The sequence below is a fragment of the Miscanthus floridulus genome, chromosome 13 (genome assembly GCF_019320115.1).
Source record: "Miscanthus floridulus cultivar M001 chromosome 13, ASM1932011v1, whole genome shotgun sequence".
Lineage (NCBI taxonomy): Eukaryota > Viridiplantae > Streptophyta > Magnoliopsida > Poales > Poaceae > Miscanthus > Miscanthus floridulus.
The window spans coordinates 7980027-8052115 of record NC_089592.1 but is presented as its reverse complement, the minus strand read 5'-3'; the positions used below and the strand labels follow the sequence as shown (position 1 = coordinate 8052115).

The window sequence follows — 72089 nt, the reverse complement described above, 5'->3', positions numbered from 1 at the left end:
GTATTTGTGAATAGATCAATATGATTGTGTCACCAGGCTCCTCCAAGACAGCTCCAGCTCCTCCTTTTTCACTAAAAAACGGCTCCAAACAGCTCATCCTACTAAACCGTTTGGTAGGGCTTAGGAGCTGGAGCCGGAGCCGAGAGGCCCTACCAAACGGAGCCTTAGTGGTTATCCTGTTGCAGTGTACGAACATAATCTAGTAAGTAAGATGTTGTGGAATTATTATTTAAGCTAGCTAGATCTTCACATATACTTTTTATGTTTGCAAATTAAGTATTCTGAAAAATATTGACGACAAATTTAAAGTTTCAAAAGTTTGATCGGATCCTGGTTGCTGACTCGATCTTTCCTGGTATGGATAGCATCCGTTCTGCTGCTTTGTGCAGGTCAGTATGGATGCCTTTCAACAGACTTCCTGGTATGGCTCAGAGATCAACAGGAGGGATTCCATGGTGCATTGGATACCAATCCGAAGGATGCACTAATTATATTCACTTTGTGAAGCAAGCACTATTGGCACATAGCAGGAGCACAACTACCTAGTTTTCGTTATGTAAGTTGGTAGACATCAGTACCTTATTATGTAATCAAACTGCCGGTTGTGTTAGTACATCAGGCGACACACATGATACGTTAGCGTCGATTGTTGTTGCAAAAAGTACTCTTGTTTGTGGACATGATGTATGCATTCGATAATTATATCTGTATAGTGTCTGTTCCGTAAGCTATTAAGGTCCATCTGAATTAGTTATTAGATTGTGAAACCGGATGCAGTATCATTACATACAGTCGGTTACGCATAGAACCGCCGTTGATTGTTTTGTCATGACCACCGCATCATACCACTCGCTGTTGGTGATCAATATGCTTGTCACTGTCGGATTGTAAAGTAATCGTCAACACCACCGGTACAACATATGGTGCGGCGGGGATCAAAAGTTCATCACCGCCAAAATGTTAAGTAAGCCGATATAGACTACACAATCATCAAAGGCGGATCGTACTGCAAGGCGATGGTGACCATGACCTTTAAACTAGACGGGTCATACTTCCATGCGATGGTGATCTCTGCCTGGACACAGACGAGTGAGGCCTCAAAGCGACGGTGAATCCGCACTGAACATAGACAGGTCGTCGTATAAGGTGACGTTGATCATGACTGGTACACAGACGGATCATAGACCAATGCAGCGGTGTTTAGAATCTATCACAGTCGGTTGCGAACCGACTCTGATAACTAGGACCATCACCGTTGACCACTCACTGCCGTGGTCCAAAACCGACTGTGATGGGGGTTTATGAACCGGCTGTGATAGTCATGCTGTAGTAGTGAATCACTTTCATCTTCACTTGATGATGATGTTGATTCTATCTCCTCCTTGATTGTCTTGCTTGCTTTTGGCTTGCTAGTTGATGCGTCCTTGTTGTGTCTTGACTTGCTTGTTGAAGGTGCCTTTGTTGACTTGTTGTCTTTGAGAGCCACATCCTTGATCTTCATGCCCTCCAACCTAGCTTGCAACTCTCTAAGCTTCCTTCTCTCCAATGATTCCTCTCTTTGTAGATCAAATGTGATGACGAATGAAGTGTACTTGCTTGCTACTCCCTCTGGTATTTTAAGCCAGTGCGGTTTTGTGGTCCTTAGTTTTTCCGAGAGGATAACAAAAGCTTCGAATATATTATTGCAATAAAATATGAGTTATCTATATCTATATATTTTATAATTCTAAATCTCAATAAAATTTTATCTCGGCAGTAATTCTAAGTCGCACTAGAATTCTATCTCGCACTAGAATTCTATCTCGACATATAGGCCATCCACATCAGCAGCCTATTAGCACATGCAATTATGACACACATATATTCATGCAAGTTACCCATGATAGCAAGTCACATCATCCACTGACATGTATTTACTAGTATAATACATGTGCTAACGCCACGGTTTTATCTTGGGGATGTACATGAAAACAACCAATGTTTTTTTTCATAATTCAACTTTTACACAATTGTATTTGAGCATGTATACAATCCGGGAAACACTTTTGTATAAGAAGGCATAGTAAAGTTATTTCTCATATTAACCATCTAAGTTACATTCTGTCTAAGTCCTTAATCATGACTTAGGAGATCTTAAGGGAAGCTATAAAAACATTCGTTTGCACGGCTCTTCAGAATGTCCGCCAAGAGTTCCATCCTCAGTGAAATTGATAGCTGTGCATGACAGATAATAAGTTAAGTTATTAATTTTTTATGTAGTGTACGGAATATAATTATAGAATATATGCTTACAGTGTTGATTGGTGGCAATCTTACTCCATCCCATAACTTCATGAAATTGTATACAAGGAAGCCTCCTAATTTCCTGGAAAAGAGCATTTTCTTTATTTATTGTACATAAATCAAATAACTATTTTATGATAAGAAAGATGAAACATATTATAAGTGATTATCGGTCTTTATTTTTTGAAACTTTTGTAACACATGTAGGGAATTTTCTCTTCCAATAATAAATATTGACATTCCACTTAGAATTTGTCAGTTTCATGGCGAGACTGAACATTTTAGCAATAGTATGAAATGTAGCTATATATGGCATGATTTGATCATAACCCTTGTAACATTCATCATCTGGGAGTGGATCCATAATTTGCACATTTTTCTTTTGCATGTCCATTATGAATAAAGTGTATAGTCCATCTCGATAATATGGCAGTAGAATCTAAAAAATAGACACAGACTATAAGTGCTAAATAAAATATAATATAAAATATAAATGAGTACACTGAAGGTCGTGGGCGATCGGCGTAGCTTCGTCCTCCCTCCGTGGCTTCCTTCGCAGCACCGACCGCGAAGGGCGTGGGCGCGGGCGATCGGGACGCCGACAACAGGCACCACGGCTTCCTCCTCGCCTCCGCGAAGGGCGTGGGCGCGGGCGATCGGGGCGATCGGGACGCTGACAGCAGGCACCATGGCTTCCTCCTCGCCTCCGCGAAGGGCAGTGGGCGCGGGCGATTGGAAGGTTTCCGCGGTAGTGGCCAGGAAGGTTTCGAATGTCGGTTTTTTTTTTGTTTCGGTGATGATGATTGGTTTCGATGGAGCGTTGAATGGCGGACACCGCGTTGAAGTGTGAGCAGGTTGCGGGGGTGAGAAGGCGGGGTGAGAAGCATGGCATCCCACATCGAATCATGGTCATTGGACTTTGATTAAGGTATTTGATTAGCCCTTGATTTTAATGGTGCTGAATTCTTGTGTGTATTTTTCTGAGTGCGCAATGATTGGAGGCTCTCAGCGGGGGACGTTTTCGTGAGGAGACCTAGTATAATTTCGACTAGTCCATTATAGTAGAGATATTTATATCCAGATAAATTCAAGCAAAATGATAGAACCTAATGGAATCAGAATTATTCTGCATACATGGATCAAATCAAACAAAGCAAGGCAATGACAATACTAATAATATTTACAAAAATTTGAGCTAATAATATTTACGAGAATTTTATATTATGAACAGATGAAAATCGCATATCCTGCCAGTGGCATAAAATTGTTCAGATGGTATGGTCACTGCAACAATTCCCAAATCTTCACGCCTAACCAGAGCAGCAAAAAACACTAATAAAGTTGATCTACAGTGAAGCAATAATATGTATGAGTCAACTGAAATGGACTAAAAATCCATACTACTCTTGCTGATGAGGAATCAATTTTCAATACCCACGAAAGTGTGAGGAATAAAAGAAATCACTCCATGAGAAGGAGTACTATCCACTGCTGCTGACCAAGTGAAGCGGAGGAAAATTTCAGGTTAGTCTCCTACAAAATCAAGATTCCATTCCGATCCCATACAGTTTAATTAGTCGCCGGCTCTGATAAAAGAACCTATTAGAGATACAGAACCCAAAGCAAATTAATAAAAATCCTAAATTTATCTCTGATTTACGACAAACAAATTTACAATAATTAAATAGCATGTACAGGCAGTGGCGAAGCTAGAGCGAAATGGAGGGGGGTGCAAGAATAAAGAAGCGATAAAATATAATTACCAAACCGAAGAATTCCACGAACAATATTTTAAGACCAAAAAATGAACCAATGAAAAAAATACAAATATTACCTTTAACCTTCATCATCAAATCTACGACCTTGCATTTTCATGAAGCGACGAACCACGGCCTCATTGGTGACTTTCAACAGCTCTTCTTTCTCCACATAGCAAATAAGGCTATTGCTCATATATATATATCACCAATGCGATTGCGCAATTCTGTTTTCACAATTTTCATGGCTGAGAAACACCCTCTCAACTGTAGCAGTAGCAACAGGTAGCACTAGCACAAGCTTCAAAAGTCGGTAAACCATTGGATAACGTTCGTGTTTTCTAGTCTTCACCATTGTTTGAGAAAGCTCGGCAACAGTTTGTAGGTTGGAGAACCTTTCATCATCTCTCACATCATATATGTAGAGGCCAAGCTCGTGGTTAAGATCCCTCAAATTTCCCAGAATCAAAATCATGTGGATAAAGCTTCGCTAGGCTCATCAAATTTTCTATACTAAAATCATGGAATGAGTCTCTTGGACTAAAAGCTGCTGAGCAAACAAGCAATTGAGAGCCTGTCTCATTGAAGCGGCTGTCAAGCTCTTGAAGTAGCCAATCAATAACATCATTAAAATAATCTACTTGATAATAATGCTTGTTTGTAATTCCAGATTTATGCCTCCGCTTCTTTGGATCAATATATTCATCTTCCATTTCCAATTTGCAAATATCATTCTTGTCACAAAATCCATGCACATCATCTAATAGTTTCACCCACTTTTCTTTTCTAAGTTCATCCAATTGGCACTTCGTTGCTTTCACACATTTAATAGCATTCACTATGTCCTGATCCTTCCATTGCAATGCTAATGACAAGGTATTTGTGATTCCTAATATAGTCAACATGAGATGCAAATAGAAGACAAAGTCAAAAGACTGGAAGTATCGTAGAAGGTTTGATGCTTGATCTCTAATTTTCCGATCCTTTTTATCTTTTTCCACAATTTCTAGTACCTTGACTATTGTAGGAAACATGTCAACCAAACTTTTGAGAGATTTATAATGGGAACTCCAACGAGTATCTCCAGGTCTTTGAAGACTTTGCTCTTGATTTAACCCTGTCCCAGTCTGAAGTTGCCCGTAGCCTAATGCTTTACTCATTTCTTCAAGATTAATATCTCTAATCATGTCCCTTCTCTTAGATGATCCACCCACCACATTCAATAACATAGAAATCATAGTAAAAAATTCACTAACCCCTTTATGCTTTCTCGCAATGGCCACAAGGACTAATTGAAGTTGGTGAGCAAAACAGTGAATATAATAAGCTGAACTATTTTCTTTCATGATCAATGATTGCAAGCCGTTGAACTCACCTCGCATATTGCTAGCACCATCATATCCTTGGCCTCTAACTTGCTTTAGGCTTAACTTAAGATCAGCAAATAATGCATCAATAGCAGACTTGAGACTTGCAGAATTTGTTTCTTTCACATGAACAAGACCAACAAATCTCTCTTTAACAATTCCACATTTATCTACATATCTTAAGACCACTGCCATTTGTTCTTTCCAAGAAACATCTCTCGACTCATCAACTAGCAAGCAAAAAACATCATCCCCAATTTCTTCTAGAATAGAGTGTAGCACTTCCTTTGCAAAACAATGCACAATATCCTTTTGTATTTCAGGAGCAATCAAAAGGCTGTTATCCGAATTCTTTTTATCTACTGCCTTTCTTAAGGTCGGATTTTGCTCCTCTGCAAAATTACGAAATTCCCTGAAGTTCCCTTTATTTAAGGACTTCTTCGACTCGTCGTGGCCCCGAAATGGCAATCCTTGCTTCACCAATATTCTAGCAACATCAATAGACCCATTCAAACGAGTAAAATAGTCCTTCTTAGCAGATTCACTCACATCATGGAAAGCAACATCAATGTGCTGTTTTGATTTGTAAGAGATCATCACATTTCTTCATTGCCAGATAGTGTGAGCCACCGACATTACCAACATGATTTTGTAGCCTTTCCTTTCTATGATAGCCATTCCAACCATTTTTAACAAATGCTTCATATCCGCCATCCTTCTTTTCTCTAAACAAGAAACAATAAAAGCAATATGCTCTGTCTTTGGACTCACTATATTCAAGCCAACCTCCAAACTTATCGAACCATTTTGGAACAAACCTTCTTGGAATTCCTCCAATATCTGTCACAGGAAAATGAACTGTGCGAGGTTGGCAAGGCCCATTCTCCATGTACTTTCTTCTCACCCTCTCTCTAACATTAGGATGATAATCATCAATTTGTTTCCTTAATCCTAGATCAAACTTAATCTCCTCCTCCCAGTTGATATCATCCAAACGTGAATTTCTAGCATTATTGCCACTATCCGACTCTGGTGCTTTCCTTTTGTAAAATCGTTCCATTAATTGACCTGTCGTTAGTAACCTAATATGTAAGTATGTACTAATTCGCTGGTTGCATAGTTTAGGAATCAAGAACAGAACCTATGGGAAATTTGAAATAGGACGACATGCCAAATGTTTAAGTCGCACCTTTAATAATTCAAGACTAAATTCTCCTGTGCGATCACTCCAATTCCCAAATTGAAACCCGGACTGTACCAATAAACCCTACAATATGAAAAAGAATACCCAATCATTAGGGCTTTCCGATTATATACATAACAAATCAGATTAATTGAGAAAGAAATAATACCTAATCAGATATCAGAAAGGGGAGGGGAGGGCGTCGTGGGCGTGGCGCTGATTTTTCCTAGGCCGTTGCCCGCTAGGCGTACGCGCACTGGTGCTGTGGTGCACGGTGGCACTGGCAGGGGTGCAGGGCGCCGTTTTTTACAGCGACGGCGGCGAGGCGCCGAGGCCGCGAGGTGCAGCGGCGAAGGCAACTGGTGCGGGCGGCGGCGCAGGCGATCCACGATCGTCAATTCAGTCAGAATCGCGTGGCGCTGGGCTGCTGGCTGAGTGAGGGAGGGGAATTGGAAACGGCGTGCTGCTGCCTGCTGTAACACCCCTGGTGTTACGAGCTTGTTTAGCAGCCGTGATTTAGGCGTAAGAAAATTTTTGAAACGATTTTCTCGGATTTATGAATTAAAACGTACTTGCCGTGATAAGCGAATCCTGTGTGGTTTAGTTTCGTGGACTCTAATAAACGTTCAAGATAAATTACGCAGTGCGTAGAAATATTTAAAAATGTCCGATAATGATTCTAGCAAATAAATAGGGAACGGCATGTTTAATTGATTAAACAAGAAAAACAGTTTTATAAACAAAATACGATACGACTGGTATATAGTACTTAAGTAAAAATTCAGAGTATGATTTTGGTTGCATTTAAAATAATAACGAAAGTCCCGCTGACCATTCAGCCCGCCTACCTCGCCGGTACGACGCGCGCATTACGTGATTAGACTGAGCTCGCTGGCCGGCCGCTGCTGCTTGTTGGCTGCCTTCACGTTCCACCACGTTCGAGTCGTCCCTGTCTATGCACTACCCACGTTGATGCCCACGCGCGCTCTGCACCGCGGCATGTCCGTTTACATGCGTCCGTGGCCTTCTCTCTTGCGTCGCAGTCCGAATTTTGATGAGCGCCAGTCGAGCAGGTTCCTTACAGCACCGCTGAGTAGCCACTGCCTCCGTTATCTCGTCGAACTAATGGCCTTGTCGTGATGCCACTACTTTCCCCGCGTTGCCTTCTACGTTGGTTTTGCGTGGCGAGCTCTGCATACGGCCGCTGTTCCGCTGTCACCGTCCGCACGCAGCCAAAGCCGATTCGTCTCGTCACGGTACTTCGTGGGCAAAGATGGCCAAGCCGTGTAATAAATGTCTCCGCCCTGTTTTTCTCCATCTCACTCTCTCGGTGTCTGCCCCTGCCTGCCTCTGTCTTGTCTCTGTCTTGTCCTTGTCTGTCCCTTTGCCTCTAAGGCCTTGTTTCGCGCTATCTTTCTCCCTTGCGTCCTTTTCTCTATGCATGCCTTAATGAAAGTTGGTCGAAGCCGCTGCAGCGCCGTCCTTCCTGTCCCCGCTGCTACCGCCGCTGCTTGCTTTTATTTCCTTCCCTCTGCTTGCTACGCGCTGTACCGTAGTCCTTTCCTGCTCGCCTTCTTCTGCTGGCCTCGGGCGAGTCAGGTGCGCGCCACGCCCACTGCCCTGCAGCACGCCATGGCCGCGCCCGAGCCCCGCTACCTCTCGTGTGCCCGCACGCGTCGGCCCTTCATCTTCCTTCCCCGCGTGCGAGCCCCCGGCCTGCGCTGGCTCGCTGCCCGCAGCACGCGCCTTGGTCGCGCCTGCCGTGCCCTGCCCCTTCGCATGGGCAGTCGAGCGCGCATGAGCTTCCTTGCCTCGCACCGGAGTCGCTGCTCCAGCTCCTGCTCGCCCTTCTCTGTTCTGCGCCGTCCTTCCACGCTGGACCTCGGCCGCCATGGTTGCGCCGCTGCCATGGGTCTTCTCCCCCTTCATGAGCGCTGCTTCTCTTCACTGTGCGTGTGGCCAGCCACTGCTTGCACCTACGGCCGCTCCCGCCACCGTCCCGGCCGTGCCGCTCCACCTCCGTGCCCGACCGCTGCCACTGCCGTGCATCCGCTGCCAGTGCCCATAGCGTCGCCCCGACACGAACACCGGCGCCCCTCCTCGCTTGTCTCTCGCGCTGCTCGCGAACGCTCCATTGCCGTGCCACCCCTTCCCTCCCCCGCTGTCGACCGCACACGCGCGCCCGCCGTCATGCCGAGCTCCGCGACTGCCTGCGCCTGTGGCCGTGATGGCGCAGCACCACCATCGCCGCCCAGCCGTCTTCCGCGCCGGCCCACCTAGCGCCGGAGCCAGTGATGCGCCCGCTGCCTCCTTTTTCCGCGCCTTGCCCGCCCGGTGCCAGGAGCAGCCAATTACGCCGTCGTGCAGTCGCCCGCCGCGGCCACCGCGCGTGTGGCCGAACCACTGCCGCCTGCGTCTGGCCAAACCACCACCACGGACCGCCTCCAGTCGAGTCACGCTCTGCCTGGGCGTGTGAGGCTGCTGTAGCCCAGCGTCTTCACCGTCGCCGGCGTGCCACCGCCATCGGCCGACGCTCTATTTTCCCAGACCGTGCTCTGCTCTGAGGATGAGGAAAAGGTAGGAAGGACTTGGATACAAATATAGATGTTTACTGTGTCCATTTTGCATAAAGCGCTAGGCTCGTAGATTCGCAAAAAGGGGCTTAGTTGATTAGATGAGACTCAGGGGTCGCTTCATAAATATGACGTCGCCGGACCACGTGGGCCGGTTGGATGGGCTAGCGGTCTGCCTGGAGTTGGGCCGTCCGCGCCGTTGATTGCTGGCCACCTGGGCCGCCGGTTGTGCGCGCCTGTGGGCTCGCCCGAGCTGGGCCGGCCTGACTGTCGCCTGAGCCACCGTGCCCTGCACCCGCTTGGGCCGGCCTGGTGCCAACACCGTCTGGGCTGCGCGTCCACGTTGGGTCAGCTGGGGCCGATTAGCTGCCAGTCGGCCTTTTTGTTCTAGAAAACATTTAGCTAAATTAGTTTCGGAAGGTAAGTTGTAAAATTAATATAAAATGGTACAGGAATCCAAAAATTGTAAAACCAATTTTGTTAGTCTCCTAAAATCATGATCTACATGTTATGTATATTTTGTTCACATAGTTTGATAATATTCTTGGAAGCTATATAATTAATTTAAGGTACTTAATATTGTAAGAATATATACTTGTAGGAATTGTTGTGATAAATTGGTAATATTGTTGAATCTAAAATTTATACAGTAGGCTCCTAGCAATATTAGGTATTCACTGTAATTTTTGTAGCTCAATAATAATTAGTTTGCTAGGTAGATAATGATGCTCTAATTCGAATAATGATTAAATCGATAGAATGAAATAAAGAAACACCTTGGGTTTATATAACTAAACTAATTGTTGGGAAATAACGCCTTATTCGCCAACATGGATATGTAGCCTAAGTACGAACGTCGTTAGAGGAGCTCGTTAGCTTGTGAGGCGTGATCGGATTTCTAAGCATTTTGGCTGTCCGTTGATTATTTACATCTATGCAATTGCATCAATGCATATCATATAGGTACGATGATGGAGCAACGGATCAATTGAAGGATGATTGGGAATCCGAGGATGGTGTAATGGTATTATCTTCAGGAGATGATGCAATGGGTTTTCTATTCAGCTGATGGTGGATGATCTGAAGATGCTGATACTAACTTTTTAATATATCTTACCCAGGCAAGCCCCGGTGCATAACCGCTACTTTTCTGCAGTTTAAATTATATTTGTGCATTAAGTTTTAAGGAGTTGAATGAAACCCACTTGCATATATATATCTTTATCCTATGAGTCTTACTAGTATGACAGGATCGTGTAGATTGCTATGCTACAGGACTCCAGTAGAAGTCGAGTGATTGCCTGTCACTCGCGAGATATAAGAAATATGTTACTATATCATTATCGCTTGGAAATTATAAATGGTGGAAAGGAAAATTGTGACCAGGTAGGGATATGGTTGGGTATTGGTGGGTGTAAGAGGTTGTGTCGCCATGGACGTAGGGCATGGCCTGGTTACACTGCTTTCCCTGTCTGTGTCGGTTAAAGACCGATCGTTGCATAAGCCATCGAGGCAAGTCACAGATTTATTATCCTGAGCACATACTTGTGTATGGGCGCTTGGAAGACTTGTTACTCTCTTGTCGTGGGTTCCGGCTCTTTCCGGACCGACTGTCAGGGTTTCTTTTTGGTGGAGGAGATCCTGGCACCGCACTGAGTCCTGGACTCAGGGGCGAGGGCTTGGAGTCCCAGTTTGGACGGGGACCTAGGACCCCAGGACAGGAGGGTGATGGGTTGGTCCTGCTTGTGCCCGGGGTACAAGCGGGGAGTGTGTTTTCGGGGTACCCAGCTGGGGACATTGGTTCGCGAATCGCCGCGGAGTCGGTACGGCTTGTCTTATGCCTAGCACCGTAGTAAGAACTGAAAGATGAAAGATGGAATGGAAAAAGGAAATCTGATTGCTTACCAACTGCTTGAAAGTAGCATAGGTGCTTACATAGAATGGTTAGTTAATGAACCAATGCGGCTATTAATAAAAATTGAATATGAGGACGCACTCTTAGTAATGCTTTATGCAAATACAATAAACCCATAAGCCAGATAGCCTTGCATATCCTTGTAGTCTTTTCTTTCCTCCTATCGGGTAAGTCTTGCTGAGTATAATTGAGTACTCAGGGTTTTATTCCCCCTGTTGCAGGTGACAGGTGGATGCTAGAGCTGACCCTTGTGTGTGGATACCTCCTGGTGGGCTCAGCGAGTAATCTTTTATGCTGCGATCGTAGTTTTTATTTACAACTCTCACCAAATGCTTTTATAAATGAAAGTTTCATAATATGGTGTCGTAGTTTATATATCAATACTTCATCATGTCATGATTAGATATTTATTTCTGCTGTAACTCTGTTCACATGTTGTATTCCGCTGTTAAATTAAATTGTTCATAACACTGTTAATATGATTACATTCTGCTGTTAAATAATAAATGTTATACTCTGATGTTGTATTAAAAGTGATGTAAGAAATGGTTAAGAATGATGTAAGTTTTATTCTCTCATTTGTGATCCTGATAGCAAAAATGTGGATTTTCGGGTTCTCCCCTGGGGTGTGCCCGACGGAACTGAGTAATTTAGTGTTCTCCCCTGAGTGCTTAGTGTCTAATGGAAGACGAGCACTTCTAGAAGGCATTAGATTAGGCGGTTCTGCCACACCTGCTGGCGTGGACGCCTATCGCCGGTGCTGGGGATCGTGGGGCTGATTACTGATGCATTTGGGCTGCTGGTTTGGGAAGTTGGGCCGTGGGGGTGCAGCTTGTTGGCCCAAGGGGGTGCATAAAGGGCCAGCACTGATTTTTTTTGGGGGGGAGGGTTCATCTGCACCCACTGGGCCTTACTAGGCTTCACCACTGTGTACAGGTGCATGTATTGTGTTGGATCTAAAATGAACTATCATCTCGTGATATGAAATAATAATTTTTACTCATCAATCTAGCCAAAATATTATGATGAGCTATATCACGATCAGATCTGAAACAAAGGTGTTCGTTCAAACAAAAAAGATCTAAAACATATTTGTTGGATCTCACCAATGAATCAGGCTGAAAGTAGGAAACTGGGAGCAAATACCATATCCATGTACGGGGATAGAAAGAAAGACTCGTATTCAGCCATTAGTCAGGTGGATTTGAGCGGTTGCTCACCTTTGGATCCAGTATCCACTGGCTCGAATGATGAGCAGATGCAACACCATGCACTGGTAAATGGATGGCAAGGGCCGCCCGTGGAACCAGGATGTTCCTTGCCGATGGTGGATGGATGAATCCCCACCTGGTTCGAGTCTGAGCCTGCGAACGGATAGAGGATTTTCTGTTGTATTTAGATTCATAAGGCGACAACACAAATAGGAGATTAGATTACTACTGATTAAATCGGATGGGAGGCACCAGAAGTTAGAGCCTCACCGCCTGGAGTCTCATTGCGCCATCGTCCTCGTCCCCTGCTATCTCATCGCCATGGTGGATCTGACAAGCCACGAGACCACAGGATTTGGGGTGTGGGGGTGGGGCGGCGGATCCACGGGGTGGGGATTATTGCCGTTCGCACGGCGCCGACGGTGAATGAAACAAGCGGCGGCGGATTTCTGGTTTCTAGCGGTTCTTCTCGGACGGGACAATCGACGGAGGATTTGAAGTGCGAGCAGGTTGCGGGGGTGAGAACGGCGGGGTGAGAAGCCTAGCATCCCACTGAATCATGGCCATTGGATTTGGTTAAGGTGTTTGATTAGCCCTTGATTTTAATGGTGCTGAATTTTTGTGTGCATTTTTCTGAGTGCGCAATGGTCGGAGGCTCTCTAGCGGGTGACGTTTTCGTGAGGAGACCTAGTATAATTTTGACTGGTCCATTATAGTAGAGATATATATAAGTGTATATATCACACTATTCACTAAAATTCATTGGTGATCCTCGTAGCAACGCGCGCCGGATATGCTTCTAGTAATATCTAATCCCCAACTCTCAACTCCTAAAACAAATGGAAGGGACCGTTTAATTATCCGGCTGTGGTAAAGCCGTGAACTAAAAAAACTTCCACCTACTAGTCAGTCAATCAATCAAGGTAATTTAGATGACTAGCCCTAATCATGAACGCATGCAAAGTTGCAAACATGGTGATTGAAGTTTTACACTTGGGCCCACGCCCGCACAAGCCTCTCTAGATGTCCACGGTCGCCCATCTCTTTCCTTCTTTTAAACACGCGCGATTGACGAGACGTGAGTTCACATACTTGCATCGTCACTAGCAGTTTAGTACTGGCTTCCTAACTGGGACAGTGGATCCGTCTTTAGACCCAGAAATCCTGAGGACCTCGGATCTCTTGCGGTGCGTGAGATTTGAACCCGGAACCTCTTGTCTTGCGCATAACTTTCTTACCAACTCAACCACATAATACATGTGACCAATTTCTAGGTGCTCTCCTTTTGAATTTCCCCGTGGAGGATCTTTAGTCCCATGTGGGGTACTTTAGTCCTGGGTTGGAGGAGACCTTTAGTCCTTGTTGGTAACACCAACCGAGACTAAATGGTGACTTTTAGTCTTTGTTGGTGTTACCAACCGGGATAAAAGGGGCTCCTGTGTTTGTGATATTTAGACCTGGGACTAATGCTCACATTAGTCCTGGACCCTAACACGACTGGGACTAAACGTGAGAACCGAATGTCATTTCTCTACTACTGATGTTGCCCTCTATCAGACTCTGAGTTCTAGTACGCGATACCAATGAGGTGATGTTTGCCATGTGTCACGAGGCTCCCAACCCCTATTACCTCTGGCAAAGAGAAGTGAAAAGCGATAGGACCATCTTCTGCAAGGTCCATTTGATTTTGAACAAGATGTGTTTATTCAAGCTACATACATTGTATTTGTGAATAGATCAATATGATTGTGTCACCAGGCTCCTCCAAGACAGCTCCAGCTCCTCCTTTTTCACTAAAAAACGGCTCCAAACAGCTCATCCTACTAAACCGTTTGGTAGGGCTCAGGAGCTGGAGCCCTACCAAACGGAGCCTTAGTGGTTATCCTGTTGCAGTGTACGAACATAATCTAGTAAGTAAGATGTTGTGGAATTATTATTTAAGCTAGCTAGATCTTCACATATACTTTTTATGTTTGCAAATTAAGTATTCTGAAAAATATTGACGACAAATTTAAAGTTTCAAAAGTTTGATCGGATCCCTGGTTGCTGACTCGATCTTTCCTGGTATGGATAGCATCCGTTCTGCTGCTTTGTGCAGGTCAGTATGGATGCCTTTCAACAGACTTCCTGGTATGGCTCAGAGATCAACAGGAGGGATTCCATGGTGCATTGGATACCAATCCGAAGGATGCACTAATTATATTCACTTTGTGAAGCAAGCACTATTGGCACATAGCAGGAGCACAACTACCTAGTTTTCGTTATGTAAGTTGGTAGACATCAGTACCTTATTATGTAATCAAACTGCCGGTTGTGTTAGTACATCAGGCGACACACATGATACGTTAGCGTCGATTGTTGTTGCAAAAAGTACTCTTGTTTGTGGACATGATGTATGCATTCGATAATTATATCTGTATGGTGTCTGTTCAGTAAGCTATTAAGGTCCATCTGAATTAGTTATTAGATTGTGAAACCGGATGCAGTACCATTACATATAGTCGGTTACGCATAGAACCGCCGTTGATTGTTTTGTCATGACCGCCGCATCATACCACTCGCTGTTGGTGATCAATATGCTCCTCACCATCGGATTGTAAAGTAATCGTCAACACCACCGGTACAACATATGGTGCGGCGGGGATCAAAAGTTCATCACCGCCAAAATGTTAAGTAAGCCGATATAGACTACACAATCATCAAAGGCGGATTGTACTGCAAGGCGATGGTGACCATGACCTTTAAACTAGACGGGTCATACTTCCATGCGATGGTGATCTCTGCCTAGACACAGACGAGTGAGGCCTCAAAGCGACGGTGAATCCGCACTGAACATAGACAGGTCGTCGTATAAGGTGACGTTGATCATGAACTGGTACACAGACGGATCATAGACCAATGCAGCGGTGTTTAGAATCTATCACAGTCGGTTGCGAACCGACTCTGATAACTAGGACCATCACCGTTGACCACTCACTGCCGTGGTCCAAAACCGACTGTGATGGGGGTTTATGAACCGGCTGTGATAGTCATGCTGTAGTAGTGAATCACTTTCATCTTCACTTGATGATGATGTTGATTCTATCTCCTCCTTGACTGTCTTGCTTGCTTTTGGCTTGCTAGTTGATGCGTCCTTGTTGTGTCTTGACTTGCTAGTTGAAGGTGCCTTTTGTTGACTTGTTGTCTTTGAGAGCCACATCCTTGATCTTCATGCCCTCCAACCTAGCTTGCAACTCTCTAAGCTTCCTTCTCTCCAATGCTTCCTCTCTTTGTAGATCAAATGTGATGATCCTTCCAAGCACATCAGTTTGGAGTGAAGTGCTCAAACTTCTTCTTGTCTCTAATCAACTGTCACAACGGTCTCATTCCCTAGGGGAGTATGTCTCTAGAAATATCTTTACCACATTGTGATCATTCATCTCCTTTCCACCTAGACCTCTTATCTTCCCAACAATAGCCATCAATCTATCAAACATCTCTTGTGTCCCCTCTCCATCCATTATCACAAACTGGTTGAGCTTTTCCATCAATAAGTCAATCTTGGATTGTCTCACTTTTTCAACCCCTTCATGAGCAATATGCAAAGTGTCCCATATCTCCTTGGCAACCTCCAATCCAATCACCTTGTTGTACTCTTCTGCACTCAAGTCACTAAGCAAGACACTAGTGGCTTGAGCATTGAGATGGATGTGGCAGTACTCACGTAGTGTTGCACTTGATGGGTCCTTGTGCTCCTTGACACCATTCTTGACAATCTCCCAAACCTCCGGATGGAGACCTACAAGATAAGCTTTCATCATGTGCTTTCACTTGGCAAAGTTAGTCCCATTGAAATAAGGTAACTTGCCCGTGGGTATATTGATGAGAGCTCTAGAATCAAGGTTAGACATAGAGGAATAGTTAAAGGATACGGCTCCATATGTGTTCTTCTTGCCCTCCTTTGTCTTGCTTGATTTCTTGTCATCTTTGGGACCATGGTAGGAGACATCATCATCACCATCTTCGGTGCTACTTGAAGAATCTTCTCCTCCTTTCTCTTCTTTTCTTCTTCTTCTTTTCTTTTCTTCCTTTATTCTCTTCTCCTTCTTCCTTCTTCTTTTCTTCTTTCTTTCTCTCTTCCAAGCTTGATCCTTTCTTGGATGCTAGCTTGGCCAGGGGAGTGTCTTGGTGCTCACTATAGAGACACTCTCACTGCCGCTAGTAGTGTGCACCTCCATGTCCTTCGGAGGCACACTAGCTCCATCCCCTCCTTGTGTTGCCATTCCTCACGTGGTTAAGCGCTAATGGCAAGGATTAGGCTTTTATACCAATTGAAAAGGATCTGGCAAGCCTAGAGGGGGGTGAATAGGCCTATTAAAAACAAAACTCGATGATAGCGGTTAGTAACTAGTGCGGCACTGCCGCACTTTTATGCGGCACTGACGGGCAAAACTGACGGTGGTGGCACCTGTAGAGTAGCTCATGCACACAATTCAAAATCTGTGCAATGGAAAGTAGATCGAGTAAATTACTGATGTTCCTTAGGTAGTGTAGAGCCTATATCACCTGCTTGAACAAGATCGAAAGCTAAGGCACAAGTAGATCGGGAGCAAACCCTAGAATCACCAACAAAAACAAGTGGAGCACAATACAAAGCAAGAACATGAGAGACAAGATGTTTATCACGTGGTTTAGCTCACCACTAAGGCTTGCCTACCTCTAAGTTGTTGAGGAAGCCACCAAGGCTTGGGTTTCACGAACCTTATCCTCTTCTCCAATCAAGAGCACTAGTCTCTTGATTAGGGAGTTCTTACTAGATATGTAGGGGTGATTACAAACATCATGGAGCGCCCACAAGAGTTGGGAGCCTCAACGAGCGACTGCCTAGCTGGCCAGGAGCTCTTGCTCCAAGAGTAAAGAACACAATCCACCGGCTTGAACGTGAACCAAGTGCTCTAGGAGTTGTAGCTCAGGTTGACAAGCTCTCTAATGGAGTTTGGAGGCTTAATATCTCAAAGAATCTCAGGGGAATCAAAGGGGAGAGCTTGAGAGCCTTCAATGGAGGTCAAGAGGCTTGTCTGTTGGTTGGTGGGGATGAAATGCTCGATATAGCCATTGGGAGGAAGAAGAAGAGGCATAAATACCTCCCCTTTCCCAACTAGCCGTTAAGTCACGGCGGTGCCACTGAAAACTACGGCAGTGCCGCTCCAGCGAGAACAACAAACAGGATAGGAGTTAGGCATTGGTTGGTGTTGACACCAGAAGTGGCAAACGGATAAACCGCAAGCGTACAGTTGTCAATGTAGCCTTCACCGGGAGTATTCCAGGTATCGATTTCCACAGGGAACGAGAAGTGAGACTAACAAAGGATCAAGATCGTCCTATGATGATATAAGGAGTCTATGGTATTTGGGTAGAGAGGATCTTTATAGTGATGATATCTGGTAAGGCAAGATGGATATAAGGGGTTTTCCACCCCCTCGCTCACGGAGGCGATAGGCGAGACAATAGGAGATATAACCCCTACCTGGAGTAGCTATCTTTTTATGGGGGGACAACCTTTTAAGAACTTGCCTAACAACACGTGGTGGAATACAAAGACTAGACAAGGTTGTCACCACTTACTAGCTACCGCAAACAATCCGTGCGACAAGCGGTCAACACTGGCAAGGTATAGCCTAGACACCACGTCTACACTATATCTCACTACTCTAACCTTGATCCACTAAGTTCCCTTAGCGAAGCTAGAGCACTCTACTAAAGTAAAGCGGCATACCAATGAGAACAAGTTATATATCCACTATACCAGAATCAGAATATGAAATACTATAAAAGATCTCGGATGTTTACTTACAAAGAAAAACACATCCACCGAGGTACAACTTGGAGAAGACAACAGACAAGTCCGGTTCTTCTCCACACTCCCCTCACTCTCTCCCTAATTGCATAGAACTACTACTACTGCTACTACTACTAGAGCATGGCTTCGCCTATCTAAAGAGAGAGTAGTTTCCTCCTTGTAGTCATGAGTGAGAGTGAGGGTGGTAGGGGGTATTTATAGGTAGAGGAGGAGTAGGGGCTACTCCGAACACCATGTCAACAATCCCGTGTGATCACCTCTTTGAGCCATTGGATCAAACCTACATGATTTGGACGATGCAGATCAAGGCTCATGTATGAAGGCATGCATGGAGGCGCTGGAAGAAATCTGAGGCGGTTTGGCCACCAGAGGGGGGTTGGCCGACCCCCCTATGGTAGGTGGGGCCAACCCCCTTTGGTGTGGGACCTCTCCTCCTCTTCCTTGATGGGTATGTAGAGTCAGAATTTGGTTGCCACATCGGTTTGGTACATTGTGGGTCCATCAATCCATGTACTCTCATCTTCCACCATTGAGAGAAAGCACACTTGTGATCCAATGGTTGAGGTTACTTGTGGAGTGTGTCTCATGGATCATGGAAGCTTGTGGGAAGCTGATGGGCACAATGGGGAGGTCGGCCGACCTCCCTATGTTAGGTGGGCCACACTTCGTTGGTGGGGGCTGTGTCATCTTTCTCTTGGCTTTCTCCATACCAAATTTGAGCTGATTTGGCCAACATTCATAGGTCGTCCGACCTGGCCAATTATGGCCAATCGGGCCCATCTTTTACGGGTAACCGTCAAATGCCAAGCCCATCATAATGGTGCATTCAAATAGTCAATTGGCCATACTTGGGGGGTCGGCCAACGTGTCAAGTTGGGCCCCCAAGCTTGGTTTTTTGTCCACTTTGTACCTACATTCAAATAGAGGACATGTACATGTGGAACCAAGTTATTTGAACCAAAATCATTCATGGTTGGCTTATGTCCTTTTATATGTGACACTTTTGTGACGTTGACCAACCAAAATGTTAACGAAATCATCGTCAACAGCTGTCTTGGCTTGGTTTGAGGATTTGTATGGTGGGTATTTTGAGCACTTGGTTGCACATTAAAGCTTGTGCATTGTACCCCCCTTTATAGTGCGGCGTTTCCTATACTCAATTTCAAAACATAAAAAGAATTTAAATGCTCCTGAGTCCATCACGACGTCCTTTTGTAATTGGGGGCTCCACCATTGTAAGTATCATACTGATTCTTATATCACATGCTTGTCAAGTCGATAAATCCTCATTAGTCCTCTAATTATGTGGTCATTATCATCAAAATCCACAATTAGGGCTTGATTGCACTTACAACCCCGAAGCATGAGAAGACGGCGAAGGACTGGCGTTGGAGCCGAAGTCGAGTGCTAGGGCCACGACCATGAGGTAGGGCAGCGTCAGCGCGACGAGGGTGTCGCTTTGTCACATCTCGACGCGTCTCCGCGCCGAGCGAGCTCGAAGCAAGTAGCGTTGACCGGCGAGGGCCGCGAGCAGCAGTGGCGAGGAGCGCGAGGCAGCCATGGAGCAGCGTGAGCGGGGCATTGAGGAGGGGGTGAGGATTTTTGGCAGTGACGAGAAGGGGCCTCGAGCGCACAGGATCTGGACGGAGGTGGTAGAAACGACACCGACTCTCCCAATGCGAACGTGAGTAGTTTCTTCGGTCTTGATATACTCGAAGACATCGTTTCCTCATGAAGAAATGGTTTCTCTCTCTCTCTCTCTCTCTCTCTCTCTCTCTGTTCAATAAATAACCTGCCACATCAGCAAATTGCTTACTTGGCAGTGCAATTAATATCTATAGAAACTACCGTGGTTTCTGCATTGGGAGTGCCCTGATGAGTTGGGAAGCATGACCTCACTTGAAGTACTTGATCTTGGGAACAAAATTTTGAATGGGATGCTACCAGAAACGTTTAGAAATATGTGCAATCTAAATACATTAACCCTTTCTTACAATAATATTGGCCTAGATATAGCACATCTGATGGAGAGGCTACCAAGTTGCCCAGAGAGGAAACTGAGGGAGTTGGACTTGAGCCAAGCCAACTTAACAGGAACCATGTTAAATTGGCTGCCAAACCAGACGAGCCTAAACATTCTTCATGTTTCTGACAACCAACTTAGTGGTCCTATGCCTGTGGCCTGTGGGGATAGGAGCACTTACAAATTGGAGTTTACTAGTTGTATCCGGCAACAACTTGAATGGTGTCATGTCAGAAGACCACTATACCAAGCTAACAAGTTTGAAATACCATGATTTGTCTGATAATTATCTAGAAATCAAAGTGGATTCGGACTGGGTGCCACCGTTTCAACTGAATGTGGCAAGATTTTCATCTTGTTAGATGGGCCCTCTATTTCCTGCTTGGCTATGCTTGCAAAACAATATTGATGTTCTTAATATTTCATATACAAACCTTACTGGTACAATTCCAGAATGGTTTTGGGTTGTCTTTGCTAATGCGACAAGTTTGGACATCTCTTATAATCAAATTACTGGTGAGTTGCCCCATGATTTGGAGTTCATGTCAGTGGAATTACTTGAACTCAGATCAAACCAACTCACTGGTTCCGTACCACAGTTGCCAAGAAGAATTAGGACATTTGACATCTCAAGAAACTCTTTAAATGGACCATTATCACTAAATTTTGAAGCTCCACTGCTGCAGCTCGTGGTTCTCTACTCCAACCGAATTACTGGGGTTATTCCTACACAGATTTGTCAGTGGAAGCAGCTGCGAGTTCTTGACCTGTCAGACAATCTACTTGCAGGGGAGCTTTCTGATTGTGGCATCAAGATTTTAAAACAAGGCAACTCTTGTAGCATTAACAACTCTTCCATGGCCCATTCTAGTTCTACGAGCCCATCAAGCTTGAACATCCGTACACTCCTTTTAAGTAGCAACAGCTTTTCAGGAGAATTTCCATTGTTGCTACGAAGCTGCAAAAATCTTCTTGTCCTTGATCTATCACATAATAATTTCACTGGGAAGTTACCTGCATGGATAAGTGAGGAATTACAAAATTTGGAAATTCTAGCATTAAGATCCAATACTTTTTCTAGCCGTATTCCAATTGAGATAACAAGACTCCCTGCCCATCAGTTTTTGGATCTTACAAATAACACATTATCTGGAACATTACCACAATCTTTAGTGAACTTAAAAGCCTTCACTACTATTGCGTATCATGGTGCAACAGGAAATCCTTTTGATGAGAATATGATGGAGAGTATGATTACGTTACTATGGGACCATCTGATGATAGTTTAATCGTAGTGACAAAAGGGCAACAACTTAACCATACAGAAAATACAATATTTCTGATGAGCATAGATTTATCTGACAACAATTTAGCTGGACCAATTCCAGAAGAAATAGGTACTCTTGTTGGCTTGATAAATTTGAATTTGTCATGGAACTTATTGAGTGGAAAGATTCTAGAACAGATTGAGAATTTGCAATCACTGAAATCTTTTGACCTCTCCAACAACCAACTTTCTGGCAAAATTCCATGGGATTTATCAAATCTGACATCACTGAGTTATATGAACTTGTCCTACAACAATTTAACAAGCAGAATACCCTCTGGACATCAACTAGATACTGTCAACATTGATGATCCAGCTTCTATGTACATAGGCAATCCTGGTCTTTGTGGACATCCACTTCCAAAGCAATGCCCCGGAGATCAACCAAATGTGGAACATCCCATCAGACATCATGAAGATGGCTCAGCTCGGATAATGGACTTCTATCTTGGTTTACTTGTTGGATTTGTGGTGGGCCTTTGGATGGTGTTTTGTGGCCTTTTGTTCAAGAAAATGTGGAGATATGCATATTTCACGCTATTAGACAAATTGTATGACAAGATATTTGTCTTTTCGATACTCATTTGGAGGAAATGGTTCAACAAGGCCGGCGAAAGCTAAGCTAGCCTTAGAAAGATTGAAATATATGTGCTATGGATGCTACTCTACCACAGGAGATTAGTACCAGAATAAGAGGGAGGGATATTTCCATTCTATAGTCTGCATTATCATCAAGAAATGTTCAGATCATTGTAATGTATTTCTTTCATTTCACAAAATCCCCACATGAAAATGTGAAATAAAAGATTAAGCTATGATGCTTTTAAAACTATACATATGCATTTTGCATACTTATATTTATTTTTCATGTTTATTTTCATATTTAAAAGACCAATGCAGTAGCATCTAAAAGCTTATGTGACGGTTCACTGCTTTCATCTCCTTGTCGTGCGTAATCGTGGGCCTGGTCAATTCATGGGTGATGGTTTGGTCAAGAAGAGGGTTGGGTCAATGCATGAGTGACAGTTTGGTCAACAAAGGAAGAGAACAATGGGTTGAAAATTGGTCTCAAACTAGACCAAAGACTTGATCCATTGCTTTTCAGAAATCAGAATGACAGCTAGCAGACCAATTTGTCTGCTCAATGTGGACTATAAGTGTTTCACTAAAGTGCTTACTAATAGATTAGTACTTTTGGCTCAAAGAGTTATCAGTAAGAGCCAAACAGGGTTCATCAAGGGCAGATATATACTTGAAGCGGTGGTGGTTCTACATGAAGTTCTTCATGAGCTTAGAACTGCTAAGAAGACTGGGCTTATTTTAAAAATAGACTTTGAGAAGGCATATGATAGAGTTAGGTGGTCCTTTCTGCTGGAGGTAATGGAAGGGAAAGGGTTTCCCCAACAATGGATCTCTTGGGTTATGGACACTTTGAAAGGGGGGAAAGTCTGTATCAATGTCAATGGGGAGAGAAGTCCTTACTTCAGAACCTTTAGAGGGCTAAGGCAGGGGACCCCCTCTCTCTCTTACTTTTCAACCTTGTAGCTGATGCCTTGGGGGTTATGCTGTATACAGCCATTCAGAAAGGTCATTTGAAAGGGGTTTTAGATGATATAATCCCAGGGGTATATCTCACATTCAATATGCAGATGACATTGTCATCATGATAGATGGTTTTGATCAATCAATCACTAATCTTAAGTTGATCCTTTACTGCTTTGAATGGTTATCTGGGCTCAAGATTAACTTCCACAAAAGTGAAGTTTATGTTTTTGGAGTTCAGCAAAGGGAGAAGGAAAGAATGGCAAATATGTTTAATTGTGCGTTGGGGGATCTTCCTTTGAAATACTTGGGTATTCCAGTTAGTGATAAACATCTAAGCATGGGTGCTTTTGATCCTCTAGCTCAAAAGATGCTAAAAAGGTTGGATCCCTGGAAAGGGAAATACCTTACTTCTGGAGGGAGGCAAATTTTAACTAATTACTGTCTGAGTAGTATTCCAATGTACTGCATGGGGTTTTACTGGTTGCAAGATGGAGTGCATAAAAAGTTAGACAATATTAGGGCTAATTTTATTTGGCAAGGAACTGAAGGTAAATTCAGATATCATATGGCTAAATGGGAGATGGTAAGCAGGCCCAAAGATCAAGGGGGTTTGGGAATCATCAATACTAGAATTATGAATGATTGTTTACTGGTTAAATGGATTTGGAAGATTATGCAGCAACCTGATGAGCTATGGTTTAAGATCCTTAGAGCTAAATATATGGAAGATTGTAGCTTCTTCTCTTCCAATATTAAAGGCACTTCTCAGTTTTGGCAGGGGTTACATAAGGTAAAACATTTGTTCAGATGGGGAGCAATTTTCAAGGTGAGGGATGGCAGGACCTGCAAATTCTGGCAGGATTGCTGGATCCAAGATGTCCCTCTGATGATCAGTTATGAAAATCTGTACAAAATGGTAAGGGTGCCTGATTGTACCGTTTCTGATTGCTGGGAGGAAGGAGGCTGGTTTGTTGATTTCAGGAGAACTCTCTCTGTTCAGGAACTAAACAGTTGGCACGAACTCCTTGAGGAGCTTATGGGTGTATCTTTGCAAGAAGAGACCTTGGATTCTGTTTTCTGGGCTTTAGAGAAAAATAAACAGTTTAGCACTAGGTCTTCATATAGGTTCTTGACAAATAGGGGTATGACAAGCAGAGTTGCAGGAATCATTTGGAAATGCAAAATTCCTTTGAAGATTAAGTTCTTTCTATGGAGGTTTTCAATAATAAACTTTAGGTTGCACAATCTTTACTCAAGAGGGGTTGGAAAGGGAGTGGCAATTGCTGCCTTTGTGGCAAACCAGAGACTATAGATCATATCTTTTTTGACAGCTTCTTAGCAAATCTAATTTGGAGTATTATTATGGAAGTATTTCGGTGGAAGAGATTACCTTCTTCTCTGATGGACTTTACTACTACCTGGCTGCAGGGCAAGGGCCCTTACCTTTGTGATTGATCATGTTTACTTTTGCAGGTTTTGCGTGGTCCTTATGGACCACTAGGAACAAGATGGCAATTGATAAGAGGTTTCCAAAAGCTCCAATTGAAAAAGGCGACCAGAGGGGGGCAGTGTGAATGGGAGCCGTAAATTTTCTTTTGAAACTTTAGGCTGCTGTCCCAAAAATCACCGCCAAAAGCAAGACAAGAAACCCGTGATGCACTCGAGCCAACTGGTGGCTGGATGTTCCTTAGGAACACAGCGGGACACCACACGAACAACTGAGAAACACTTGCGAACCAAAGATCCGAAAAGTGAGAACTCCACTCCTATAGAGAAGAAGCGAGTTCCCGATTCAAAATACCCGAGTTGAACTGGTGATAAGAGTATTGAGAAAGCTTCCTTGGATTGGTGGAAAACCAATGCAAAAGACGGAACTTAAAACGGAGCACGAATGCGGAAGAAATGAAACAAAACAGCAGGACAAGCCAGAAATTCCAGGGGTGGAGGCCGGAAATTCCAGGCTAGAAGACAAAACAGAGAGAGAGACGCACAGCATGGGGCTGCTCACGCTGGCCAAGCACTGGAATCACTCGAATCCCAAACCGGAGACCTGACCGGTGCACCACCGATTGCACTAGTGCCCAGCCGAACAGGAAAGAACGAGCGAGCAACCCTTCGGCCTGGGCGACGGACCAAAAGAACGAGCGCAGAGGAGAACTAGGCACCACTGCACTGAAGAGCAACCAGAGGGAGAACCGAGCCCTGGGCCAAGACTGATCGACAGAGGCAGAGACCGATGCTCCCAGAACCAGAGAACGAGATAGAGAGGAGGGAGAGAGAAAGCAGCCACACGAACTCTGAAAACCCAAACTGAAATGAATGACGAAGGAACCAGAGGACTCACGCGACAGGGAGACAGAGAGAGCGAGAGCGACCGACAGAGAGAGAGAGAGAGAGAGGGAGAGGCCGCACTTGGCATCGGTGGCGAAGTGCCTCATACACATGCATACTTGCACTTGTCGATGTTCCTAGGTGTCAGCCATTCTTGTCGATCGCCCGGCCTCTCCGGTCCCTCGATCCAAGGCCAGCATCTGTCCTTCACCGCTCCCGGTCCATCGGCACGAACCCGTATGACCTTCACTTTCGACGTCGATCACCGCCCCCGAGCTCCACACCTGCGCACCACAAGCCAAGAGACATGTTGCACAACCTAACTCACGCCTCGGTTAGTTTCCAAACTCAACCCAAGACACTACGCTCATTGGCAATCACTCATCACACACGAACCACATGGGCACATATCAACCATGTGTTCTCAATCTCCCCCTTGATGAGTGCATTGTCAACACCAACACACAACGGCTGAGCAAAAGAAACAGAGGAAGAAGGAAGAAAAAAAGAACTCACCCAAATGACCAAAAGCCAATGAAAAGCCAAAACGGGGTCATTTGAAATGAGCAAAACATGGTCCCCAAAGACATGGGCAACAGCTTGACGCAACCAAGTAAAACACAGCTAGCCCTCAAGAAGAGGCAAAAAGGGCTCAACACCACTAGCAAAGCTCAAAAACTGCTAGTCCCTCCAGAAGAGGCAAAGGCTCAACACAACTAGCAAAGCAATTCAAAACCAAATCAGGCTCAAATGTGCAGCTCCCCCTGAACAAATGCAATCTCTCAAATGAATGCATGCACTCAACATCTCTCTTTTCAAGGTGGATTCATGTGCCATTTTCCCTTTTTTGCATATTCCCCCTTTTGTGTGACACATTCTCCCCCATGTTGGCACATGCACACATCGAGCTCACACATTAAGCCAAAATCTGGAACTCCCCTTGAAAAGACGCTATGTATGCATATGAATGCAGAATCTTCATGAGTATATTAATCAGAAGAAAAAGATGCTCTAGCTGGTGCTATTATGTGAATGAGCAATAGATACAGGTGCTAGCAAATTCTCAAACTAATCAAGTGAAACGAAATATGAATGTTAAGCATTTTTTAGTAGTTTTAGGCACATAAAGAGAGGGCTTTGGGGGCTTGTTTCAAACCCTTTACAAGCAAAAATGTTTTCAAACGCTCATACCAGGCTTTGGGGGCTTGTTTCAAACCATACAAAGCTTTTTGAAGTTTGAAAACATGGTTTGAAAACTTGGGATTTTCAAAGCTAGGGGGTTGCTTAACATAAACCTCTTCCTCTATGTACCCATTCAGAAAAGCACTTTTGACATCCATTTGAAAAAGCTTAAAACCCTTTGAGGTTGCAAAGGCTAGAAGGATCCTAATGGCTTCTAAATGAGCAACAGGGCCAAAGGTTTCCTCATAGTCTATACCCTCTTTCTAGCAAAAACCTTGAGCTACCAATCTAGCCTTGTTTCTGACTACCACCCCATCCTCACTCTGTTTGTTTTTGAAAACCCACTTGGTTCCTATGGGATGGCAGTCTTGTGGAGGTGGTACCAAAACCCAAACGTGGTTTCTCTCAAAGTTTTCAAGCTCCTCATGCATGGCATTAACCCAATTAGGATCAGATAAAGCATGTCCAACATCCTAGGGTTCAAAAGAAGCAACAAATGCAGAATGAGCAAAGTGTGAGATTTGATAGGACCTGGACCACGTGACTCGTTGGTCAATGTCGCCTAGCATCTGTTAAGGTGGATGTTAACACTGAATGTGCCGAGGTGCCTCCCTTGCTGAAGTCACCTCTCCCTCAACAGCAGCTGGTGCTTCCTCAAGTGCAGTCAGCGCGGGTTGAGGAAGCTGCTCATACAGTCCCCAAGTAGTGGAAGTAGAGGGATCAGGACCATGAGCTGAAGTAGTCGAAGTAGGCTCGAGAGGGGCAGCTGGTGGAGTTAGCTCAGGATCACCCTAATAGGCATCTTCTTGCTCCTCCTCCACAAAGATGCTTTCATCGAGCTCTTGCTCACTTGCACACTCAAAAATAGGGGTTGTACAAGGCATTGTTTCATCGAATGTGACCTCATAGGTCTCCACGATGCGGTTAGTTTCAAGGTTAAGAACACGATAAGCTCGAGAGTGAGATGCATAACCCAAAAATAAACCATCGGAGGACCTGGACTCAAAGTTGTCTAAATTAGCTTGTTTCAAGATGAAGCATTTGCCCCTGAACACCCTGAAATGGCTTACCTTGGGTGGCCATTGAAACCACAACTCATAAGAAGTTTTTTTCATAAAAACCCGAAGAAAGATGCAATTTGAGACATGGCATGCCGTGTTGATCGCTTCGGCCCATTATCTCCTAGGAGTCCTATGCTCGTCGAGCATCGTCCTAGCAATTTCAACCAAAGTCTGATTTTTGCGCTCAACAACACCATTTTGCTGAGGAACATAAGGCGAGGAAAATAGGTGTTCGAGACCCAAGGAAGCATAGAAGGTTTCAAACTAAGAGTTTTTGAACTCGGTTGCATTGTCACCGCATATAGCTCTTATGGCATTCTTTGGCATCTCAGTTTGCAACCGACGAATCAAGTCTCAAACCAAAGAAAATGCCTCATCCTTAGCCTCCATAAAGAACACCCAAGAATACCTCACTGGGTCGCTTTGTCATCACTTGGTTTACCGGGGGGAGGGGGGTGAGAAGCAGCCACCATCTTACCATGACGACATGGGTGGCAAACCAAATCTTTCTCAAATTTCAATTTGGGCAATCCTTGGATTATACCAAGTGAGATCAACCTAGTTAGTTGGTCAAAACTCAAGTGGCCTAGTCTCCTATGCCACTTCCAAAGCTCTGAGGAAGATCCGGCTACCAAACATCGAGAAGAGCCAAAAGAGCGTGAAAAATCATCTCAAAAAACTTGGCCAAATGGGAAAATCCAACAAACAAGATTCCCCTAATAATCAAGAACTCAAGACGGGCCTTTCTTAAAGCGCACTTCGAAATCGTCCTCAAGGAGTTGCGAAACTAAAAGCAAATTGAAATGCAAATTAGAGACCAAAGCAACATCGTTGAGGATAGAACTCCCATTGACCCGAATGATACCATGGGAGACCACCTTACCTTTGCTGTTATCCCCGAATGTGATGTACTCCTTGTGTTGCATGGGGTCGAGGCTGGAGAACCACCTTGAGTTTCCGATCATGTGGCACGAACATCTGGAATCAATGAGCCACGTGTTCTCTAGGCCTCCGTCTTGCTCAAAAGAAAGGCAAAAGGTGAGCGAATGGCACAACACTGGGGTTAGTAAACTATGAGGGATACCAGTGTTGAGTCATTTGCCCTGGAAAAGTGTTAGGAAAAACACCAAACATACCATGTCCCATTGAGGAAAGCGATCACCACAAGGGGGAAAACGTGGTCTGCTAGAGCTGTAGGACTGAAAGGCACTGCTAGGGGATCCAAGGTCATATTGACCACAACCTTAACCCCACTGGGCACGACCACCGCGTGGTCTCGTAGCCTGAGGCCTAGCACCTCTAGGCCTAGCACTGTGCCTCTGAATAGACGGTACATGTACGGCATGGGGAGGACAGTACGTGTTCTAGTTGTTCAACTCGTACTCTCGTCGCTCATCTCTCTTCCTCCAAAAGCAGAACTCAGCAAGGTGACCATCCCTATGGCAGTACTCACAGTGATACCTCACCTCTCTCTTGGGTGGTGGTTGATTCACTCTCTTGCAGGTATGGTTCACTTTCGGTGGCTATTTGGCTTTAGGAAGGGGATACTCAGAGATGATTGGTAGAGTGTCAAGTGGGTTCCTGAGATAGTTAGGTTTTGGAATCCATACTTGTTTCTGAGGTGAAGCTTTTGGAGGTTCTTCAAACACTCCATCTTTGATGGTAGGCAAAGTGGGCTTAGGTGGAGTGATTTTGGTCAACTTGGGAGTGGTGGTAGGTTTCTCACTTGGTTTCAAGCCACTACACTCACCAACCTTGCCATAGATATTTTCGCCCTTCTCACCTAAAGCAAAGCCTACTCCCGGTCCACCAATTCCCCTCCTAAATTGGTTGACCATCATGCCCAACTATGGCTCACTGCAAGACACCCAGCTCAAGATGGTCCGAAGGTATGTGTTTTCTTCCTCGGTTCTCATCTTGTCGTGCCTACAGGACTCAAGCTCCAGCTCCAAGCTCTCACAAAGCGCACTCTTATCAACACCTGTGCTATCTAAGCTAGCCTTCTCAAGCAAAATGATCTTGGCAACCTTCTCTGCCAGCTCAGATTGCAAGCCCAAGCAGAATTGCACGCACCCAACAAGACAGGCCTAGCCTTCACCTCCTCAAGCTCGTCTAACAGAGAGGCATACTTGCTTTACAAGGTTGCAAAGTTAGACATGTGGATGGCACAAGCATCGCACTCAGCCTCCTCAGATACAACCACAACAGACTTAGCAAACTCAAGCTCCTTAAGCGCAACATCTAGCTTGTCCTTATACTCTTTCCTATCATGAGCAGCGTGCTTAAGCAACTTATCTTGGCTAAGCAAAGCAGCATTCAAAGTTTCAACCTCAGCAGCAAGCTCGTCGGTGGAAAGTGATACCTGAGAAGCGTTGTCATCGCCGAGAACCTCGTCCTTGCCAGTCTCCACCTTGTCACCAAGCACCATGGTGCAGAAGCCTCCATGGGTGGATATGGTGAAGAAGCACAACCCGTTCATCTTCTCCTCGACCTTCCTCTTAGACTTGTCGTCGCTCGAAGAGGAAGAAGCATGCTCATAGCCAGAGTCGATGTCGAGGTTGCTAAGGAAAGCAAGGAAGGCATGCTCCTAGGCCTTGGACTTCTTGAGGTACTTGCGCTTGATCGACTCCTTATCGAACCTTCCCTTGGACTTGTGCTTGCTGAATGTGTTCTCGCGCTTGTCCATGCGCTTGTTGGCATCATGCTTGCTGGAGGAGTGCTTGTTCTTCTTGGGGCAGTTGGCGATGAAGTGGTCAGGGTCGCCATAGTGGAAGCAGCCCTCCTTGTTGCCACCTTACTGGCGGTTCATGCGGTTGTTGTGGAACCATGAGAACCAGCTGATGATCAACGCCAGCTCGTCATCCCCAAGTGCCTCCATCTGCTCCTCTATGACAGAGACCAAAGAAGACAAAGTGAAAGAAGCTTGTGAAAGGTTAGCCAAAGAACTTGAACCACTAGTACCTGAGATCAAAGCCATAGTCGGTGCAAAAGGATTCTCGAGCTTGGCTTGAGTCTGGTGATCAATCTCGGTGGACTTGATCTTGCTGAATAGCTCATCCACGGTGAGTGTCTCATAGTTGGATGACTCAATGATCGCAAAGACTTTCACATCCCAAACCCTCCGATCTAGGGCACGTAGTAACTTGAGAGCCCTCTTATGATCATCATAGGGTAGCTGTGGCTTATTTGCCCGCATCTTGTTCACGATTGACTGGAAGCGAGAGAACATAGAATCGATAGACTCTCTAGGCAACTGAATAAAGTTCTCATACTCACGTCGGTACGTCTCAAAGAGTCTGGTCTTGACCTGGGAAGTCCCCTCATGATACCTTTCAAGGGTCTGCCAGATCTCTCAAGCCGTAGCGAGGTGAGAAACTCGATCAAACTCAGAAAGCGACAGGCAAGAAAAATTGCATTACGAGCCTTGCTATTTGCCTCATGCTGATCCATCTGCTCCTGATCGATACGAGCAGCAAGCACCATGTAATTTGGATCCTCACAAATCTCCCAAACCCGCGAGCTGATGTTTTGGAGATGCGCAGACTTACGAATCTTCCAATATGGGTAATTTGTTCCATAGAAGAACAGTGGTCTGCCTAAACCACGCTCCATGTCGCGAATCAAGAACCGTATAAGGTGGAATGAAACTTAACTGGCTCTGATACCAATTGAAGGACGAAAATGATGACCAGAGGGAGGGGGTGAATGGGAGCCGTAAATTTTGTTTCAAAACTTTAGGCTGCTGTCCCAAAATCACTGCCAAAAGCAAGACAAGAAACCCGTGATGCCCTCGAGCCGACTGGTGGCTAGATGTTTCCTAGGAACATAGCGGGACCCACATGAACAGCTAAGAAACACTTGTGAGCCGAAGATCCGAAAAATGAGAACTCCACTCCTATAGAGAAGAAGCGAGTTCCCGATTCAAAATACCCGAGTCATACTGGTGACAAGTGTATTGAGAAAGCTTCCTTGGATCGGTGGAAAACTAATGCAAAAGACAGAACTCAAAACGGAGCATGAACGCGGAAGAAACAGAACAAAATAGCAGGATGGGCCAGAAATTCCAGGCTAGAAGACAAAACAGAGAGAGAGAGACGCACGACGTGGGGCTGCTCATGCTTTTAAGCACCAGAACAGAGAAGAGCTCAGGAATCACTAGAATCCCAAACTAGAGACCTGACCGATGCACCACCGATTGCACTAGTGCCCAACAATTATACTCCTATTGTTGTTGCTCCTACTGACCCTTCATGTAGCTCATTCACTACTACTTCATCTATGAGTGATGGTTTCACTTATGATGCCTCACTAATAGTGGTAAATGAGACTCTCAAAAAGGAGGTCAATGAGCACACTCACGCTTTAGGCAAGGCCTATGGCGGTGAGGCCCGCTTGCTTAAGTGCTTGGGTAGCCAACACTTTTCTCTCAACAAAGAGGGATTGGGCTATACCCCCAAGAATGGCAAGGCGGTCTTTGCAACTCCCAAAACTAGTTTTATGAGAGGCAATGGTCGGTTTTGCAATAGATGCAAGCAAGTTGGGCATGTAGAGCAATATTACAAGAACAAGAAAGATGCTAATGTATCCTCTATTAAATTTGATTCTTGTTGTTTGCTTACCAAGGGTGTTAACGGTGTGAAAGTTAAGTTCATTGGTGCACCCATTGTGGGCTCAAAGAAGAAAGCTATTTGGGTGCCCAAGAGCCTAGTCACTAACCTTGGAGGACCCAAAAAGGTTTGGGTACCTAAAAAGAATTGATCTTTTCTTGTAGGTCAATTACAAAGCTGGAGGAAAGCATTGGGTGCTTAATAGTGGGTGCACACAACATATTACTAGTGATTCAAGAATGTTCAATTCAATCAACACAAGTGGCAACAATGAGTTTGATAGTATCACATTTGGTGATAATGGCAAAGGCAAGGTCAAAGGGCTTGGTAAGATTGCAATATCCAATGACATGAGCATATCCAATGTGTTGCTAGTTGAATCTCTCAATTTCAATCTATTGTCGGTAGCACAACTATGTGATCTTGGTTTCAAATGAATATTTGGTGTTGATGATGTAAAGATCATAAGTGTAGATGGCTCTAACTTGATATTCAAATGATTTAGATATGAGAATCTATACTTGGTTGATTTCAATGCTAGTGAAACACAACTCTCAACATGTTTGTTCACCAAGTCTAGCATGGGTTGGTTATGGCATAGAAGATTGGGACATGTTGGAATGAAACAATTGAATAGGCTTGTCAAACATGATCTAGTAAAGGGTTTGAAAGATATGGTGTTTGAGAAGGATAGATTGTGTAGCTCTTGTCAAGCTAGAAAGCAAGTTGGAAACACTCATCCTAACAAGAGCATGATGAGCACTAGTAAAGCATTTGAGTTGTTGGACATGGATTTATTTGGACCAATATCATACACAAGTATTAGTGGTAACAAGTATGGCTTTGTGATAGTGGATGACTATACTAGATACACATGGGTCTTCTTTCTTGTTGAAAAAAGTGAAGTATTTGATGTATTCAAGTCATTTGTCAAGAGAAGTCAAAATGAGTTTGATACTAGAATCAAGAAAGTGAGAAGTGACAATGGAAGTGAGTTCAAGAACACAAGAATTGATGAGCTATGTGATGAGTTTGGAATCAAGAATCAATTCTTGGCCAAGTACACTCCACAATCAAATGGCCTTGTTGAGAGGAAGAATAGAATATTGATTGATATGGCAAGGTCTATGCTTAGTGAGTACAATGTGAGTGGTTCATTTTGGGCGGAAGCAATCAGCACGGCTTGCTATTGTAGCAACCGACTCTATTGTCACCGGTAATTGGAGAAGACATCATATGAGCTATTGAATGGAAGAAAGCCCACCATTGCATACTTTAGAGTGTTTGGTTGCAAATGCTATATTCTCAAGAAAGGCACTAGATTGAGTAAGTTTGAGAAGAAATATGATGAAGGGTTCCTACTTGGTTACTCTACTACAAGCAAAGCATATAGAGTTTGGAGCAACACAAAAAAGATAGTGGAAGAAGTGCATGATGTTGAGTTTGATGAAACCAATGGCTCTCAAGATGAGAATGAAAACTTAGATGATGTGAGAGGCACTCAATTGATCAATGCAATGAAGAACATGGATGTTTGTGATATTTGGCCTAGAGAGGTGATTGATGTTGATGATGACAAAAATCAAGTGCTCCCTCCATCCAACGTGCAAGCTAGTGGTTCTCATGATCAAGATCAAGTCCAACAAGTGGCTAGTTCATCTCAAGCAAATCAATCTAGTGACCAAGCAAGTGCTAGTAATCAAGCTCAAGTTCTCCAATTGGTTCACATTGCAAGAGATCATCCATTAGACCAAATTGTTGGTGACTTTAGTAGAGGTGTGCAAACAAGATCAAGGTTGACATCCTTTTGTGAGCACTACTCATTTGTGTCATCCTTTGAGCCAACCAAAATAGAAGATGCTTTGATGGATGTTGATTGGGTTAATGCTATGCATGAAGAGCTAAACAACTTACAAGGAACCAAGTTTGGGAATTGGTTGAGAGGCCAAAGAACTATAATGTGATTGGTACCAAGTGGGTGTTTAGAAACAAGCAAGATCAAGATGGCATAGTGGTGAGGAACAAAGCAAGATTGGTAGCACAAGGTTACACTCAAGTTGAAGGTCTTGACTTTGGTGAAACATTTGCCCCGGTTGCAAGATTGGAAGCAATTAGAATCTTATTAGCTTATGCTTGTGCCCACAACATCAAGCTCTATCCAATGGATGTGAAGAGTGCATTCTTGAATGGATATATCAATGAGTTGGTGTATGTCGAGCAACCCCCGGGATTTGAAGATGACAAAAAGCCCAACCATGTTTACAAGTTGAAGAAAGCATTAAATGGTTTGAAGCAAGCATCTAGAGCATGGTATGAGAGATTGAGGGATTTCCTACTCTCTAAAGGGTTCAAGATGGGTAAGGTTGACACCACTCTCTTCACCAAGAAGATAGGCAAAGACTTGTTTGTGTTGCAAATCTATGTTGATGACATTATATTTGGTTCAACCAATCAAGAATTTTGTGAAGAGTTTGGAGAGATGATGGCTAGTGAGTTTAAAATGTCTATGATTGGAGAGCTTAGTTACTTCCTTGGACTTCAAATCAAGCAAATGAAGAATGACACATTTGTAAGTCAAGGAAAGTACATGAAAGACATGTTGAAGAAGTTTGGATTGGATGAGGCCAAGTCAATTCATACACCAATGGGCACTAATGGTCATTTGGATGTTGATACAAGTGGTGATATGGTAGATTAAAAGGTATCTATGATTGGAAGCCTACTCTATGTGACCGCATCAAGGTCGGATGTGATGTTTAGTGTATGTATGTGTGCAAGATTTCAAGCCTTACCAAGAGAAAGTCATTTGAAGGCAACAAAGAGAATATTGAGGTATTTGAAAAGAATATTGAGGTATTTAAAGCATACACAAAATGTTGTACTTTGGTATCCCAAGGGGTCACAATTTGAGTTGATTGGATATTCGGACTCGAACTATGCGGGATGCAAGGTGGATAGAAAGAGCACATCGGGCACATGTCAATTTCTTGGAAGATCACTAGTATCATGGTCATCAAAGAAGCAAAATAGTGTTGCACTTTCAACCGCCGAAGCAGAATATATCTTGGCCGGTAGTTGTTGTGCACAATTGTTGTGGATGAAGGCTACTTTGCTTGACTTCAGAATCAAATTTGGACAAGTGCCGTTGCTATGTGATAATGAGAGTGCCATTAAGATTGCCACCAACCCGGTTCAACTTTCAAGAACAAAGCACATTGATATCCGCCATCACTTCATTAGAGATCATCAATCAAAAGGGGATATCAAAATTGAGAGTGTAGGCACCGATGATCAACTTGCCAATATATTCACCAAGCCACTTGATGAGAAAAGGTTTTGCAAGCTTAGGAATGAATTGAACATACTTGACTTCTCCAACATGAGTTGATGCACCCCATATTATATGACATGTCCTCTCCTCCAACAAAGCAAAGGTAAAATTGTTTGGCATGTGCATTCATATGTTGCTAAGGACTTGCTAGATCATATAGACATATTTAGTGTTCATTCATGAAAATCAAATGAATTTGAGTTTATATGGTACCACTATTGCTTCTATGTTTGATTGATCTAGTGGTAAACATATGACTTGTTTGTGAGCTTGTGAACCTAGTGTTTGATCTAGAAAATGAGCAATCGAGTATCAACATTGGTAAGATAACCATTAAAAGATGACTGAAGAAGCTTGTCATTGGTTCAAACTGAGTTAGATCACTTATGCAAGTTGCCTACATTGAACCATATGAGCACGTGATCCTCAACCTTAAGTGATCATCTCCATTGATTTCAATACACTACTAAAAAAGTCCACATCTAAGACGATTCGCTTTTGTCATAGTAAAGGTAAATAACGTCATGGAAATATATCTATGATGAAGTTATGACGAAATTATGTTCAGTCATCTTTGTAGCGTCACAGTTGTTGCACAGTGATGATTTGGTGCATTTCGTCACAGATACAGTTACAACCATGACGATTTTACCCCCGTCACTTGAACTGTTTCAATCCAGCGTTCTAGTGGACACGTGTATGGCTGAGAGGTCGACACGTGTATGATGGTGAGGTTGACACATGTACGATTTTATGATTGAAACGTGGCGTTCTCAGTGTGCATTTACATGGCAGCACGTGAGCTATAACGTGGTAGCACATGAGGGATGACGTGGCACACATGAGGGATGACGTTTTTTTCGTCATAGAATTTTGACGAATTTGATATAATCCACAGGCAGTACCATTGTAGCCCGGAACTGAGCACTCATTCCAGAAACAGAACATAATTTCACATATCCAGCACATGTTCATACATCATACACAATTGTAGGTTCATACATCACAACTTTAGTGTTCATACAACCGAAGTTCCAAACATAGGGGAACCACAAGTTCATAGGTTCACATCACTGGAACCACAAGTTCATAATCAACCGACAAAATCACAAAATAAGTTCACAAGCGACAACCGACAGACCAAGTTCAGTAACTTATGAGGACCAGCAGTACCGACACGGCTCAGCACAACTCCATGGAACTAGAGGGGAACCCAGGCAGGACAGGAACAAGCTATGTAGCTCGATTACCTGAGTTGAGGCTCAAGATGCGCTGAAGGATCAGATCATTAGCTTTTTGTTTCTTCTTGAACTCCTCCATCGCTTGCTAGGTCCTGAGCACAACTGGCCATTGATTCTTCTGTGTAAGACATAAAAAAATAAGATATTATAAAAAAGTACTTGTGCTGAATGCTTTTTTGAAACAAAAAAGGCAAAGCATCTAAATAAATTCCTTTCGGTCCAAAGCCCAAGATGTTACAGATGGTGCCTGAGTATCCCTATGTGTATTTAGTTAATAAAAACAGAACATATGGATCTGATATAAATTCAAAATGTTAAACAAGCTGAGCTATCATTACAAGAAGAAAGCATTTTCCAAACAATATCCAAAACTATAGTCCAAATTGCTTGAATGTTCAGATTTACATTTCGAATACCTAAGTCAGGTTTAAATATCTATTTACAAGGTTAAATCATGTTATCTTGATGGAGAACTACAAAATAAACCTAGCTCTTGAATCATATTAGATCCAGGATCTTATATTAGTGCCAGTAACTTTACAAGATTCAAATTTTTGTATCAGATGCACAACCAAGCATAAGGAACTTGTACCGAACTTCAACAAGAGGTATGGATAAAATGATAATATTTACTTTATCTAACTAAATCGATAAGAGTACAGTAGTCCAAAAAACTGTAAATAATTAATTTGGTACCACAACTAGCATTGTCCAGTTCTTATAGCTATAACTAAATACTTCTCTAACATGTAAAACCCAACATAAACGAGGGTAGCATCTTTCATCTTGTATGGATGATGGTAATGGGGAGCTTTGAAAAATAGACACAGCAACTTCCCCTGATAATTAACCTGAGAAGAATTATAGTGGTACTGAGTATTGACTCCCGAGAGAGAAAATTTACAGCAAGAAAGAAAGCAAGTCCCTAGTCCACGACAATTACAGCAAGAAAGAAACCAAGTAGCCGTACACAGCCATTATACTATTGAAATTTGTACAGCCAATGAGCTCATAATCTTGCCTAATTCCTAACGAGGTTTTGACTTAGACAAAGTCTCCAATTGTTGCAGCCACTGCAAGATCAAATAGGAAAGCAAGCCTCTTTTGTACCCTTACTTGAAATAAGTAACCAATATATCTGATGTTCCTAATTGATTGTCTAAATCTGTATCTACAAAAACAAGTCTTCAGTATTATTTGATTGCACCGTGTGTTCATCTTGGATCTCACGCATCACGAAATCTCACATCTCCATCAAGTTATTCTGATGTTGGAGAACAGCCTAGTCCTCAGAAATCGGCATCCGAAATCACACCCAAACTAGCACTAGTGAATCGATAGATACCATGCTTGCAGTACGATTTACACCACGCGTCTCAGATACGAAATAGCTTCGATCCAAATAAAAGGCCGATCGGGGAATCAACGAGCAAGCGGGCAGGGATTTGCTTACTTGAAGCGGACGTCGGCGAGGCTACGCAGGAGGCAGAGGATCTGCCCGAACTCGCCGCGTGGGGCGCTAAGGAAGACGCAGAAGATCCCAGGCAATGAAGAGCGCGAGCACGGCCGCGAACGCGAACGCCTCGGATCTCATCAAAGCCGGGCGCGCCCCTGCGAGCTCTGGCTTGCCCTTATTAGCGGCAGGAGAGTAGTCACTGTCGGGGCCTGCGGCCTCCTCTGCGCTGCCGCCAGATCGAGGCCGGTAGCCTCCCTCGCACCGCCCTTTGTCGGATCGACACCGGGGAGCCTCCCCGTGCCTCCCATGGCCTCCTCTGCCACCGCGAGAGGATGATGTGCGGGATCTGAGTCTTCACTAGAGGAGGCACTACGGGCTGCTGGCTGCATGGATCTAGGTGCAGGCGTGCGGAGGTAGGCTGCGTGGAGGAGAAGAACAAATGGGTAGAGTTAGGGACTTAGGGTTTCAACCAGGCAGTGGAAGGAGTGAGGCGAGAGGGGAATTTTTGGCTAGGGTTCGGTGAAGGGTGCAGGCAGCCGAGTTTTATAGTGAGGGCGGTAGGCCATCCGATCATGTATCGTATGGTTGACATCGTGGGCTGAGTAGATTGCTTTTGTTGGGCTGCATAGAAACAGACCGTTTCAAAGTTTTGGCCCATAATTGCTTATGATTTTTTCTATAAAATTATAACAAATATTCTATAAACTAAAATGTAAACCAGTAGATGATTTTAAATGCGAAAGTCATCAACTACAAAGTTGTAGAACTCATCACGGTCTACAACTTTGATTTGGGTCCTTTCTCCATATGAGCTCGTTTCTACAATTCAAAATTTTAAATTTCAAAATATGCCAACTTCAAATAAAATTTTGGGATACTAAATGATTTCAAATGGAAAAGTTATCAACAACAAAGTTGTGTAACTCGTCGAGATATACAACTTTTATTTTGGTCATCTTTCCACATGACTTTGTTTGGACAATTTAAAATTTGAATTTCAAGAAATGACAAATTCAAATAATATTTTGAAACACCAAATGATTTGAACTGAAAAAGTTATGAAAATAAAAGTTGTAGTACTCATCACGATCTACAACTTTTGTTTTGATCATTTCTTCATCCGACAAAGTGTTAGCACACATTGTTCACAAATTGCTATATCTCTCATATAGTTTCATAAACTATGTGAGAGATTTATGAATTTGTGAACAATGTGTACCACCACTTTGTCGAATGAAGAAATGATCAAAATAAAAGTTGTAGATCTTGATGAGTACTACAACTTTTATATTCATGACTTTTTTAACTGAAATCATTTAGTGTTTTAAAATCTGGTTTGAAGTTGTCTTTTTTGAAATTCAAAATTTGAATTGTTCAAATGAAGTCACAAGAAAAGATTGCCAAAATAATAGCAGTAAGAACACAATAACTTGATAGAGCATGATTTTAGAAACATTAAGGAAAAAAATCAACACATTTGAAGTTAGTATGAGGGAGAAAGACTAGTTACAAGTTTTAGTCAGAGATTAAAAAGAGAAATCACAGTTGTCCAACAATTCAAAAATCGGAATTTCAATATATGAGTCTTCTCTGTTTACTTGATGACATGCTATAAGTGCTCGAAATCGTAAAAATGATTTTATATGAATATTGGAAAAAGAATCATCCAATTTGGAGTTCATATGAGTGAGATAAACTACTTTCAAATTTTATTCTTGCATTAAAAAGTAAAAAACTGCTATTCTTGATGAACTTCATGAGTGGATGGTGGAGGTGCATCACCTGCTATCGTAGATACTTCTATATATATAGAGTAAAATGCAATCACTAACACAAAAGTTGGCACTTCTCAATGGTAGAGCCAAAAGTTATGATGCTTATGGTCCAGAGTTCGATCCCTCTCTCAAGTACTTTTTTCTCCAGCTTGAGCAAGGTCACACATTTTCTCTTTTTTTCTTTCTTTCATGCATTTTTGTAAGATAATTGATAACTCAGTAATACCACATCTAATGATCATGAAATTTTTATCACAAACCCTACACGCCAAAAGTAAGCTAACATACAAATTTCATAATTTTTGGAGCACAGAAACTAATATAATTAATTATAGTAAACTCTAGTTTAACAATTGCAGCAAATATTTTAGACTAAAACAGGGTGTTTTATATGTTCACTTTGTAGAGATTTTTATTCAGAGTTCAACAAACTTTGGTTTTCCATTTTACGGTTTTTATTTTATTTATTACAACTTTTACAAGTTCTCAGATTTAAATGGAAATAGATAAAATCTTATAAAAAGGAAAAGCGACCCGCGGGCTCAATGGTCCACTGAGCGCACGAGCGGCCCAGCGCAAGAAACAGGTCGGCCCAGGCGGTGTTTGGCCCACGCATGAGGTCATATGAATGATCCTAAATTCCAATAAGAAAACAATGTTCCCATCCCTAAATACGAATTCTGGTGGTAAGTCAACTCACTGCTGAACTATCAGGTGCCGGGTTCAATTCCCAGACACCTGTATAGTTTCACTTCTATGACAAAGCTCAGTACATTTATATGATGATTTTTCCTAATTCGTCACAGTTGTACGAAGGGGCTGACGACCGCATCCAATGTCTGTGACGATCAAGGTAGATTCGTCATGAATGAACCTTATTCAGTGACCAAAATCTGATTCGTCATTCTCAAATCGTCATAGATCAAAGGATTTCTAGTAGTGATATGACTACCTCAACCTATATCAAATTGGTGCACACCTTTTGTGGAAATAGATGACAAAGGGGGAGAGATTAGTCACAAAGATAGGAGAAGAGATAGATCAAGAGATGGATCATGGTGGACAATGGATCAAGAGATGGATCATGGTGGACATTGAAGAATTGAAGGGGGTCAAGAAAAATTTTGAAGCACAAAAGTACGGAGAGCAAGCTCATGAACTTGTTTGTTGCATTTGATATGTGCATATTCATGTGCTTGCTTGCATTTGCATAAGTTTTTAAATTTGATATCCATGCTTGTGTGGTGTATGCTAGTTATAGAGATTGTATGATGATTTGATGACTAGCATACATAGGTGGTAGCTAGATATAATGTGTTTTTCTAAGTGGTACTAGTACCTTGCTTATAATGTTGATTCACCACTGAAAGTAGCATATAGTAGGTGTAAGTAGTAAATCAACCTAGTGCTGACAAATATATACAAGGTGAACTACCCCAAGAAGCGGTCACACATCATGTCAAAGATAAACCTAACACTTGCATTTGATCAAGTTATCAAGATATTGCAATTTTCAGATTACAAGTATTAGTCAAACATGTGTGTGCGAGAAGTTGTAAGTACTGTCATGCCTAACTTTTCAACCATGCGGAGCCTATGTCAGGAGACAATCAGGAGCTCAAGACAATGGTTTTGGTCATCAACTACAAGGCTCAGGTTCATTCTAAGTGCAATAGGAAGTAGTCTCGATACCTTGAGGTAGGATAGTACAGACCCATCTCAATCTTTTCTCATCACTTAACTTGGATTTCAAGTTTTAGAACAAGAGTATCGGAGTTGTCCAAGAAAGTGAATGACTCAAAGCATGAGACATAGCAACATAGCATACACATGAAAACATCAGGGATTTCAACATATCCTACACATGCTAGTTGCCAATCTCAGCGGTGAACAAATTTTCATGTTTCAACATTTGTTAATCATGTTCACAAGTTGTAAAACAAGCTTAGCACATAACATGTATCAGGTGATCAAAGAGAGCCTAAGCTGTAAGCACTATCATGTACGCACAGAACATACCAAAGAGAGCATAGTTTCATTCTGACAGCTATATTCATGAAGCTCAAAATATGCTCTATCATACATGATCCTATGCAATGCAATTATGATACAAAGCCAAAACAAAAAATAAATTACAAAAGAAAAGCCAAATACTACTATACAAGATCCAAAGCTTCCCTCCTCTAAAAAGTGAAGCACACCCCCAGTTGCCCTCGCAACCGGGCAAAGGTTGTGTGATCTAGGGGTTTTGTGAGGATATCGGCAAGCTATTTGGTGGTGTCTATGTGGCAAAGATCAATGTCCCCTTTCTCATAGTGGTCACTTAGGAAGTGAAAGCGGATATCAATGTGCTTGGTTTTGGAATGTAGGATAGGGTTATTTGCCACACTTATAGCATTGGAACTGTCACAAAGAAGTGGGACTCTCTCAAAGCTCAACCCAAAGTCTCTCAAGGTGTAAATCATCCAAAGCAGCTAGGAGCAACAGCTAGAGGCGACAACGTATTCGGCTTTGGTGGTTGACTGGGCTACGCTAGTTTCCTTGTGAGAGGACCAAGAAATCAGTGAAGACCCCAAGAACTGACACGTACCGGAAGTTGACTTGCGATCCAAATGACACCCCACAAAATCCGCATCAGAATAACCACAAAGCGAAAGGGTCGAAGAAGAGGAATACCACAAATTGAACTCAGGAGTGAAACGAAGGTACCTCATGATCCTTTTGACCACCTGCTTGTGGGAAGTGTGCGGTGAAGCTTGAAAACGAGCACATAGACACACTGCAAAGTGTATGTATGGCCTCATCGCCGTCAAGTACAGGAGCGAGCCAATCATGCTCCTATACTCCTTCTGGTCCACAGGCTCGCCGTTCTCATCAGCATCCAACGTAGTCGTAGTTGACATGGGCATCAAAAGAGGCTTGGCCTCACCCATGTCAAACTTCTTCAAAACGTCCTTCGTATACTTGCCTTGATGTACAAAGCTCCCATCCCAGGTCTGCTTGATTTGCAACCCGAGGAAGAAGTTGAGTTTGCCCATCATGCTCATCTCGAACTCCTTGCTCATTGTATCTGCAAACTTGGCAACCAAAGCATGAGATGAACCACCAAAGATGATATCATCCACGTATATCTGAACAATTAGAGTGTCAATGCCTTGCTTGAGGACAAAAAATGTTTTGTCAACCGATCCCATTTTGAAACCCTTTACAAGCAAAAATGTTTTCAAACACTCATACCAGGCTTTGGGGGCTTGTTTCAAACCATACAAAGCTTTTTGAAGTTTGAAAACATGGTTTGAAAACTTGGGATTTTCAAATCTAGGGGGTTGCTTAACATAAACCTCTTCCTCTATGTACCCATTCAGAAAAAGCACTTTTGACATCCATTTGAAAAAGCTTAAAACCCTTTGAGGCTGCAAAGGCTAGAAGGATCCTAATGGCTTCTAAATGAGCAACAGGGCCAAAGGTTTCCTCATAGTCTATACCCTCTTTCTAGCAAAAACCTTGAGCTACCAATCTAGCCTTGTTTCTGACTACCAACCCATCCTCACTCTGTTTGTTTTTGAAAGCCCACTTGGTTCCTATGGGATGGCAGTCTTGTGGAGGTGGTACCAAAACCCAAACATGGTTTCTCTCAAAGTTTTCAAGCTCCTCATGCATGGCATTAAGCCAATTAGGATCAGATAAAGCGTGTCCAACATCATGGGGTTCAAAAGAAGCAACAAATGCAGAATGAGCAAAGTGTGAGATTTGATAGGACCTGGACCACGTGACTCGTTGGTCAATGTCGCCTAGCATCTGTTAAGGTGGATGTTGACACTGAATGTGCCGAGGTGCCTCCCTTGCTGAAGTCACCTCTCCCTCAACAGCAGCTAGTGCTTCCTCAAGTGCAGCCAGCGCGGGTTGAGGAAGCTGCTCATACAGTCCCCAAGTAGTGGAAGTAGAGGGATCAGGACCGTGAGCTGAAGTAGTCGAAGTAGGCTCGAGAGGGGCAGCTGGTGGAGTTAGCTTAGGATCACCCTAATAGGCATCTTCTTGCTCCTCCTCCACAAAGATGCTTTCATCGAGCTCTTGCTCACCTGCACACACAAAAACAGGGGTTGTACAAGGCTTTGTTTCATCGAATGTGACCTCGTAGGTCTCCATGATGCGGTTAGTTTCAAGGTTAAGAACACGATAAGCTCGAGAGTGAGATGCATAACCCAAAAATAAACCATCGGAGGACCTGGACTCAAACTTGTCCAAATTACCTTGTTTCAAGATGAAGCATTTGCCCCCGAACACCCAGAAATGGCTTACCTTGGGTGGCCGTTGAAACCACAACTCATAAGAAGTTTTTTTCATAAAAGCTCGAAGAAAGATGCAATTTGAGACATGGCATGCAGTGTTGATCACTTCGGCCCAATATCTCCTAGGAGTCCTATGCTCGTCGAGCATCGTCCTAGCAATTTCAACCAAAGTCTGATTTTTGCGCTCAACAACACCGTTTTGCTGAGGAACATAAGGCGAGGAAAACAGGTGTTCGAGACCCAAGGAAGCATAGAAGGTTTCAAACTAAGAGTTTTTGAACTCGGTTGCATTGTCACCGCATATAGCTCTTATGGCATTCTTTGGCATCTCAGTTTGCAACCGACGAATCAAGTCTCAAACCAAAGAAAATGCCTCATCCTTAGCCTCCATAAAGAACACCCAAGAATACCTCACTGGGTCGCTTTGTCATCACTTGGTTTACCGGGGGGAGGGGGGTGAGAAGCAGCCACCATCTTACCATGACGACATGGGTGGCAAACCAAATCTTTCTCAAATTTCAATTTGGGCAATCCTTGGATTATACAAAGTGAGATCAACCTAGTTAGTAGGTCAAAACTCAAATGGCCTAGTCTCCTATGCCACTTCCAAAGCTCTGAGGAAGATCCGGCTACCAAACATCGAGAAGAGCCAAAAGAGCGTGAAAAATCATCTAAAAAACTTGGCCAAATGGGAAAATCCGACAAACAAGATTCCCCTAATAATCAAGAACTCAAGACGGGCCTTTCTTAAAGCGCACTTCGAAATCGTCCTCAAGGAGTTGCAAAACTGAAAGCAAATTGAAATGCAAATTAGAGACCAAAGCAACATCATTGAGGACAGAACTCCCATTGACCCGAATGATACCATGGGAGACCACCTTACCTTTGCTGTTATCCCCGAATGTGATGTACTCCTTGTGTTGCATGGGGTCGAGGCTGGAATCCATACTTGTTTCTGAGGTGAAGCTTTTGGAGGTTCTTCAAACACTCCATCTTTGATGGTAGGCAAAGTGGGCTTAGGTGGAGTGATTTTGGTCAACATGGGAGTGGTGGTAGGTTTCTCACTTGGTTTCAAGCCACTACACTCACCAACCTTGCCATAGATATTTTCGCCCTTCTCACCTAAAGCAAAGCCTACTCTCAGTCCACCAATTCCCCTCCTAAATTGGTTGACCATCATGCCCAACTATGGCTCACTGCAAGACACCTAGCTCAAGATGGTCCGAAGGTATGTGGTTTCTTCCTCGGTTCTCATCTTGTCGTGCCTACAGGACTCAAGCTCCAGCTCCAAGCCCTCACAAAGCGCACTCTTATCAACACCTGTGCTATCTGAGCTAGCCTTCTCAAGCAAAACGATCTTGGCAACCTTCTCTGCTAGCTCAGATTGCAAGCCCAAGCAGAATTGCACGCACCCAACAAGATAGGCCTAGCCTTCACCTCCTCAAGCTCGTCTAACAGAGAGGCATACTTGCTTTGCAAGGCTGCAAAGTTAGACATGTGGAAGGCACAAGCATCGCACTCAACCTCCTCAGATACAACCACAACAGACTTAGCAAACTCAAGCTCCTTAAGCACAACATCTAGTTTGTCCTTATACTCCTTCCTATCACGAGCAGCGTGCTTAAGCAACTTATCTTGGCTAAGCAAAGAAGCATTCAAAGTGATACCTGAGAAGCGTTGTCATCACCAAGAACCTCGTCCTTGCCGGTCTCCACCTTGTCACCAAGCGCCATGGTGCAGAAGCCTCCATGGGTGGATACGGTGAAGAAGCACAACCCGTTCATCTTCTCCTCGACCTTCCTCTCAGACTTGTCGTCGCTCGAAGAGGAAGAAGCGTGCTCATAGCCGGAGTCGATGTCGAGGTTGCTAAGGAAAGCAAAGAAGGCATGCTCCTAGGCCTTGGACTTCTTGAGGTACTTGCGCTTGATCGACTCCTTATCGAACCTTCCCTTGGACTTGTGCTTGCCTGAATGTGTTCTCGCGCTTGTCCTTGCGCTTGCCGGCGTCATGCTTGCTGGAGGAGTGCTTGTTCTTCTTGGGGCAGTTGGCGATGAAGTGGTCAGGGTCGCCATAGTGGAAGCAGCCCTCCTTGTTGCCACCTTACTGGCGGTTCATGCGGTTGTTGTGGAACCATGAGAACCAGCTGATGATCAACTGCCAGCTCGTCATCCCCAAGTGCCTCCATCTGCTCCTCTATGACAGAGACCAAAGAAGACAAAGTGAAAGAAGCTTGTGAAAGGTTAGCCAAAGAACTTGAACCACCAGTACCTGAGATCAAAGCCATAGTCGGTGCAAAAGGATTCTCGAGCTTGGCTCGAGTCTGGTGATCAATCTCGGTGGACTTGAGCTTGCTGAATAGCTCATCCACGGTGAGTGTCTCATAGTTGGATGACTCAATGATCGCAGAGACTTTCACATCCCAAACCCTCCCGATCTAGGGCATGTAGTAACTTGAGAGCCCTCTTATGATCATCATAGGGTAGCTGCAGGCTTATTTGCCCGCATCTTGTTCACGATTGACTGGAAGCGAGAGAACATAGAATCGACAGACTCTCTAGGCAACTGAATAAAGTTCTCATACTCACGTCGGTACGTCTCAAAGAGTCTGGTCTTGACCTGGGAAGTCCCCTCATGATACCTTTCAAGGGTCTGCCAGATCTCTCAAGCCGTAGCGAGGTGAGAAACTCGATCAAACTCAGAAAGCGACAGGCAAGAAAAATTGCATTACGAGCCTTGCTATTTGCCTCAGTGCTGATCCATCTGCTCCTGATCGATATGAGCAGCAAGCACCATGTAATCTGGATCCTCACAAATCTCCCAAATCCCGCGAGCTGATGTTTTCGGAGATGCGCAGACTTACAGATCTTCCAATATGGGTAATTTGTTCCATAGAAGAACAACGGTCTGCCTAAACCACGCTCCATGTCGCGAATCAAGAACCATATAAGGTGGAATGAAACTTAACCGGCTCTGATACCAATTGAAGGACCGAAAACGATGACCAGAGGGAGGGGGTGAATGGGAGCCATAAATTTTGTTTCAAAACTTTAGGCTGCTGTCCCAAAATCACTGCCAAAAGCAAGACAAGAAACCCGTGATGCCCTCGAGCCGACTGCTGGCTAGATGTTTCCTAGGAACATAGTGGGACCCACACGAACAGCTAAGAAACACTTGTGAGCCGAAGATCCGAAAAATGAGAACTCCACTCCTATAGAGAAGAAGCGAGTTCCCGATTCAAAATACCCGAGTCATACTGGTGACAAGAGTATTGAGAAAGCTTCCTTGGATCGGTGGAAAACTAATGCAAAAGATAGAACTCAAAACGGAGCACGAACGTGGAAGAAACAGAACAAAATAGCAGGACGGGCCGGAAATTCCAGGGGCGGAGGCCGGAAATTCCAGGCTAGAAGACAAAACAGAGAGAGAGAGAGACGCACAGCGTGGGGCTGCTCATGCTGGCAAGCACTGGAACAGAGAAGAGCTCAGGAATCACTAGAATCCCAAACAAGAGACCTGACCGGTGCACCACTGATTGCACTAGTGCCCAACCGAAGAGGAAAAAGAACGAGCGAGCAACCCTTTGGCCTGGGCGACGGACCAAAAGAGCAAGCGCAGATGAGAATTGGACACCGCTGCGCTAAAGAGCAACTAGAGGGAGAACCGAGCCCTAGGCCAAGACTGATCGATAGAGGCAGAGACCGACGCTCCCAGAACCAGAGAACGAGAGAGAGGAGGGAGAGAGAAAGCAGTGACATGAACTCTGAAAACCTGAACTGAAACGACTGATGAAGGAACCGGAAGACTCGCGCGACAGGGAGACAGATAGAGCGAGAGCGATCGACAGAGATAGAGGGAGAGGCTGCACTTGGCACCGGTGGCGATGTGCCTGACATGGCTGTAGGGGCTACGGCCTGGAGTAGCGCTGTACTGACCCACCCTGCACCGGTGGATCACCGGTGTCCACGCTAAAATGCCCGACTAGAGGACAGAGCATGAAGAGCAGAAGAAGGGGCAAGAGGAAATTCAAACGAAACTCGAACAAATAAAAACGATTCGCTCTGAAACTTTGCACATGCAATCACCATGGAGGAGGTAAGCTAACTCTAGGATATCATGGGCCAATTCCAACGCTACCTCCGTGAATTGCAGATCTTGGCCAAGAACACAGTTTTCCCCCAAAATGAAAATTGGCTCGATTCTTCGTGCTCGTGTTGATTCAATCGAATTCACTCATAGGGAAGCATCAACACATGTCCTTGCACGAATCTAACCGGCCAAGAACACCCTAAAAGCTCGAATCAAACAGATCGAAGCAAGAACGGGGGAGAGTGGAAAAAACGGGAAACAAAGAACTCCAAACAGAGAAGAACAAAATCACAGACACAGAAATTGAATCCCGGAGGACAACGTGAGGTAAGGGCCTCACTTCCCGACACAAGGATTCACTGGAGTTTACACAGATGAATTTTTCTCTACGGACCTCTATAGCAGCTAGGAGGGGAAAGCCTAAAATGAAGAAAGAAAACTGGAGTGGTGAGATGGTTTGGGGGCAGCCATCTCTTATTTATGGAGCCTATTACACATCCCCAAAGTGCCCCTAGATATTTAGAGCGAACCACCTAACCCGAAGGGTATTATGGTCCAACTCGACATCTGCTGATCCGACAGCCACGCGCCCTTCTTGACTTAGCTTCGCCTTGACACAAGCCTCGCGATGACGCCACATACCGCCTCCGATTCCCACCGGAACTGCACCCGGGTTTTGAGGCCCAAACCCGGAAACCGCTCGACACGTGTCACCGTTGTCCTCGATCGCCCGGCCATCAAGTCTTCCAGAGCCTCCGCTCGACTTGCCCGTCCGCCGTCTTGACTTGGTCAACACGGTCACTCCTCCATGTACACTTGCACTTATCGATGTCCCCAGGTGTCAGCCACCGCAGTCGATCACCCAGCCTCTCCGGTCCCTCGGTCCAAGCCCAGCATCCGTCCTTCACTGCTCCCGGTCCATCGGCACGAACCCGCAAGACCTTCACCTTCGCCGTCGATCACCGCCTCCGAGCTCCACACTTGCGCACCACAAGCCAAGAGACATGTTGCACAACCCAACTCATGCCTTGGTTAGTTTCCAAACTCAACCCAAGACGCTACGCTCGTTGACTATCACTCATCACACATGAACCTCATGGGCACATATCAGCCATGTGTTCTCATATTCTGTTATAGGAACCGGGTAGGGAGAAGATGACTCATGTGAAGGAAGTCACCTTGGACGAAGAGTTTCAAGCCTAGCGGTGTGGCGCCTACTGATGTCTTTGAGATTTAGTTTGTCTGATTTAGCTTCCTGTTTGAGTGCGTCGTTGACACTGGCATCCCCAGTATTGTTATGCTATCTTGCTTTCTTAAAAGCAGAGAATTTATTCTCCTTAAAAAAAAGAATGACAGCTAGCTCCTTTGTGAACTTTTGGTTGTTGGCTTTTAGTAACATATACCCCGGCATGCAGAGTGGCGACGGCTAGACGAAGACTTGGCCGGCCTTGCAAGTCATTGCTTTCAGATAGTGCAACTGACATCTTGTAGCACCCTAGCAAGGCACGGGAAGCTGCCTCTGCATTTCCTTGAGCTTTCGAGCTCGTCCATGGCTGGGGACACCTCAGTCAGCCCAACAGTACTAAACTGGATGGAAAAATGCAGAACCTCTGTCCAAAAGTGTACACTCTTAGCTACAGCGCTAAATCAAATAACAATGATGATATAAAATAAGTATTATTAGACATATCTTGATAACATCAAATCATAATTACTGACACTATTTATATAAATTTAGTCAAACTTTAAATAGTTTAACTCTGATCAAATCTGAAATACACTTTTTTGGCACCGAGGGAGTACAGTACATGCATGACAACACATTGTCGTACAAGTTTACGATCGTCGTCGCATTGAGAAATCATATTCAGAATGCAGAGTACGTACGTGCAGAGCTCCGATCCCTCCGCTATGCGCTATATATCATTTTTTTTTAGTTTCAGCGCTAAATCGCCCCGATCATTGCATTATCACAAAGATCATAAAACAGTTTAAAGCATTCGATGTTCATCACCCATACACAAAAAAAAACTCCACCACCTCCACCTTTAAGCAACTGACTAACAGCAACTAACAATGGCCCTATTCGCTTTGCTGAAAAGTCATGGACTGAAAGTACTGTTCGTTGATTTATTGTGAGAGAAAAACATTGATCGTTCACTGAAATAGGCTCGTAAGACAAGCGAACAGGGCCAAACTGGAAGAGACTAATCCATTTCCCTTTATCCGCAACACCTTGCGCAGAAACGTCCACCAGAAGATCAGCCACTTCAACTAGGAACTCCTTCCAATCCAACGCCGTCTTGTACATGAATCTATTCCATTCACCCTCCACCTGGTTCAGCCAGTCAACCTTTGAGGAATGGTTGCCAGCATTCCGAGTCTTTCCAGCTTGGAATTGAACTCCGGTCTTCTCTCGATTGGACAGAGTAAGTTCCAGCCTTGGAGCATTGCCGAAATTGAGAGAGCAAGGGGGCCGAGGGACTGCACACTCATCCAAATAGTTCCCTGATTTGTCAACTAGAAAATGATTGTTACTAAGACACATTTGTCCTATTGACATAAAATTCATGCCAACATTTCTATCTAAAATCTCAGAGATACATATCCAAAGTTGCTTAGCAACCACACACCCAAAAAATAGATGATCAGCAGATTCCTGGTCACAGCAAAAAAGACAGGAGGGGTCATCTTTTTTCCTTCTTCATAAATTATCTCTGGTTAAAACCTTATTCTTAGAAAGCAACCAGAGAAAAAAAGTGAACTCTAGGGGGATTTTGAGACTCCAAACAGCTGACACATGAATAGGTTTCACCCCTCTAAAGTTTATGACTCTATAAAGGGATTGAGAAGAATATATGCCACTAGAGTTAAAAGTCCAAATTAAAGAATCTTCTTCTTCAGAAAAGTCTATAGTAGAAGCCAGCTGAAGGACCTCTTGCCAAAGGTTCATGACCCATGAGTCTATCATATACTCCTCTTCTAAAATTGCACTTGAGATGCGCTATATATCATCAGTGCCAAGTAGGATCCTCAGCATCCCTTCCTTGAATTTTCCAGCTCCACTTGTTTGTGCAGGTTCACACCAAGGTTTTCATTATCGGAAATAAAAATTTATCGGAGGTCATAGATAAACAGGATAAGCAAGATATATCGGAAATATCAGACCAAATTCAAAAAAAAATTCAAATTGTTTTAAAAAAATTTCGTAGAATTTGACTTGAAACTATTCCTAAGCTATTAAACATCACTTGTTCACCGATAAAAACAAGAATAAAACATTATAGTGTGGGACCGTCGCACGGCTGAATTTGGGTTGTCTGTGTGAGAGCAGGAAAGAAGGGAAAAATTTGGCCGATGTCAAATTTTATCGGACCCTGTGGATAGAAAGGAAATTTCGGAAATTTCGGTGAATATCGGCCGATAAAAAAAACCTTGGTTCACACTACTGTACACAGAGCAAGAAAGTCCCCTCCATAAATTTTCGCTTCTATATATATACAGATAGGCATAGACATATACATGGCACAGTTCGTCGACTCTCAGTAATAAGGAACACAGCAGTGTGTGCGGCTTCATTGATATCTGTTGGTGATCCCTCCTCCATCTCTTCGGTTGGTGCTCAGCCTGCAGGGAAGCTGACGCATGATCTAGAGGAGAGCTAAGGTAATAAGGATTATATTCCATGCATATGCATCGGCCGGTAACCCAATTAAGCATGAAAAACATGCACTCCTCCATATTACAGATTTACAGCTAGTATATATATTTATCTAGTAGGTACTTCGGTACTTGTGTGCGTCAAATTGGAGTATAACCCCTGCTGTTGTTTTGTGTCCTGATCAGCAGGTTGGTCGAATCATATCCCTACAGCTAGCGAGTAGCAACTTCATGGCAGAGATGGTGTGTTCAGCACTTGTTCAGGAGACCGTGAGCAGAGGCGTCTCCTTTCCTTTGGGCAGACGCGAGGAGAAGGCGTCCCAAGGGCACTTGACGGAGAGGCTCGAGATGGCAGTCAGCGAGCTGGAGTTTGCACTTGAGAGGGCCATGGAGCTGCCCATCAGACACCTCTCCTTGCTCCAGCGCAGGAAGAATATCAAGCGTGCCTACGTCGAGGCCATGGAGCTGCTGGACAAGCACAAGCAGCAAGCGATGCCTCCCGGCCAGCCGTCCAGGAAGAGCTCCCGCAAGCGATGGTTTAATTGTGCTGGCTTGAGCACAGTTGATGTTGGAAGATTTGAATGGTATGCAGATTGTTCCGGAAGGTTTGTGAGGGACTTGGAGTCTGGTTGTTCACTTCACCACTACACCTTTTGCAACCCTATTGTTAGGCATCTCCTTGAAGGGAAAACTCTCACTTATTATTCGAAGCAAGGAAACCTGCTACGACATCTCTACATCAAGCCCACGTATTCTGATGAGCGTGGCGTGGAGGCATTGCTAGCATACCGTTATGAGGATAGCACAGTGGCTGAGATGTTTCTGTCTGGGGTTGATCCTACGACTAACAGAAAGCACAGACTTAGTTGAGATTGCTATAAAAGGCTTGCAATTACTAGCATCTCAATTCAAACTTGCTGTTGAATATGCAATGGGAGAACTCACCCTACTATCTAATTTACAAGACATTGCCCATTTGCATGGGCCTCTGTGGGAGGGCATTCAAGAATGGCATATCAAGCACACACAAATTGCTCGCCCAGCCCCAGCATGCTGCAAAGGAAGCAGGCACGGACTTTGTGCTAACAACAACGTCTCATCAGAGTTAGCAGATATATTCCCAGAGCAAATTATTGTTTTGGGTTTCCAGTGCTATATATCAGCTCTACAGTCCAAAACACGTAGCTCATTTCATGAGTCCGGAAAAAGCAAAAACAGAGGTTGGAAGCCACCTGTGGTGCTGACAGCTGCCTTCACGCCTCATGCTGTGACTGGGACACAAGATAGTTATGCACTCGAAATCATCGGAGATGCAACAGAGTATAGAAATGCTAGTAGCATACAACAAGTGGTGGAGACAATACAATTAGGCGCGGTCAATTGTTTTTCGTGTCAGCCAGAGCTGGCGGAATATGAAATGGATTGGTTCGGTAAACATGGTTTTGCAAGGTTTGAGGTGGAAAAGTCAAGCTCTGAAACAGCACTTGACTTTTCCCACTTTTTGCCATGCTGCTGCTGCAGCAGCAGCATAGTCCTCGATAGCTACAATGGCTGGATGGAGAGAGAAAAATGTGCTAGTGCAAGGAGAGCCACTACCCGAGTAAGTGCAAGGAGAAGTTGAATGAGGTAGGTAGGTGTGTGTGTTAGTTGCCCTACAGCCGAGTGTTACAAGGCTCAACTGTTCTCCTGATTCGTACGGTGATGTAAGCTACCTAGTGTGGTGTCCAGTTTTTGGATTCATTGGTGCCCCTCACACGGTACTGTTCATCCATTCAGCCAAACAGTGTTTCTCTCTCACACAACCAGCCAGTTTCAGCCAAGATTCTGCCAGCCGAACGGGGCCATTATTGTAATGTAATGAGGTGCTCCATTACTTGTAACATGCAGATGTCTACTGTTTGAGATATGAAACAACTTTGTGCTGCCAATTAGTAGATGTTAATCGCCCGCGTTATTATTTATTACTATATGGCTGGCTATACAACTTGCCATCCCATACGGTACCGGTGCTTGTCTGAGTGAAAGTAAAATACTCCTCTACTTGTTATTATATGATAATGATGGATCGGAGCGCGCAGAGCACCCTTGGATGCTGTTCATGTACGGTTAGCCATCCACGCTACTCCGCGTGTATTTGCGTGGAACTGGCGCCTCGAGTGTGCGGTCTGCTTTGCGCCCTGTTGTGCGGGTCCCGTGGACATCGTCCATGGAACAAAGCTATCACATGAAGCCATTACGTGTGTCCCTTCCAGTGGCGGATGCAGAACATGATTGAAGGGAAGGCTAGTTTCTTCTTCTTTCTCTCTCGCCATTTTTCTTCTTTCCTCCACCTCTTCTTCTCCCTCACCCTCCCCATATTTTCATTGATGCACCAGCTATAGGGGTGCTGGAGCCCCCCAGCCCCCTATGGATCCTCCCCTGCACTTCGCCTTCTCCACGTTCGGATTTGAAAACTCCGCATCCCGAGCCAGGAAGGATTGTGCTTCGCCTTCTGCACGTCCCTTGCGCTTCACCCGTAACCTAATCTCCTCCCTATAAAATGAAAACTCGCATCTAGATCAGCCTCAATTCTTCCTGGCTCCCCGACTGCATCTCTACAACGTCGAGTTGCTCGGCCATGAGGATCTCTTCCTGGAGCCCCGGCTGCATCACTACTGAACGGACCGTGACACCTAAGAGGGGAGTGAATTAGGCAACTTAAAAACTATTTCTAAACTATAGCCTCTAAAACAACCTAGTCAAAACATATGCAAGAAATAATCTATATAGATGTACAACTAAGGGTTTGCTAGATGTGTTGCTATCTCTGCTCGTCCATTTTCCGTCGCCGTTCCTGCGTACGGACACGAGTAGGAGCACGTGCTCGCCCGTGAGAAGCACGTGTTTAGCCATTGAAGAGGAGGGGCCACATGCTAGTGTGAGAGAGGGCGCTGCTTGGCTGGCCGCCCATTGCCTGTCGCCGTTTCCACCCGTTGAGAGGCTGGCCGGCTGGTAGGTAAGGGGGCTGCGGCTGGGGAGCCTTTAAGTTGGCTGCCCCTTCTCCTTTCTCTCACCTCTTCCATTCTTCTAACGAGAGAACAAAAAAAGTGAAGAGCAAGTTCTTCCCTCTCCTCTCTTTCTCTCCAATCTTGGTGCTCATCCTAAGAGAGATCTTGAGAGCTCGAAGTGTTGATCTTGAGAGTGTGAAGAACATCTCCTCCTTCTCCTCTCCTTCTCCAAAGCTTGGTGCTCATTTGAGAGAGGATTTGGGAGGAACCCTAGTGTGTGCATTTGAGATCGCAAAATTGGTGGCACTAGGTGGTGATTGTGATTGTGGATTTCTTATTACTCTTGGTGATTACCATCACCTAGACGTTTGGTGATTTGTTGACTGGTGGCAGATTTGGTGATTGTGTCCGCCCCTAATCAAGGTGCTTGTGAGGGGTTCTTGTGCCTATTCCCCATGGGAGATCATGAAAGGCAGCTCTAGTGGGTTACTCGTGGCTTATGGATCCTCTCTTGTGCTTGGTTCTTACGGCGCCCTTGTGTAGTATTTGATGTATTCAAGTCATTTGTCAAGAGAAGTCAAAATGAGTTTGATACTAGAATCAAGAAAGTGAGAAGTGACAATGGAAGTGAGTTCAAGAACACAAGAATTGATGAGCTATGTGATGAGTTTGGAATCAAGAATCAATTCTTGGCCAAGTACACTCCACAATCAATTGGCCTTGTTGAGAGGAAGAATAGAATATTGATTGATATGGCAAGGTCTATGCTTAGTGAGTACAATGTGAGTGGTTCATTTTGGGCGGAAGCAATCAACATGGCTTGCTATTGTAGCAACCGACTCTATTGTCACCGGTAATTGGAGAAGACATCATATGAGCTATTGAATGGAAGAAAGCCCAACATTGCATACTTTAGAGTGTTTTGTTGCAAATGCTATATTCTCAAGAAAGGCACTAGATTGAGCAAGTTTGAGAAGAAATATGATGAAGGGTTCCTACTTGGTTACTCTACTACAAGCAAAGCATATAGAGTTTGGAACAACACAAAAAAGATAGTGGAAGAAGTGCATGATGTTGAGTTTGATGAAACCAATGGCTCTCAAGATGAGAATGAAAACTTAGATGATGTGAGAGGCACTCAATTGATCAATGCAATGAAGAACATGGATGTTGGTGATATTTGGCCTAGAGAGGTGATTGATGTTGATGATGACAAAAATCAAGTGCTCCCTCCATCCAACGTGCAAGCTAGTGGTTCTCATGATCAAGATCAAGTCCAACAAGTGGCTAGTTCATCTCAAGCAAATCAATCTAGTGACCAAGCAAGTGCTAGTAATCAAGCTCAAGTTCTCCAATTGGTTCACATTGCAAGAGATCATCCATTAGACCAAATTGTTGGTGACTTTAGTAGAGGTGTGCAAACAAGATCAAGGTTGACATCCTTTTGTGAGCACTACTCATTTGTGTCATCCTTTGAGCCAACCAAAATAGAAGATGCTTTGATGGATGTTGATTGGGTTAATGCTATGCATGAAGAGCTAAACAACTTTACAAGGAACCAAGTTTGGGAATTGGTTGAGAGGCCAAAGAACTATAATGTGATTGGTACCAAGTGGGTGTTTAGAAACAAGCAAGATCAAGATGGCATAGTGGTGAGGAACAAAGCAAGATTGGTAGCACAAGGTTACACTCAAGTTGAAGGTCTTGACTTTGGTGAAACATTTGCCCCGTTTGCAAGATTGGAAGCAATTAGAATCTTATTAGCTTATGCTTGTGCCCACAACATCAAGCTCTATCCAATGGATGTGAAGAGTGCATTCTTGAATGGATATATCAATGAGTTGGTGTATGTTGAGTAACCCCTGGGATTTGAAGATGACAAAAAGCCCAACCATGTTTACAAGTTGAAGAAAGCATTATATGGTTTGAAGCAAGCATCTAGAGCATGGTATGAGAGATTGAGGGATTTCCTACTCTCTAAAGGGTTCAAGATGGGTAAGGTTGACACCACTCTCTTCACCAAGAAGATAGGCAAAGACTCAATCTATGTGATACATAATGGTAACAATGATTTTGAAGATTTACAGATGGCTGAATGTAGATTGGAGAAGTTATCCTGACTTCATTGAAGAAGCACTACGATCCTATGTGGACCGTCATCAAGGTAATGGATTTGAGTTGATAGTGGTGTATGTAGTGTACTATGATTGATTTCAAGCCGCTTACCGAAGTAGAAAGCTCATTTTGAAGGCAACAAAGAAATATTGAGTATTTGAAAGAGAATATTGAGGTATTTGAAGCATACACAAAGTTGTACTTTGGTATCCCAAGGGGTCACAATTTGAGTTGATTGGATATTTGGACTCGGACTATGCGGGATGCAAGGTGGATAGAAAGAGCACATCGGGCACATGTCAATTTCTTGGAAGATCACTAGTATCATGGTCATCAATGAAGCAAAATAGTGTTGCACTTTCAACCGCCGAAGCAGAATATATCTCGGCCGGTAGTTGTTGTGCACAATTGTTGTGGATGAAGGCTACTTTGCTTGACTTCATAATCAAATTTGGACAAGCGCCGTTGCTATGTGATAATGAGAGTGCCATTAAGATTGCCACCAACCTGGTTCAACATTCAAGAACAAAGCACATTGATATCCGCCATCACTTCATTAGAGATCATCAATCAAAAGGGGATATCAAAATTGAGAGTGTGGGCACCGATGATCAACTTGCCAATATATTCACCAAGCCACTTGATGAGAAAATGTTTTGCAAGCTTAGGAATGAATTGAACATACTTGACTTCTCCAACATGAGTTGATGCACCCCATATTATATGACATGCCTCTCCTCCAACAAAGCAATGTGCATTCATATGTTGCTAAGGACTTGCTAGAGCATATAGACATATTTAGTGTTCATTCATGAAAATCAAATGAATTTGAGTTTATATGGTACAACTATTGCTTCTATGTTTGATTGATCTAGTGGTAAACATATGACTTGTTTGTGAGCTTGTGAACCTAGTGTTTGATCTAGAAAATGAGCAATCAAGTATCAACATTGGCAAGATAACCATTGAAAGATGAGTGAAGAAGCTTGTCATTGGTTCAAACTGAGTTAGATCACTTATGCAAGTTGCCTACATTGAACCATATGAGCACGTGATCCTCAACCTTAAGTGATCATCTCCATTGATTTCAATATGACTACCTCAACCTACATCAAATTGGTGCACACCTTTTGTGGAAATAGATGACAAAGGGGGAGAGATTAGTCACAAAGATAGGAGAAGAGATGGATCAAGAGATGGATCATGGTGGACAATGGATCAAGAGATGGATCATGGTGGACATTGAAGAATTGAAGGGGGTCAAGAAAAATTTTGAAGCACAAAAGTACGGAGAGCAAGCTCATGAACTTGTTTGTTGCATTTGATATGTGCATATTCATGTGCTTGCTTGCATTTGCACAAGTTTTTAAATTTGATATCCATGCTTGTGTGGTGTATGCTAGTTATAGAGATTGTATGATGATTTGATGACTAGCATACATAGGTGGTAGCTAGATATAATGTGTTTTTCTAAGTGGTACTAGTACCTTGCTTATAATGTTGATCTTATGAGGTATATAGTGTTTTTGATGTATCTAGCTAACCATGGCGCTAAGGATGGTTGTAAATGTGCACTCTGATTGGTATCATGCTTCAAAGGTCTATTCTTTACACCTTAGCATCATTTGGTAGTTATTACTCTCCCACAATTCACATCCATGCATATGTGCAAGCTTTAATCCAAACACACTAGCACATTTGTAGGGGGAGCTAATATTACCAAATCAGGATTGTGGAAATTGTCCAATTCTTTTCATATGGTTATAATTGCTTGGGCAAGCAACTAAAATCCAAAATTGAATTTAATTCATATCTTTGTGAAGGTTGTCATTAATTACCAAAAAGGGGAGATTGAAAGCCCTAGTTTGGTTTTAGATAATTGATGAAACCTAAGTGAACTAACCTCTTGCTCTAAGTGATGTATGAGATAGGTTGGTTCACACAAAGGTGGAGATAGATAGCACTCAAATGTGATGGTGATGGCCAAATTGATGATAAATTGCTCTACATTTGGAAAAGAAGAAAGAGAAAAACAAAACCATGTGGGCTCAAGGCAAAGATATAAAATAGGGTATTTGTTTTGCCAGTCAAGACGCAATAGAGTTCATGATCAAATTTTGGATAGATAACCGTACAATAAAGAAGAGAAATCTTTAATTGCAATGGTTATCTAGTGCCACTAAGTGTGAGCCTCATTTGCATATACTTTGCGCTTAGTGACATGGCGAGATGCATGAGAAAGCCTAGGAAAATTCTTTGTGAAAACCTATCTCAAGTACTAAAATTAGTTTGGTAACTTTGGGAAGAGATAGCACTTGGTTTGGACATGTTGTGGAGTCTAACAAGAATTTCTTGTTCAACCGGCAAATGTGCCGGTGGTAGGTGCTCTGGTTGAGCGATTGCTCAACCAGCAATGAACCAACAATTCTCCCTCCTCAATAGGAATTTCTTGGTTAGGAATAGTGAGTGGTGGACTAGAGAGAGAGAAAGCACGTGAGAGGGAGAGTAGTCTGCTGCCGCTGTTGACTTCACGTGAGAGGGGAAGCAGCACTGTGCCAGTGACTGTTGTGCACTGTCGATCGGTTGTTGGCCCGCGCCTGCCACTTTGCCTGAGGGAGAGAGCAAGCATGGTGCCCTTTGCTGTCATCTCTGCTCGTCCATTTTCTGTTGCCGTTCCTGCGTACTGACGCGAGAAGGAGCACATGCTCACCTGTGAGAAGCGCATGTTTAGCCGTTGAAGCAGAGGGGCCACATGCTAGTGTGAGAGAGGGCGCTGCTTGGCTGGCCGCCCATTGCCTATCGCCGTTTCCACCCGTTGAGAGGCTGGCCAGCTGGTAGGTAAGGGGGCTATGGCTGGGGAGCCTTTAAGTTGGCCGCCCCTACTCCTTTCTCTCACCTCTTCCATTCTTCTAATAAGAGAACAAGAAAAGTGAAGAGCAAGTTCTTCCCTCTCCTCTCTTTCTCTCCAATCTTGGTGCTCATCCGAAGAGAGATCTTGAGAGCTTGAAGTGTTGATCTTGAGAGTGTGAAGAACATCTCCTCCTTCTCCTCTCCTTCTCCAAAGCTTGGTGCTCATTTGAGAGAGGATTTGGGAGAAACCCTAGTGTGTGCATTTGAGATCGCAAAATTGGTGGCACCAGGTGGTGATTGTGATTGTGGATTTCTTATTACTCTTGGTGATTACCGTCACCTAGATGGTTGGTGATTTGTTGATTGGTGAGGGGATTTGGTGATTGTGTCCACCCCCAATCAAGGTACTTGTGAGGGGTTCTTGTGCCTATTCCCCGTGGGAGATCATGAAAGGCAACTCTAGTGGATTGCTCGTGGCTCCCGGTCGGGTAACTCAGCGGATAGCCCCTAGGCCTTCACCACGCGCAAATGGGTCTCTGAGATGGCCTCTCCCAGACCCCTCCCCACCGTCTTCACTATCGAGCTTCCGGCCAAACCACCGCGGGCCTTGTTCCCTCCGGTACACGGTGGCAGCCACACCACAAACACGGTTGGTGTGGTCTTGCAAGACTACAAGCCCCTCCGGTGTAGAACAACGGTGCGCACAAGCACCTTATGAGCAAGAGGTATGCAAACCTCACTAACACTAGGCCTAAACCTAGAGCAAGCGCATTTAGCGGTGGTCTAACTAGCCTAAGCACTTCGCAAAGCACCTACACTAATCACCATGTGTAGCACTAAGCACTATGCAAATGGAGATCACTAAAATGGTGTAGCAACACCCCTCACAAGTTTCTTGCTCCTCCACACCTCTCTTGGATAGTTGGGGGCTTATTTATAGCCTCCCCAACAAGATATAGCCGTTGGAGACAGCGCACAGCTTTCTACGTGACAGTCGGACCGTTCGATGCATGATCGTCGGACCATTTGCTAGGGTTCGGTGTCTCATAATGGCTCCTTGTGTCAGAACTAGCCGTTACAACCTTTTCTGGGAGCGTCGAACCAAAAGGTGAGCATCGGACCATTAGCATCAGATCATATGGAGCCACTATTCATTTCATTCAGTGAGCGTTGGACCAAAGATGAGGGCGTCGGACCACTAGCGTCGGACCATACGCTGTTTTCAGCATGTCACGCTTTCGTATTTTGGGCATAACTTTTGGCTCTGAACTCCAATTTTGATGATCTTGGACTTTTTTGAAAGCTAATGGAAAGCTACATAGCTTTGAGCTGATGTCATGACAATTTGAGTAGATCCAAAATCATGAGACAATTCCAATTCATCCACCTTTTTGTCTCGACTTCAGTGGCTTCAATTTTGTTTGTGTCTTTGCATCCAGGCTTCGACTACTTGATGTCTTAGACTTCTAACATGTCTTGCAGATCTTCAATATGGCTTCTAATGTCTTGATTGAGGTGTTGATCATCTGGATCACCACTTTGCCTATGTCGAAGTCCACCTTGCATCCATTTGAACTATATCTTGTATACTAGCAACTGACATTAGTCCAAATGGTTATGTTGTTCATCAAACACCAAAATTCAAACTTAATGGCCCATAGGGTCCATTTTCCTTGCAACTACAATGCTGAGCTAGTCATCCACGAGGACCGCCGCTATCCCTGGAACGACACCTGTAGCGGGAGCCACGGGGGACACCGATGAGGTCGAGCTGCTTAGCCAAGGACTGCGACCATCCCCAAGATGGAACCTGCATCAAGGGCCTCGGGGGAGGCCGAGGAGGCTGCGGGAGTAGAGGCCATGACCAGGGAGAATGAAGCTAGGGCCAGCACATGGGAGACCAAGGCCATGTAACACCGTCTGGTGTTCGTCGTCCATCCTTGGACGCCGCCCCACAACCTGCCTCCTCCGATGAGGTCTTCATCTGTGTCCTCTTGGTTTGCTCGAGCTCAACGCTCTCTGACCCCAACAAGTGCATGGCTATGACTGCCCCCTCCTCTCAGCCGCCATGAGGTTAAGGCTCTTCGCCGAGACGTTGTTTGTATTTCTTAACGAATGCAGAAGGAATCCACAAGCGCATGGATATACCGTTGTAGCACTTCACCCGGAAGTATTCAGGGTTTCGTATTTTCCACATGGAATAGAGGTATTTTTCTAGCTAGTTCGTCCAAGGACAACACAAGGATAGAGTTGGCAGAGGTTGGGACAGATTTCTATGGTTTTAGGGTCTATGGATAGATAAACTCTACTTCTACTTGCTTACTTTGGGCACCGGATTGCACCTGGTCTGCCAAGTGATGCCGACCTGCAGCTCTATGCTGAACCCAAACGTGGGGGATTACAAGGGATGGACAAGGCTGTCACCACCTGCCGCCTACCCCTCAACCGTGGGGAACGAGGCAAACGAAGGTAGCCTCTAGCCTAGACACCATGTCAATGCTACCGACTACTACTCTAGCATCGCATAGGGTTATCCGTCTTTATCAGGGCCCTCTACTAGAGTATCCGCTATGAGAGCGGACGACAAACCCACAAACAAGTAAGAGAAAAGCTTAACTAATCAAAGACTTAATTCCATAAAAATTTTGAACACTCACTTAGCAAAAAAGTTCCGTTGAGGCGCATGTGTTCTTCGAGGTACAAGCTCGGGGAGACTGCCAATAGGTCCGGTGCTTCCCTGTACTCTCCCTCACATCTCTCCCTAGCCAAGTCTACTAGTTATCTAGCGCCTAAGCCCATGGAGTGAAGCTCTTATTCTCAAATGTGGTGTTGCTCTTGCTCCTTGTGTGTTGTTGTTTGGAATGAGGAGGGGAGGCCTCCTTTTATAGGTGGAGAGGAGGGGAGTATTCTTAGAATATTCCCTGATTCCTTCCATATTTGTGAGCACACCGCCTTCCTGAGAATTTATTTTACCTCCAAACCACCACAACCGACCATACAGAGGCGGTAAGAGGCGACCCGCAAAAGTTGAGACCAAAAGGGCCCGCTAGGGGTGCGGCCACACTAGGGGTGCGGTCGCCCCAAATGGACTCTGATCGAGCCCAATTTTGGTGGGCGACCTCTTGTGGGCTTCTTGATTGGGTCTATGAAGTTTGACTTGGATTGGAGGTGGTTTGCTTTGGATTTGGCCTTTTCTTCTCCATATGACAGGGCCCTGATTTGCTTGGTAAGTGGGCCTTCACCCCTTGGGCTCATGCCGGATGTTTGTCTTGCTATGTTCTTTGTGTACTTTTGGCACATTTCTTGTGTTATCCCGACATGTCCTCCTGCAAAATGGTAAATCACCAAAACTCATGGAATTCATTAGGTATAAGACCTAATTCTAAGTTTGGTGTTCTTTTTAGCAGATTTTTTGTGAGGGTTGGCGGTTAGAAATATGAGTTAAGGACCGGCAACAGACATTGAGGAAAGTGGAATGGAGAGGTGCGGTAGTAATCAGAGGAGAAGCGGCGGATACGATGCAGGAGATAAGGGACGAGTGGATAAGAAGCCATCTGCGCATGGTGCCTGGTATGGTTGCATTTTTAGGGATGGCAATGGGGCGGTTTCGGGTCTAGCGGGTTCGGGTTCGGTGGGGATTTTTCACCCATGGTTTTCTGGTTCGGGGCCCCGAAACCTATCGGGTTCGGTTTTGGGTTTGGTTTCCCACTCGTGGATACCCAATGGATACCTGAAATAAATCATTTGGAATTAACATTTATGTTTTACAATATACTAATAATAACTTGTTTACTTAGACTATTAAATTTATTCTAAGTTGACTCATGAAATTATTTACTATTTATTGCCTCTTGTTTATACATGTGAATATGTATAGATATCATACATATGTTTATAGAAAGTCCTTATTGCTCTTACTACGTTGCCATACAAAGCGGGTTTCGGGTATCCAATCGGGTTTCGGGGATCCACGGGTTTATTTATGGGCATGGATTATCACTCGAATCGGTGTTCGGGACGGTTTTGGGTTTTGGGTTTGGGTGCATAGGACTCCACCCAATCCGAATCCACCCCGTTGCCATCCCTACGCATTTTCTTAGGGGAGCGGATGGATTGTGGGCCCTCAATCCCTCACATATGTTTTTATTTTTGAACTATATATGTTGTGGAGGTATTTTTACTTTTTATATGAGTAGGCTCCATATGAACTCTGCTAACTATCATGTTTCTACTTAGAAGTATACATTAGTCTGACGCATGTAGATACGTAAGCTCCAATGCCTAATGACAGCCAAAGTATTGTCAAGTTTCATAACTATTTTTTTCGCCTGTCTTATTTTTGACTAAATGGTGATAATTTTGTACAGTGGTCTTTTAAAAATAGACCTATAAAATAATTGTTACTTTTTATCATACTCACATTATTATTAATTGTATATCCAAATTGATATTTATCCCTTAAATCTAACGGCAACACACTAGGGTGTTATTAGATGGTACTATCCATTCTTCCTAGGTAAATTTTCTCATATACCATACAACATAATTCCCACAGCAACACGGATAAGATAAGATAGCTTTTGTATTTTCTTTGATTTCTCTATATATTGTGCACATTCCTATATAGTGGTGATCCATACAAATCTCGCGGCAACACGCGGGGCATTCATCTAGTATACTCCTATATCCGAGCTAGTCAGGGCTTCCCTAACGCATCAGTACTCACTATGTAAAAAAAGCACATCACAGACGCGCGTTCATGGTCATCATAGACGCGCTTCAACGTGTCTATAATAACGCATCTGTAATAAGCATATAACACAGATGCGTGTTACCAACATGCGACTGAGACATACAAACGCACGTCTGTGATTAGGTTTAACACAGACTGGTGGGAGCAAAGACGCGTCTGTAGTAACCGTATACTACAGATGCGTGTTTCAGAGATGTGTCTGTGATAAGGTCAAGACACGTCTGCAGTAACCTCCGGTTACACATGCGTGTTCTTATCACGCGTCTGTAGTAACTTTCTGGTATAGACGCATGTCTATTGACACCTGTGGTGGCACGCAGAAAAATCCACAAGCGCACGAATATCGTAGTAACTTTTCGAATGAGTATTATGAGTTATCATATCCACAGAGAAACGTGTGAGATTAGCTTCGAACTAACTTAACCAGGGATAGCAATAAGGTTACGAATAAATAAGAGTGTAGAGAGGACTTCTAAGGCTTTTAACTTCTAACTTAAGTTAGCGTTGTATTCTAGTGTTTACCTGGGGACATTACTAAGGAAGAGCATAGCTAAATATGCCTCTTCTGTCACAACCATGCCCTGCTAGTCCTACAGACGGGAGGTGGGTTACAAAGGACCAACATAACTGTCACTCACGTGGTCTACCACACGTTCTAGAATGCAGGAGGCAGCCATAAGTAACCAAGAGTAGCACCACGCTTACACTAACGATTTCTACTTTAACCCAGGAGCTTAACAAAGATTAAAACACTCAAACGAGTTGTGATCCTGATGAACACGAAAGCACAAAACTACTTTAAATAAAAAATCAATTACCAGAGTTATCTCGAATGCAGGCTCGAATAGACCTGGAATCCGCCAAGGTACAAGTTGTAGAGATAGCGCTGACAAGCCTGGTACTTCCTACAAACTCTTTCCTTACTCTCTAACTCACTATTTTCTATGTACAAAGAATAGATCCTAATCTAAAGGATTATTCTTCTCTTCAATTGCGATGCCTTCTGGAGGGGGGTCTGGGGGTCCTTTTATAGAGGTCACACAACACCCTATGGGCCCATGAATCAATGGCATGGCTCCATCTCGACTCTCTAATGCAAACTGACTTCGAAGCACGGTGGGGATTGATCCTCAAGGTCTGTGGAGTCCATGTCGGAGCGGAGGCTAACAGGAGGGGGCCACAGGTTGGCCGACCTAAGGGGGGATCGGCCGGCCCCCTCTAGTCTCCTCTGTCATCGATCTTTGGTGGTAAGTCTCCAACAGTGGATGTGAGGCTAGTGGGGTCGGTTCCTTTGCAGATCATCGTGATTTTCTGACGTTTTCTGCATAAATCAGCCTACATGCAAATATTCACCAAGACTTGTGGAATTCGTTAGTTTAATCCTCTATTTCCTATGTTGGTGATTGATTTTAAGGATAAATGCAAGCTAAATTGATGGTTTATTTTTGCTGTAGAGACCGTCAACAAGCTCCCCCACACTTGTTCTTTGCTCATCCTCGAGTAAAGATAAAGTAAACATGAACCTAACATCTTAAAATATATAGCTAACATGAAGGCTATTCCAAAACATTCCTTATACAGGTGGGATATGTGGCATTGTCTAACATATATCCTTGAGCGGTTGAAAAGTGGAACAGTTCTCAAAGCTAAGTTATCTCCCCAAATTCTCATCTTAGCTACATGGAGTTCTTAAAGTTTCACAAGAAAAGCATAGTACACTTATACTCCTCAAATGGTACTCTCAAACCGCTAAATGGTGTATGATTCCTTACCAAGGCATATCATTGTTTTGCCTTCTTTTGTTTCATCCTAATTCTAAAAGGTTTATGTGGAGCTCAGGAAGGGATAAACATGAAAGCATACTTGCATTATGTATATTATAAAGTCAAAACAAGGATCCATGGAAAAAATGTCATACTCTTAGATCAAGATGTTCATGTGTGTGGATATATATGGGGGATACATACTCCTTTTGTAGATATAATCTCTCTCTATAACTTATTATTTTGAGACATGGCTATCTTTATTCATTCTTTCTTTCTCTTTTTCTTTAAGCATGAGCCTTCATGTGCTCTAAAAGCATCTAGGCCCCTAGTTGGGTTTCGGTGATTAATGACAATACGAGATTACTATGACTAACGTGTGTTTTGCAGAGACAATTTAAGTTAGGTCATGGTAATAGCAATTGATTGGGCAATCATGGTGTCATGCCCCTGATGATGGAAATCATTTTGGTTTTCAAAGGATGGACGATAAGGTTAAGGATGGACTAGTTCTAAGTGTCGTTTGGTGTTGAAGAGACACTTAGAGTAGTTTAGGACTTTGTTTTTCCTTTGGCCATACTATTAAGGGGGGTATGGACTAGTAGCTTGACCTAGGTGAGTCTAGTGGGTTAGGTGGGGTGCACACTTGTCAAATCTAGCACTAGGTAGCTCCGGAGTAGCCCTAAGATCAATTGGAGCAAACTTCATTCACATATGATTTCGTGTTGGAAGTGAATGGAGGGTCAAATGACTGACCGGACGCTGGTCTGGTTGTGACCAGACGATGAAGGGTGAGTTCGGTCAGTTCATTTGATCAATTGGAGCTGTCTGGTTGTGACCGGACGCTGAGTGAAAAGTGACCAAACGCTGGGTGCCTGCGTCCAGTCAACTCTCACTACTACACAAACTTTACTGGAGGTGGGCGTTTTTGGTTTCCCACGGCGGGCAAAGCCGTCCGCGCGCGGCCTAGAGGCCACGGTAAATCGTGGCTTAACCACGGCGGTAACGTTATACCGCCCGCCGTGGTAAATGCTTTTACCGCGGCGGACACATTTTGTGGCCTGCCGTGGTTATGTTCATTAGCCGTGACGGGCTTTATTATTTGCCCGCCTCGGTAAATTATTTCCTGAATTAAAAAAAAATACAGCAAGCGTATAAATTCAAATTCAAATCACATCCAGATTTCACAGATTAAACTTAAAAACTATGCAGACATTACACATGAGATAATATACATATATATATACATTCACTTAGTCGTTCTTGTCATCGTTAATTCATTACATTTACATATTAAAGTCGTTATACATGCGCTGAGGAGTAATCCTGCGGACGCATCATCGTGGGCCATTTCCTCAGCCTCTCGTACTCCGGTAAAATCGCTAGTGGGCTGTTCTCATTGAAGAACGTGCCCCCTTCAAGCATGCATTTGTCTAAGACAAACTTACATATGTCCGCCTTTGTCTGCTTGAAGGATTGTTGGGTGCTCTGCACGTCTCTCCACCAGTTTAATCCATTCTTGAGCACCCTCCAACTACTGCTGTACTGCTTGCACTCCCTCAGGTACTCACAGGCGTAGAAGCCACAGGTTTGTGATCCTACCGGTTGTTTGGCACACTGCATGATCGATACACAAGCATTACAACACAGGCATTAGAACGCATATGAACGGAAAGCACAATTAAACCTTTCAAATACTTACCAGAAAGTTGTGTCTGATTTTGATGCGGTTCTTATGCTTAGCCTTAAAATGCTCTGTTCTTCAATCATAGCATTCAGGATCCTTCACGTACTCCTTATAAGCGCTATACAAAATGTACTAGTATTAGGCAGGGCATTAGAACGCATATGAGAAGATAGTTCAGTCACTTACACTCTGAGGCAATCTTCAAAGGCCTTGTACCCTTTTAAGTTTGGCACTCTCAACGAATCAAATACGCAGGCCCTGCCATCCTGAGGGTAGATGATAAATGCAACCCAGTGACCCTCGAGGCCTTGGCTACGCCATTGAAACAAAATACAGGTTACGACGAGAAATAATAATACTAGCTAGCTACCCACTTATCTCTATAGGCATGTCTTCGACTTACCCAAAGTGGTAGGCAGCTACGATACACCCATTTCCCCTGATCTTCTTCATTGCTCCTAGTATGTACCTTGAAATGTTCAACTTCTCATTGTCCATCAGTTTCTTCTTGTGCGCCTCTCTCTGTCGCTTGGTCAAGTCTTTCATGGTTGGATGATTGTCATCTAGGTGGTAACCAATGATGACTCTTTGAGCAATATGCATTGGAGATAGATAGATAACATCAAGTTTTAGTTCCTTGGATATATAGGCCATCAACCTGCAAGGACAAGCCATCATGGCATATATAAGTAGTCTTGACCGATTCAAAGGCAGGTGATATGTGAAACTCGCAATTCATCACTTACATAGAGAACAAGGTGACTTGGGCGATGTCAAGGTCTTGTTCCTATAGTAGTCTGTACATGTCGTGGAAGTCCACGGGGAGTTCTACATTGTTGCCAGGCAAGTGGAAGTACTCCGCCACAACCTTGACTAGAAAACCATGCAGGCCAGCTTTTGCCGCTTCCATGTACCAGAGATGAAACCTCCTTGTCTCCCACCTTTCCTCGTCGACGAGCTGGGCCTTGGTTATCATGAACTTCCCATGCTCGTAATGGCCGGGGCAGTCATCTGATTCAGGAAATAGATGGAAAGGTGATCTCGGCCTGGGATAGAAATGTTAGTACCATATTATGGCAAAGAAAAGTTATTAGCAAATTATGCTCGCCGCTACCATACCTTTCAAACTCAAGTGAGTATGTGAGCTACCCTTGGTCGCCTTTAGTCTTCGCTGGCGGTGGAGGACAGTGGCTTGTGCTCGTAATGGCAGCAGGTGGTGTCTTTGCCCTCGGTTCCTCCGTGCCTCCCGGTCCTTTGCTTGTGCCCTTAGACGGACTATCGGGAGGTGGAGGTGGACTTGTTGTTGGAGGAGGAGAACGAGGGTGAGGGCTTGTGCCTCGGGGTGACTTCCTTCCCTTGTCATCCCCGCCATTGCCTTCGTCATCGCCGTCGCCGTGATCCGGATCATCGGGGGGACAAGATCCGGCAACGGATGGTTGTGATGCTGGTGTCGCCATTGGCGTAGAAGTCGGCGTCAAGAGAATGATCTCTATGTCGTCCTTGTTCCACAGGACTTCGGAACCAATGGTAGCTCCAAGGATCGTTACCCCTTCTGCAGTTGGATATTCCATTTCAAATTCTTCGTATTGGGTTGCATACCATGTAAGTATCATGGAAGTATAGTTGGTAGGGATCTGGTCTTGGTTGAAATCTTTGATATCTTCTTTGGGGTGCATGTAACCCTCACCCACGGTCAACTTTTTCGCCCTACCGAACGGGATGTTGAGGTGGACGCGCATGGGTTCCCGGATGTCGTCGACCGGGTGCCTTGGGCGATCCTCGATCATCAGCAGTGGCTGCCCTTGTGGAACTTGAGGCACAGCCACGCTAGCCTGGCGAAGCATCTGTGACCTCATCGACACCATATCTAGGTCATTGCTTGTGAAGGCTTCTTTTATGGACTGGCTGATCATTTCGGCCACGCCTTGATCATAGCCCTTCTGAAAGATGCCCTCCTCGTACCTCTGCCTTGACCGGTATGTGGCAGCGTCGGATTGCCATGACTCCACTGAGTTCCAGCTCATCTTCGACAACATGCCACGGACGCGGCCACGGTGGTCGGGGGTTCCCAGCACCAGGGTCAGCAAGTCCTGGCCCTTGCGAACCTCGAAGCTGTCCTGGATTTAGCGGCCTCGATGAGAGCCCTCTCCACCTCCTCGAACTTGGGCTCATTGAACTTGCTCATGCCCTCCTTGAGCTTCTTCGGCTTGCGGGCATAGATGAAGTCCTTAGCCCTCAAGTCTACACCATCGTACGGATCGGGAAGCCCGGCGGCAGCTCTAGCCCTTTCTTCCTCCCGCCACTAGGGCCTCTTACCAGCAAACCCAGTCATGCCCAAGTGGTGGGGGTGTAGGTTCTTCTTCGCGAGTGCGCTGAACTTGGCGCTCTTTGCCTTTGCTTCTTCTGTTGTTCTTTATTTGCAGAACTCTTCCTAGTGATGTTCCTTCACCATAGTGTATTTGACACAGGGTGACTTGCCTAGCTTCAGGTAGTACCTGGTCAGCATGGACTTGAAGTTTCTAAAGGCTCTTCCTGCCACATGCATGACCCACTCCCTGCACTTGTTTAGATCGGTGTCCTCGGGATAATGGAAGCTCCTCGTCACCTCACCCCAGATATGTGTCTTGTAGTCGACCGGGACATTGTTCCACTCCTCCCAAGTGATCTCCACCTTGTCCTTGACTATACATGCCACCTGGTTGCTGAACTTGGCAAGGACCGTGGGTGGCGACAACGGGTTTCCCTCTGGCCCCACCTCATGGATCACATGGACTTCATCATGGATTTCCCTCCAGTGCCTCCCGTGTTCCCCCCTTCTCAGCTTTGTCCTCTGACCACTAGACTTGCCTGAAGTGGTTGGAGATGGAGCGGGGGGTTCTTTGTCACTGACTTGTTCCTCCTTGAAATTCAATTCTCGAGGCACCACGCATCTGTTCAGGGTTTGGAGACCGCACACTTTCAACTTCGTTGTCCCTCGGTTGGTAGGTCGGATCATCTTCGTCCTCTGTACGACGTTTCTTTGTTGGCCTCGGGGTCACAGACACTTGGCTCTCGAGGCTAGTTGATGATGATGCACTAGGGGTAGGGTCGCGCCATTCGCTTATCGGTTCCTCCGCCATTGGAAAGCTACAATGAATACATATTTCAGTTGTATAGACACAGTTATAGAGTAGTAAAGTAGAGTAGTAAAGTAGAGTAGTACTAGAGTAGTAAAGTAGTAGTAGTTGGCTCAGATTTGCCCCATTGTCATCACATCGCTTTTAAACTGGTTGCTTGTATTTGGTATACAAGCCATCCTAGTTTAGCGGGGCACTCGATCATCATCGCCGCTGCCTCAGCATAAAAGGGTTCACATCATTGCATATGCCACTGCCTCAGCTTAGAAGTGTGAAAAGAATCATCATTGCAAATACCAAACAAAAGCCATCAAGATAGTTTCAAAATTCGGCCCCAAAGGGCTAAGTCCTTCGGCCATCAAGATAGAGTCACTGCCTCAGCTCTTGTTTTAAAAGTTCATCATTGCATACATATGCCACATAGATGGAGTCAAAATCAAGTGACTTAGTCAAAATCAAGTGTAGTCAAAATCAAATAGTAGAGTGTAGTAGCAGATAGAGTATAGTAGTAGCAGTAGGGTGTAGTAGTAGAGTATAGTAGCAGCTAGTAGTAGCAGCCAGCAGTATAGAAAATAGTAGTAGTAGCAGATAGTAGTATAGTATAGTAGTAGTAGTAGTAGTCATATATAGGTACAGAGAGTAGAGATAGTGGTAGTGTAGTTGTACTAGTTGTAGTAGTGGTAGAGAGTAGAGAGTAGAGATAGTTAGTAGAGAAGTGTAGTAGTTGTAGATTCAGAGATAACAGTAGTACAAATCATAGGCAGTGGAAAAAGCCA

General features: G+C 44.2%; 2 protein-coding genes, 1 long non-coding RNA gene and 2 pseudogenes across 3 annotated transcripts; 2 read left to right on the top strand and 3 right to left on the bottom strand.

Moving 5' to 3' along the window:
• Nucleotides 1-4119: 4119 nt before the first annotated feature.
• On the bottom strand, nt 4120-6467 carry LOC136499379 (uncharacterized; annotated as a pseudogene).
• A 9184-nt stretch (nt 6468-15651) lies between these two features.
• LOC136499378 (uncharacterized) lies at nt 15652-16089 on the bottom strand. Its single transcript, XM_066495058.1, has one exon. The coding sequence runs from the start codon at nt 16087-16089 to the stop codon at nt 15652-15654; it is 438 nt and encodes a 145-aa protein (XP_066351155.1).
• Nucleotides 16090-20513: 4424 nt separating this feature from the next.
• Nucleotides 20514-22099, top strand: LOC136499377 (receptor-like protein EIX2). Its single transcript, XM_066495057.1, has 2 exons — nt 20514-21399; nt 21504-22099. Exons 1-2 carry the CDS (start codon nt 20514-20516, stop codon nt 22097-22099), a joined length of 1482 nt encoding a protein of 493 aa, XP_066351154.1.
• Nucleotides 22100-36471: 14372 nt separating this feature from the next.
• Nucleotides 36472-38318, bottom strand: LOC136502082 (uncharacterized). The gene is made up of 2 exons (XR_010770418.1): nt 38230-38318; nt 36472-36894 (listed from the first exon to the last, which is right to left on the bottom strand). It is a non-coding gene; the product is annotated as an uncharacterized lncRNA (long non-coding RNA).
• A 13939-nt stretch (nt 38319-52257) lies between these two features.
• On the top strand, nt 52258-53745 carry LOC136502139 (uncharacterized; annotated as a pseudogene).
• The last annotated feature ends 18344 nt before the right edge of the window (nt 53746-72089 follow it).

Bases quoted from the DNA above. Each gene is read 5' to 3' on its own strand.
- LOC136499378 (XM_066495058.1), bottom strand. From the start codon at position 16,089: ATGATGAAAGCTTATCTTGTAGGTCTCCATCCGGAGGTTTGGGAGATT.
- LOC136499377 (XM_066495057.1), top strand. From the start codon at position 20,514: ATGGGCCCTCTATTTCCTGCTTGGCTATGCTTGCAAAACAATATTGAT. The intron at 21,400-21,503 runs GTATGATTACGT...TGATGAGCATAG, and splicing joins TGATGAGAATATGATGGAGA to ATTTATCTGACAACAATTTA.